Source organism: Lynx canadensis, chromosome C2, assembly GCF_007474595.2.
Source record: "Lynx canadensis isolate LIC74 chromosome C2, mLynCan4.pri.v2, whole genome shotgun sequence".
Taxonomy (NCBI): domain Eukaryota; kingdom Metazoa; phylum Chordata; class Mammalia; order Carnivora; family Felidae; genus Lynx; species Lynx canadensis.
In genome coordinates this window covers 142,688,970-142,761,058 of record NC_044311.2, presented here as the reverse complement: position 1 = coordinate 142,761,058, position 72,089 = coordinate 142,688,970, and positions in this window count along the sequence as shown.

The window sequence follows — 72,089 nt, the reverse complement described above, 5'->3', positions numbered from 1 at the left end:
CCTTTGGTTCTCGTTGTCACTTCCATCATCTTTGCTGAGACTTCTTGCCTGGGCTGTTTCAAAAGTCTTCAAACTTCTCATCAGTTACTTTTCCTTCTTATTAATTCCCAGTCTCTCCCCTGTCTGTACTGATGATTGTTCCAAAATAAAAATTTTGTCACCCTGTGCTTTACTCTTCAGCTCCACTCACGGCACAGCTGAAACTGTGGTATGGTATAGTTGGTATAGTTGGTATAATTTTATTAACAGGTATCCCCTCTATACTTGTTGAAGTTAATTTAGTAAGTGAACATTCATTCGCATTAATTTTTCAGTAGAATTCTTTTACCAAACATCAAGGTGAGATAAAGGGCACTTTGGTAAGGATGGTGACTTTTGTAAGAACCTAGCTGGGGGAAAAAGCAAGTAACTTTTGGAGTAAGGAGCATTTTGAGGGGAGAACAGTTCTCCCATTGTGAGGCTTTTGTTATTCAGAAAAAGCATTAAGGCCTTGGGTTCCTAGGTGGTTGGAGAGGTGACCAGAAAGGAGAAAGGGAGACAGAAAAGGAAATGTGAGGGTCTGTAAGAAAGCTTCACATCAAACAGTCTTGGGCTGCTCATAGCACAAGGTTTTCAGGGAATGTGTAGCAAAGATGATCAGGCATTTAGGGAGTGTCCTGGAGAAGCAACACTGTGAGGGTACCACAGTGCAGGGTCCAATCTCTTTTCAGGCAAAGTGACTCACTTTTCTTTTGAACAGTTTCCCAAATAATAGTAATAACAAAAGTGATGGAGAAAGCAGATTATAGAGTTCTAGAATTTCAATGATAGGAATGTGAAAGCCATTAAGTTGAAAATGCTTTCTTCTGGAAGATCAAGCTGTAGCTATATGGTGTAAGTTCTCCATGCTCATTGAGTTTGGGGGTTCACTGAAGTTGAGCGTTCGAGAAAGAAACATAGGAAAGATAGACTGATTCCTTAAAAGAGAAGTTCTCTTTCTTTTAACACTAGGGGGGAGAAAGAGTGGTAGTTAAGGAATAAGCAATTTTGAAGAAGGCTTCTTTGTCTAGAAATTTCAGGTTCCAAATTGGTTCATAAGCTAATTAATTATTTATTGAGCCAGAAAAGAAAAGCTGAACTACACCATATCCCTTCAAGTAGTTTAGAAACATCAGTTCACAACGTAAGACAACATACGATGAAGCATAAGTGTATGGTACTCGTTGTAAATACAGGGTAAGTTCTCTGAGGAAATGAGAGCGAGTACAAATCAGTTATGTATTGCCAAAATAATGCTGAACAGCAAACTACCTCAAAACTTAACGGCTGAAAATAAAGATTATTTAGTCTTCCTCAGAAGGTTACAGTTTGGCTTGATGGTTCTTTTCATCCATGCCAGACATGTCTCCTCTTGGCTGGATTTATTCATGCATCTGTGGTCAAATGGTGGGCCAGCAGGGGGTGGCGGACCCAGGATGGCATCAGCTGGGGGAGCCTGGCTTTTTTCCCTGCAGTCCTTCAGCCTCTCTAGGTTAGCAGTTCTCAAACTTTTTGGTCTCAGGACCTCTGTACATTCTTTTTTTTTTTTTTAATTTTTTTTTCAACGTTTATTTATTTTTGGGACAGAGAGAGACAGAGCATGAACGGGGGAGGGGCAGAGAGAGAGGGAGACACAGAATCGGAAACAGGCTCCAGGCTCTGAGCCATCAGCCCAGAGCCCGACGCGGGGCTCGAACTCACGGACCGCGAGATCGTGACCTGGCTGAAGTCGGACGCTTAACCGACTGCGCCACCCAGGCGCCCCAGCTCTGTCTCTCTCTGTCCCAAAAATAAATAAACGTTGAAAAAAAAATTAAAAAAAAAAAAATAAAATAAAAATTAAAAAAAAAAAAAAAAGCTATTGAAGATCCCAAAGAGCTTTGGTGTGGGTTGGTTGTAGTTATTAATATTTACTTTATTAAAAAATAAAATTGAGAAATTAAAAACTATTTATTTATGACTCTATTACAAATAACAGTAACAAAAAAATCAGAGTAATAAGACGTAATTGTTTTACATGAAGACATGTTTCTGTGAAAACGGTAGTTTTCAAAACAAAAAAGTGTTTTTTAAAAAAAACAAATTTTTTTTTTTTTTTTGCAAATCTTTTTAATGTCTGGCTTCATAGAACATAAATTCTCTTTTCTGCTTCTTTAATCTACTTCAGTGTTTTTGACTGAAACATAAAGAAACTTTGGTTTCACACAGATCTTTAGATGGAATAGGTAGGAAATTGCAGACTCACTGGAAAGGTCTTGGAAATCCCTGGGATTCCTTGCACTGTGCCTGGAGAACTGTTCTATTCAAGTGCTCTCTAAAATTTATCATGGCAAACTTTGGGGAAAAATGATAAGAATGCAAAAAGAACATACCTTATAGCAAATTGTGATTTTTTTTACCCCAAAGTGGGCCATTCACAGTGGATGGTATTAAAAAAACAAAAACAACAACAAAAAAACTATTTCCCCTAATTTATTAATATGTTGTAACAACAACAACCAAAAAAAACCAAAAAAAACCCTATGATTTTTGGGCCAGTGTCCCGAATCACTTAGCCTTAATGCCAAAAATGCAACAAATAATTTTAATCATGGGAAAAAGTTTCAAAGGATCTGACTAAATGCCTAGGTTGAATTTGATAAACTGTGACCTTAACTCCCATATACCTTGCTTTATTCAAGGGATATTTTTTCACCACTCAAAAAATTCCAACTAATTTCACTGAGATCCTTCTTGTTCCAGAAACTTCCTCACAACTGACCTTTCATTCCCTAGTGACCTGGGCAAGAATTTCTCAGAAATCAAAAGCCTGGCTGCTCAGTCCTTTTGGGAGTGGCATTTCCTAAAGTTTTGATTGGAAAAGAAGCCTTGAGTTCTAACAAATTCATTTCAAAAAGAATGAACTCCAGTTCCTTTGCCAAATACCATATACAAAGCTCATTTCAAACTCTTGATAAAAGTAATGCAGTTAAAGAATATAAATGTGAATTATTAGTTCTGGTTTTAAAATCCCATTATATTATCCATTTATTTCTACTCTACTTTAACAAGTAGCTAATGATACTGTTACGCATTCCCACCCTCATTTTAGGCTACATATTAAGATAAATGAGTTTAAATAACAAGTACCTTATAATCAAATTTTAAAGCACAATTTAACAATTATGAAAAGCACAGAAGGGAAGATAATCATACACAATCTTCTCAAAAAGCTACCACTTGTTACCAGTTGATTTTTCCCACAATGCATTTAATTTTGTGGGTATTATTAATAACAGGTGTCTTACTCTGATTTTACAACTTTTCTTTTTACTTAGGATATATGACAATTTTTCCCCTTGGGATTAACAGTAGAGGTAGGTTTTTTTTTTTTTTCATAAACAATAAACATGAAGCATGCTTATTGAGAGTGATTCTCTCTTTATGTACGAACAACGACTGTGGAAGGCATTAAGAGTGACGTCAGAGGGAGAGAGCCGGAACAAGTCCCTAGGAAGCCTTAGATCCTCCCAGGCAGCCGTGGCTCTGTGTTTCCTTCCTATTGCCCTTGAGGGGGACATGTGGTTTGTGTAGTCCTCTGGGTTTGGCCCTCCTGGGAGAATAATTCTGTCATTTCCATTAGGAAGATGATTTATTGAAGGCAGTTCCTTTTTAGGATTGGACAGGAAAGCCAGCCTTGCAACCTGATGGTGCTTATTTCCTCTGTAAAGCCCTTCAGTGATGAGGTGGTGGCAATTATGTTGGCCTTAAACTGAATCACAGGCACCTCTCTAATTGCTTCCGTAACCCTATCTGCTAGCACACAGAGGTAACCGCTGTGTCCTCCTGGTTTGGAGTGGATGAGAGGCCGGGGATGTAGCTCCCAGATTTCTCACTAGAGAGCATCTAGTCCAGTAACAGATATGCCCTAGGGTGATGCTGGAGAAGCCGGATGCTGAGCGGGTTACAATTGCACATGCCCTTGTAAAAGTGAATATGACTGCAGCTGGAAAAGAATTTCCTACGAAGGCATATGGCAAAACATTTTGCTTCAAACTACCAATATCTCTGTGTGCCCTCTTTATACCTCACAGAACCTTAGAGCATTTGATGGTGGTTCAGTTTCCCTATTAAAGGCACACACGAAGGAGGAGCCTCTGCTCCCCAGCAGAGGGCGGTTTCCCAGAGCCATTTCAGGGCTCCCTCTTGCTTCTCAGATGTGGTCATTCACACCTTGTTCTGGGGAAAAGTAAACTTGTAGTCTGGGACCTGGTTCCACAGCAGCTTGGGTTGTGCTAAACTGGTCATTCACGCCGACACTTCCTTTGAAAAACAAAAGTGAGTGCAGTTGTGGTTCCGAAGAATGTGCACCCCAGTGAGGGTAAAGAGGTCTTTGTTTCTGGCCTTGGATTTGTCACCAAATAGCCTTGTGGTGGTAAGCAAGTCACTGGAGCTCAATTCTGCATCTGCAGCGAGGGGTTTTGGATGGTATGACTAAAGATTTTACTTACAGTAGAATTTTCATAAAATACCTCTATAGCCCTGATAAAAATATATTTCAAAGCTGAGAGCTTGGAATTAAAGAAATAGTGATAGCTCTTTAAAGTAACACTGATTCAGATAGTTGAATTGATTCACAATAGAAACTTCATATCTTGTCAACATCCTACTTATGATATAGTCAAACTAAACAATCTTTCATTTTAGGAAAACTCAACTGGGCATGACATTATGGGAATGAGACCTGATTTCTGGTCCTGCGTTGGCTTCTCTCTAGCTATCTGCCTGGTCAAATCGCCCCAACCTTCCAATTCTTAGCTTTCTCATTAGCAAAATGAGTGGGGTGAACTAGACCAATAGCTAAAAAAGGACCAGTAACTGAGTAGGTTTGGGGAAAGAGGAGTCATGATAAACAGGGATTTAAACTGCACCAAGCTTGAACCCTTTCTGCAGAGTCATTCAACATGCATCTGCTGGGATCCCTTTTCTAGGGTGACATTCAAAACATTGGACAACTGGTCAACCTGTCACTGACCAATCAGAATGAAGGCTGGCTGCAGTTCTAAAGCTGCTCTAGAGGCCCTCCAGTGGCATCATCTAACTGCTCCTGGGTTCTGGGGAGGTCTGGAGAGGAGCTGGATTACTGAGGAGAATGGACATTCATTCAATAGCTGTTTATTAGTTTCTATGAAGTACAGTGGTCCCCCCCGCCCTTATCCATGGGGGATACATTCCAAGACCCCCAGTGGATGCCTGAAACTGCAGATAGCACTGGACCCTATGTATGTTATATTTTTTCCCGTATACACATACCTATGACAAAACTTTTTTTTTTTTTTTTTTAATTTTTTTTTCAACGTTTATTTATTTTTTGGGACAGAGAGAGACAGAGCATGAACGGGGGAGGGGCAGAGAGAGAGGGAGACACAGAATCAGAAACAGGCTCCAGGCTCTGAGCCATCAGCCCAGAGCCTGACGCGGGGCTCGAACTCCCGGAACGCGAGATCGTGACCTGGCTGAAGTCGGACGCCTAACCGACTGCGCCACCCAGGCGCCCCTGACAAAACTTAATATATGAATTAGGTACAGTAAGAGATTAACAACAACAAATAATAAAATAGAACACTTGTAACAGCATACTGTAATAATAGTTATGTGGATGTGGTGTCTTTCTCTCTCTCAAAATATCTTATTTTATTATACTCACCCTTCTTGTCATGATGTGAGATGGTAAGATGCCAACGCGATGAGATGAAGTGAGGCAATTGACAAAGGCATTATGAGTGTTAGGCTACTACAGACCTGGTGGTATGTCAGCTTCAGACTGTGGTTGCATGAGGTCAACGAAATCATGGAAAGTGAAGCCGTGGATAAGGAGGAACTATTGTGTGTCAGTATTTTCACAACTGGCAGACCCTGTAGGAAGTGCCTGCACACGATCACCTCTGTTCTATTCTACGGCACAGTGGTCTCTCTAACCTTTCTCAAAACATGGTGGCCGGATCAGCTGCAGAAGAAGGAGCCCCTGGCAGTTCCTTAAAAATGCAAACTCCTGGAGTCCCCTCCAGACCTCCAGAATCAGAAGCTGCATTGTGACAAGATTCCTGGTGATTAGTGTGCACCTTACGATTGGGGAGGTGCTGGTATACAAAACAGGTCTGGCTTATAAAACGCACAGGAATTTTGGATGGTGCCTACAGGCAGTCACCAAGAAGGGCATTTTCACTGAAGAGAACATATAGTAGTTTCTGCTGAGTCCTTCAGCTCATCTCGCTGTTGGTTGCCAGGCACACAGAGCATGCCTTTTCTTTAGTTCTCTGTGCTCTGGCTGGTGACTGTGTACCCTGGGCTGCTCCCTGTTTCCCTGTGGTCCTAGTTAACCAGGCAAACTAGTCCCAAGGAGCATATCTGAGTCTTCCCTTCTCATAATTGGAGGGGTTCTAGGTGGGTTCTTGATGGGCTCAAAGTCTACCTTGTCAAATTTTAAGTGTAGGAACTGGCTCTCTTACACTAGCTTTGAGCACACCAAGCCATTTACCCCTCGCAGTCCTCCCAGTTGTAAAATGGCTTCAAAGTCCTTTTCCTCTCAGGCAGGAGCCGCTACATAATTTGTAGAACATGATGCAAAATGAAAATGCAGGGCCTATTGTCCAACAGGTGAATTTAAAAAGTTCAGTTAGGAAAAGCAAAATGTAAAGTTATCCTTTAAAATATTTTGTTACTAATAAAATGTAAATGGGGGCACCTGGGTGGCTCAGTCGGTTAAGCATCCAACTCTTGATTTTGGCTCAGGTCATGATCTTGTGGTTCGTGAGTTCAAGCCCCGTATCAGGCTCTGAGCTGACCGTGTGGAGCCTACTTGGGATTCTCTCTCTTCCCTTTTCTCTCTGCCCCTCCCTTGCTCTTTCTCTCTCAAAAAACAAAAACAAAAACAAAACCTTAAAAAAAAACCAAAAAGCATTTAAAATGTAAAGGGGTGATGGTAATGAACATGTAACAACACGAACTTACAAATGCAATCTAAGTATTTTTGTGTCACAATAGAATAGTAAAATTCTTTTTTCTATCGGATGTGATGATCTTTAAATTTAATTTGTATTCCTAAGCCTGTGGATATTTGCTTTGCAATTTGTAGCCATTTTCAAAACCTTTGAAAAATTCTAATAGCTCCCTGATATGTCTTATTGCAATGTCCATGTGTACACTTCTGCTTCTGCTCTAATAATTTATTGACAAAGTTTATTGCTCATGTACTGGAAGTTCCTGTCCCCGTGCTTGGGCCAGAGAGTCAGTATCTGTGCAGATGCTGCAGGGAGGAGAGCTCCTGGAATGGCCAGGCCAGCTGGACTCCCACTGCGGGTCCTTTCCCATGGGAGGCCCCTTCTGTCCTCCAGGGCTGTGGACGCTGCTGTCCCTGCTGCTGTTTTTACTGTCAGTGCCAGTGCCAGTGCCAATCTGGGTCCTGGTCTTGCTGTGGCTGCTCCTGGAGGCCCTGAGGAGGTGCCCGGGACTTTTCCACGTGTGCACAATGATTGGCCAAGCCAAATGCTCAGGCTGCTCACTTCCAGCCGTGAATGGGCCTATACTTGTGCACGTCCTGGCTGTATTATATATCCTCTGCTCACACACATGCTTCATTGTCTCATCACGCTAACCCTACAAAACTCAGGTTTGAAGATTGGATTGTTGAAAATGTCAGGAAGGCAACAGCAGAACATTAAAGCAAGTGCTGGGTCCCTTCTGAGAGCAGATTCCTGTGCAACCACACAGGTATAACATCCATGGAAGAAGTCATGCTCTCAGCATAATGGACATTATGCTTCCAAATGGCATCTGTATCATTATTGATTCAGATAAAGCATTCATTGTTTATTACTATACTAATTTTATAACCTTTATTTACTAGGGAGCCATCGATATTCATAATGATGGATTCAAATGAAACACTTAACATTACTTTTGCAATTAGAAATTTATTCTAAAGGTGTAATTAATAAACCACTTCAAAATCCCTGGTCTGCAAAAGATACTGTTTTCTTGATTAAACATGTACTTTCTTATAAGAGGTAAAAGATACTTGGCATATTTAAACTCAGGCTCATTTTCTTGTTGAATCCAGAAGTTGGATAGGCCCTTAATGAATATTGAATGAATGAATTATTAAAGGTCTTTTTGAGAAAAATGTGGAGAAAACCTTAGCTCAAGGAAGTTAGAAATTGGCTCAGCTGTTCTAGCATGGTGTTTTTCAAACCGTGTGGTGCATTGAGAATCACCCTAAGAGCTCACGAGAAAGGCAAGTGCCATGCACCTTCCTCCCCAAAGGGTTCTGACTGGACAGGTCTGGGGTGAGTTCAGGGATTTGTATATTTAAGCAGGATGCCAGGTGATTCTGATTCAAGTGATCAGCATAGCAGTAAATTCATTGTTTCAGGTCAGCATAGGGGTTCAGGATTTTATTCCTTAGCAAAACCAGACTAAAAAATTAATGGTATTGGGCAGACCATTATAAATCGAGCAATAAATTTCCTGCCTGTCAATTTCTGTCTCTGAACTGAAAGAGTATCCCTCAGTTCCTTTCATCTCCAGATGTCATAGCAGTGGGTTAGGCTGTTGGAGAATGGGGTAGGGTAGTGTAATGGTGAGAAGGAAGTGAAGCAAAGTAAGAATGAGAAGGAAAATGAGAGGAAATGAGAGCTAAAGATCGGTAAGATTAGAAGAAAACATGAATCCCATTACACATATTTATCATATGTTTATTTTGTGCCAAGGACCGTGTGGGCCCTAGGGAATCACAAATTGCAATGACTCAGTTCTAGAAGAGGGTGCCCGGGGAGGAAGTGAACAGGAACACAAAGGGAAGTACTGTGCTCTTTGCCTTTGTAAATAATTTGTGGCAGCTATTTTCTGAGCAAGTTAGTTTAAGAATCATCTTGAGTGATGTCTGTGAGTTTCCTACTAGTAGTTCCTGAACTGCCAGTTTCAGGATCAACTGGAGGGCTCCTAGAATACAAATTTCTGGGCCCTGCCCCAGGAGATCTGGAAATCTGCATTTTAGGTCTCATATAATGGAGGTGGTCTGCATCTGAGGACCACAGTACTGTGTGTGTGTGTGTGTGTGTGTGTGTGTGTGTGTACCTGGCGTCACATCACAAGCATCAGGATGGAGCTGAACTCAAATTGATTTGGGGTGCACAGAAGTCCCTCTTAAGCAGGACTTTAATTCCAAGGATACCTCAATAAACACTTAAAACACGTTGAAGAAAAAAGTCTCATAAAATGGCAGCCTGTGGCTTGGTCATACTTTGAGGAGGGATCTTGCTTGAGTGGCATTTTCCTATCCTCCCAAAGCTTTTTTTTTTTTTCTTGGCCAAAAATCCCACCCACTCTACCTTCCATTTTTTCCTTCTTCTTCGCAATCTTAAGAGAATAAAGATTCATGGAGAGAGGAAAAAGATGAAACAAGGGGAATGAAGAATCATATACAGGGTATTCTTTGGTACTGTTGTGTCTCAGCCAAGTTCAGACATTCTGTATTTCCATTATCATTTTGATCTACCATGAAAGAGGTGAATTTTTACATCTGCCTAATATGGGCTGTATTTACTTGCTACAAATCATTATTTTCTGATCTGAATAAAACACAAATGACTGTTATATTTCAAAATTTTAGCTTGGACATCCTGTTTATTTTATGATTTCTAGCCAGTTAAATATGTTTGATTTTCTGAGCCTTTGCTTCCTGTTGGAATGATTTGTAACCTGGATAATTATTTCAGTGGGTTCTTGTGGCTAAAAAGAAAAAAAAAACCTAAGGAATGAGACATTGCTGTTTTTATAATAGGATGACTTTTCTTGAATACTTCAAGATCTTTGGATTTCACCAGAGTTCCCATTTCTGGAGAGATGATTGAAAACTAAGGATACTCAGCTTTTTAGACAAGCCACCACTCAACTTATATTGCCATAATTACCCAGAATTGATTTTTCAACTATTCATAATTAAAAGCTAATTTAATAAATAGTACTTGCAATCAGTTTCTTTTGGTGGATTATATATATATATATATATATATATATATATATATATATATGCCTTTACATATAAAAAAACTTTATAGAATTATCATTTGCTCTAGACTCAATTTTATCAGTCAGTTTGATAATCTATTTAAAGGGTATTTAGAACTAATGTTCACTTGTGAAGTTTCTTTACGATAAGGTACTTGAATTCATCTGAGGCCACTGGATATACGTACATACATATTTTGAGGTGGGAGTTGGGTAGATTGACAGTGGGCCTATTGGACCACAGCATCTTGTTGGTGATGTTTATCTTTACAGCTCCAACTCCTAGCCCAAGACACCTCAATATGTTTATTAAATAAAATTTTATGTCCTTTTGATTTAATACTGAATACCCTTTGAATTTGATACTAAAATTGGTCTATGAGGTAGTTCTAGGCCTCCCATGCCAAAGGCTAGGTGTTGCCAAAGTTCTTTAGAACACTTTCTGAGTGTTAGCATTGTGTTCACAGTACCCCCAGGGTATTTCCAGAAAGGCAAAGATACAGAACTTTGCAGAAATTATCTGGATAATTCATGGAACAACAACAACAAAGAACACTGATAGTGGGGAGAAGAAAGGGTTAGGGCCTGAGTTACGTAGACTACGTGTGATCGATTAGGTGATTACTGCTCTTATTCTTAATAATTATAGGAAATGACTCGAATAATCACTAAATTAAAAAAAATTTGGATTTTTATCTACACACAGCTAAATACAAAGACCTTAAACTCATGCATCCTATCAACTTGATTAAACCCAAGCCATATAAATGATCTATCTATTTCTTCATTTTGTGCAGTCACAGAGCTAGTTCTAGGGAGAAGCAGTGTCATTGGATAAGTTCTCATCTTTATCTGTGCCTCTCCTCCCTGCCCTTTCTTCCATCGGTTGCATTATTTTCTTGGGAGACTGTGTTTCCTGGTGTGCTCCTTCTGGCACTTCTGGCATTTCTGCTTGCTTACCTACCCCCTAATGTGGAGATGCTGAAGGTATGGAAACGTTGCCCATGTGAAAGCACCTTACAACTTTGAGAAACCCATGCTTCACGTAATTTGGACACGTATGCAGAGTATTGAAAATAACAATACAACAATAACAATAACTACACGTTTATACTTTACACATTTTTTTATTTTTTAAAGCTTATATGGAAACTTATGCTTCTTAAAGTTCTATTAGAAATGTCTTCCTTTTTCTTGAGTCCAAATCTATTTCTCTGTTATTTCTGCCTACTGATTCTAGTGTGTGCGTGCGTGCGTGTGTGTGTGTGTGTGTGTGTGTGTGTGTGTTTGAGGCAATATAGGTAGTAGTTCTAATCCTGCTTCCATGGGTCAATTCTTGAAATATTTCTATTCTATCCAACCCAAGTTGTCTTTTCTCCAGGGTAAATATGGTCAAATTCCTTTAATTATTCATTCCATGACATAGATATAGTCCATATTTCTAATACTTTCAAATATATCATTTCAATTTATTTTCACAATACTCTTGTGAAATAGGTAAGGATTCATAAAACTCTAGATTCACAATGAGATAACTGAGGGACAAAGATATTTGTTGGAAGCAAAAAGAACTGATTTTATAGATTTTTATATTATGACTTTTTTGTGGCATCTTTAAAAAATTAATTCTAAGAAAGGAACGGTTTACCTTGGATGTAACATTGAAGTCCCAGAAAATTACATTAAAATTTTAATTTTTAGGTGTCTCAGTGTTGAATCAAGTATATAAATGTTGGGAGTTCCTGGATATTAAGTTTAGTAAATTATAAGAATGTAAGACAAACCATTAGTTTTATCGTGTTCTTCAAGAAATAGTTTTGACTGGATTTTTATATTTCTAGAAAAATTTCTAGAGTTGTTAAAAAATTTACACATACCACTTCCTCAAATAAAATGATCTGTCTTTGCTATATTTTTATATAGCCTTGATTTGCACTGCCTCATTTTTTTTTTTTTTTTTTTTTTTTTGCATCAAGAGTCCCAGAGATTTTACTAATGAGCTCATGAATTTCCAGTCATTTATACATGATGAAATAGAGAAAGAATACTGTTGGTCTCTTTTTAAATAGAAGGTGTACTTTCTCATGGGAAAAATACTTTTACCTGAGAGGTACAATTTCGTTTTGTAAACTCTCCCTTCTAAATGTTACTTTTCATGCTGTAATGAATTCAGGAGGAAACTCTACCCTTTCCTCCAAATGACTCATGATGTAATGCCTTTATAGATTAAAAGCACAATTTGACTAATGGGCCTCATTTTTACTTGTAAGGGTTTATACATTTCATCACGTTTACCCTATTGGACACACCACAGACTACATAACTTATTCTAAAAATAGAATGTATGAAAAGGGTTGATTCAAGAATCAGAGGTCTCTTTTTGATTGAGTGCTTTAGCTTGAGATTTAAACATTAATAATGCTAAATTAAAAAATCATGTAGTTACTATTATGGATGGGAGAGTTAAACAAAATAAAAAATAAATTCAAATTATGGAATTGTTCAAAGTAAAGATTATCACTGTGAACTGTTGGATTAGAAACAGGAATCATAAACCAGGTAGGAAAATAAGCCCACTTGAAATAATGTCCGTTTCCTGATATATTGATTACTTTGATTTTTTTGTATGGCTTGTAATCCATATTTATTTTGATAATCAAGAAGTCTGCTTAGATAGCTAATCACATTTTTTTGGGCATATTTACTGTTTTACTGTTAATTTGATACATCTGAACAAAAGCATTCACAATACTTGACATACTTTGAAGGGAATCATATGCCATAGTCTTAGGCATAACTGTAGAACAAGCAGTTAAATTAAACTATTAAAACAATTAAATAAAACAATTAAAACTATGTAAGACCTAGGGATGCCTGGGTGGCTCAGTCAGTTAAGTATCTGACTTCGGCTCAGGTCATGATCTCACCATTTGTGAGTTTGGGCCCCTCATGGGCTCTGTACTGACAGCTCCCAGCCTGGAGCCTGATATGGATTTTGTGTCTCCCTCTCTCTGCTCTCCCCTAATTCATGCTCTGTCTCTCTGTCTCTCTCAAAAATAAACATTTAAAAAAATCACAATAAAAAAATTTAAAAACTATGTAAGACCTTAAAGTATGTCCATAGTGTGGATGATTTCAATATTCATTCATTTACAAATAGACTACATACCATTAAATTTCATTTTTAGCTTTCTTTCATTGTTTTATTCAGGCAGGATTCATTCAAAGAAAGACAACTTAGTTTTTTGTGTATGGATTTTTTTCTACCACATTGGTTAATATAAAAGTTATGAATTAAATGTTTTCTTATCTCCTGCATCTAGGAGTGAATCCATGAAATTCTCAAATAGTAATCTAAAACAATAGGTCCTATTAAAAACAGCCAAAGTGAAAAAAGACCAACTAACCAGCCTGTTTGTAGATAGCTGATCATATCTTTTAAATTATTTGAGCCTTAAAGATTCTGAATAATAAAGTAAATAAAATAAATGATAAAAGGTCAGCAAATAAAGATGGGGAGAAGGAGGGATTACATGGGAGTTTTAGGGAGGAATATGGTATAATAGCAACACATTATAATTATAATAAGGGTACTTAATATCATTATTATTTTTTTACTGAATAATTTCCTATGTATTTAGGAAAACCAAAGAAGCATATTCTATTTTTGTTTTCACTGCTAAACATATTTTTCCAATAACCATAAAGTAAGTCATATTTAGGAATTTCAGATACTTTGCTTAGGTCACTGAAGAATTGTTCCAATTTAGAAAAATGGGTTGTGATCCTTCTGAAAATCCTTCTGAAGCGTTCGAGCAGAGGTATCAGACTGACTTGGATTTGGAGAAGACAGAGGAGGAAGTCTCCTGGGCAGAAGTGAAACAAGCTGGGATTGCCTAAAAAGCAGTAGATACGATCTCATAAAACCTCAGAGGGCTTTCACAGAAGTGACCATTCATACTCTATTTACATAGCAGGTGTAGAAAAACTGCAGATTTGCGTCTTTTTGTCAGCCTTCAAGAGCTGAAGGGAAGCCAGATCTATAGCTGTGTTGATTTCACTTCTATAATGAGGCAGATGATAATTATGAGCTTTCGGTCTTTCCACATTCTGACTCTTTTCTCTTCCTTCCATTCAACTTACTGAGAACTTTGTTTAGAGATTTATTTTTCTAATAGTTGTATTTAGCATAATTTTCTGACATTTAAGTTTCATAAGTAGCAGTGAAGGAGTGAGAATAATATCCAGTTAATAAAATGCAACGGTAATAGTATTTTGTCCCAGAACTTTCCTACTCATTGCTAATATTAAGCAGTTGCCATTTATATTGGGTGAAAATTCTCAAATCCAGATTATGAGAGGTGATGACCAAGTATTCCTGTGTCAGGGGACAGTATTTGAGGATGTTCCTACTTCCCCTGAACACATTTGGAAAATGATTTCTATTTATCAGAGAGGATTTGGAAATTTTTGTGAAAAGATGATAATTAGGGAATATTAATTGCTTGTTAGTAAGCTATTCCCAGTTGAAATAAGAGAAAACTCCCGGAAACTTGATTAAAAAGAGAAAGCCCCACCTGTCCCCTCCCTTTTTATAGATCCTTGGAAAGGGTGGGGACAGGAAGATGAATGGATATGTGTTCACTGTTTTCATTAGAATGGAATATTAAGTTGAACACACTGCTTCCATCTGAGCATGGGTGGCAACAATTCCATTATGTACTGACCTTTAGAGGAAGAGGTGAGGGAGGCTTGAACACTTAGTACTTGGGCTCTAAGACAAATCAGTTCCCATTCCAGGATTCAGACTTTGCGTACATGTCCAGGCTTATCCTAGAGATTCACAGTAGAAAAAAACAATACAGAATGCAAACGGAGGTCAAACTAGGGATCTGACGAGAGACCGTGGTGCCTACTTAAAATAAAATGGCTTGTTGGGAAGCTAACCACAATGTTCTCATAACACCACAAGGATATAACTTCTGTCTGTGCCCCTTGCAATATTGTTGTGTGATGTACCATGCGGTGCAGATTAACAAACATCAAAGATGGTCCTGTGCTTTGATTACCTTGTAATCTAAGACACTCATCAAACTATTTCCTGTCAAGGGAAGGACACTTTGAAATATTAAGTTGTCAGGCTTGTACAGTATAGTACACTATGCTCCGAATCAGCAGATCTACATGTCTGAGAATTGTCATTTGTTAACTTTAAGCGAGTTACTTCATCTTTCTTTGCCTGATTCTTAGTGCAAAATGGAGGTAATATACAAAATAATATAGAAGAAATAATATACTCAAAAGTTTTACATAGTATTACCAATCTTGGGGATGAAAAAAAAATTTACCGTAGAATTGAGTTTGTTTATACAGTGAAGGGAAAATGGAAGTATGATTGGCTCAAGCACAAGTGGGAAGATCATAGATCACCTGGGTTGTAAAGAAGTTTTTGTCCATGATGAAAAGTGGTATAGGAGGTTATCATGAAATATTTACAGATTCTCACCTGCAGAAATGTAATTTGAGAAATAACTTCTCTATGCCTAAACCTAATGGTAACAGTTTAATATAATCACTCTGCATTTATTTATAGTATTTATGTATATTATATACATATATACATGTATGTACATTTATTAATTACCATGTACATATTAATTACTACACATATTAATTACTATGTACATTAATCAATTACTATTTATTATGTAATTAATTATTACATTTATTAATTTAGTGTTTACACTTCATCAATTCAAGATTCTTTTTTCGCATTTCCCTTCTTGTTTCTTGGAAATAAATGGAGTCCCAGGATGGACTTATGTATCATTTTGACTTTCATGACATTTGCTTCTGCTCCAAATTTACAAAATTTATCCAGTGCTTCAAGTAACTTTGTTCCAGATCAGTATCTTTCCAGGATTGCATAAAGAAAGCCCTCACTGTTACTTCAGTGATTCGGGGAAGACTATGGTAAAGGAAATGAAAAACTACAGTAACAAATAATTAAATATAAAAATACTGTTATTCCTTAGAGGGAATTGACTCTTTTTTCTGGATCCATTGCACCACTCTGCCAAGGTCACGGTGATGCCTGACATCTAGAGCCTCTGGTAGTTAATTCCTTGAGATGGACCTGACTTGGAGGGGATGACCTTATGTAGAGGCCTGTGGAAGGAGAAGGGGCTTTACAGCAGCTCTGTTATTGCCCTAGAGATGATGGAAGGGCACAGTGATTAGTTACTAGTAATGACCTCTCTCTGGGAGAGCCAGCAGGGCTAGTGGAGTAGAGACGGGAACAACAAGGTGTGGAAGCAGTAGGGAGAACTCACTTCCACTGATACTAGACCAGTTCATCAGAAAGGTCTTCCCATTGATCTGGGAGTCCAAAGTCAAAGACAGCTTGATGGATGAGAAATATTTAATGTAATTCAATTGCTCTATGTTTCTTTCTTTCAAACAAAACAGTGGTTCTAAGATGAAGCTGATTTTGCCCTGCAGGGGACACTTGGCAATGACCCAAGACATTTTTGGTTGTCAAAATTGGGGGAAGGGGCGTTCAACTGGCATCTAGTAGGTAAAGGCCAGGGATGCTGCTGAACATCCTAACATACATAGGACATCCCTTCACAACAAAGAATTATCCAACTCAATAGTGTCCAGGGGAAGAAATCTCGACCCAGAGGGAGATGTTTTCAAGGGCTTAGACTCTACTGGTCCTCCTGATGGGGTTGTACAGATTTGAAATACAGAAAAACTTTTAAAGATAATGTTAGGCAGGAAAGTACTTACAACTACTCAACACAAACTCAAATGTTTAATTCAGACTATGCTTAATGTTTTAAAAATGAATAAGGGGGGCGCCTGGGTGGCTCAGTCGGTTAAGCGTCCGACTTCAGCCAGGTCACGATCTCGCGGTCCGTGAGTTCGAGCCCCGCGTCGGGCTCTGGGCTGATGGCTCAGAGCCTGGAGCCTGCTTCCGATTCTGTGTCTCCCTCTCTCTCTGCCCCTCCCCCGTTCATGCTCTGTTTCTCTCTGTCCCAAAAATAAATAAAAAACGTTGAAAAAAAAAAAAGAAAAATGGGGCGCCTGGGTGGCGCAGTCGGTTAAGCGTCCGACTTCAGCCAGGTCACGATCTTGCGGTTCGTGAGTTCGAGCCCCATGTCAGGCTCTGGGCTGATGGCTCAGAGCCTGGAGTCTGCTTCCGATTCCGTGTCTCCCTCTCTCTCTGCCCCTCTCCCGTTCATGCTCTGTCTCTCTCTGTCCCAAAAATAAATAAACGTTAAAAAAAAAAAACTTAAAAAAAATGAATAAGGAAAAAGAGTAGTCAATGATCTGAATGTTCTTTGTAAATTCCAAAAGAATCAGAATCCTAATATAGGATTTTCTAATTTTGGCCACTTATCAGAATTACCTGTGGAGATTAAGAGTATCACAAAAATTCTGAGTAGTTTAAGTGTAGAGTCCAGGCAGGAGATTCTGATGCCCAGTGGGGCTTGAACACCACTGTTTCATAGCCACATTAAGAAAACAAACTGATTTAAATAACCTCACTCTTGCTCCTCTGCTCACAACCTAGGAGAAAGGGTCATGGATATGTAGAAATGCATACCACTCTCCAATCTGTGTCCTACTCAGGGCCTAAGTTTAAAGAACTATATGGATAGATGTATGTATAAAATCTCTTCTTTTTCTTGCTTTTAACGGTGAATTCTCCCCAGCAAAACTGTGTGGCCCATTCAGACTTGATGAGATATTCAGGCAATCTACATTACTACTCTTAAAGCCATGCCTTGCATTTCCCCTTTTGCCCTCTTGGCCTCTGTATGACTCCCTTACCTTCCCTCATTTGAATAAAGTTACTGATGAGGAAACAGGGTACAGAGATTAAGGTCTCCAGCTTACACAGGAAATCAGGGGGCAGATTGGGATCTCATTTCCAGCAACCCATCCAGAAATCCCACCTAAGTAGTTCATCCGGAGTTCTGTAAGGACAGTCCTGTGCCAAAGCGGGTTTCAGATGAAAGAAAGTACAAGCTGGTTTGCCCATTTGAAGAAAACACACACAGAGAAAGACGTCCACACACATGCAAGGATTTAACTTTTAATTTCAGTTCTCTCCATTGTTTATCTCTTGATTTCAGTAGTTCAGTGCTCAAGACAATATCCGCCAGATTCAAATGAGCACAAGATCAACTGTTAAACATCTTAAATTATGTTTTGTCCTAAGTCTGTTCTAATGATGATGCTTTTTTTTTCTTTGTTTTTCCTGCTTCAAACAGAGGTGTTTTCTCTTTTTCCTCTTGTCTTCTGGAAAGGCTGATTGCCTGATGTTACCAATACTCAGGAATTGTAGAGGGGCATCTTTAATCCTTTGAAAACAAACACAATAGTATTTTAGATTTTGCCATTGAATCCACTGCAAGCACAGCTCAGATGATTTCAAGGCTTCCTCATTTGCATGGAAGGAATGGCTAAAAGTGATTAATGTGAGCTCTCTGAGAACTTTTGATGACAAGTTTATTGGGAAATGTGTATATGGAAACTGCTATCATTTCTGTTTCTAAAAACCATTGCCACGAAAAGAGTGAAAAACATTACTGAGCCCAGAAAAGCTTTGCTTTTACACCAGAAAGTGAAAATGGAATAAAAAGGCAAGTCAATATAAACATTATGCATTCCAGATGAGTTTTACCACATGACCACAGACGAGTGAGACAGGATTTTGAGAAATAAGTGGCAGAGATTGAAGCAATTTAAACCATAAGCTCTTTCTGTATTATCTAGAAAAGAATGTCGCTTTTTATCTTGTGACTCTGGGAAAATGGTAGCAGACGAATATACTTTATTGTCAGATGCCAAAGGCAGATGTGACGGTCAAGATACTTCTCTTTTGCCCTTTACTCTGGGACTTATGAGCAAGCAGGATAGGCTGGTGGGTAAATAATTGCTTATTCACTTGGTAACTCTACAAATGGGCATAATCTGATGCCTGGGTGGCTCAGTCGGTTGAGCCGACTCTTGCTTTTGGCTCAGGTCATGATCTCATGGTCATAGGATTGAGCCCTATGTCAGGCTCCAAGCCTCATGGAGCCTGTTTGAGATTCTCTCTCTCCCTCTCTCTCTCTCTCTCGCTCTCTGCCCCTTGCTCACACCACTGTCTCTCTAAAATAAAATAAATAAGTAAAATAAAAATGGGCATAATCTAAATTTTAATCACTCTTTATAAAAATTTCAGGCAGACTGGAAAAATGCAGTAAATGTAGATTGCCCAGGACAAGGCTCACTATTAACGTTTTGTACTGTAGTTTATTGCTTTTTTTGTCGATAGAGAACTAAGGAAGGCTACAATTATGACTGCCCTCTGCAGTTAGTAGGTAGGGTAGCTCTGAGCCACTAACCTAGAGTAGAAGATTAAAAAAAAATTTTTTTAATGTTTATTTATTTTTGAGAGAGAGAGAGAGAGAGAGAGAGAGAGAAAGCAGGAGAGGGGGAGACAGAGAGGGAGACACAGAATCCGAAGCAGGCTCTGGGATCTGAGATGTCAGCACAGAGCCTGATGTGGGGCTCAAACTCACAGATTGTGAGATCATGAGCTGAGCTGAAGCCAGACGCTCAACCAACTGAGCCACCCAGGCACCCCTAGAATAGAAGATTCTTAAACCTGGAGATGTTCCTAGAGACTATATAGCCAAGAAATTAGGAAGTTTCTAAGAAAAAGAAGAGAACATTTGGGTATGTCTGGATATCAGGAGCATGTTTCAGAGCTTCTGGACCCATCCAATTTATTCCAATTTGAACAACCCATCATGCAAGGCCTCTTTTCTGATTCATTCTGGCGTGATGTTTGAGAGAGTTTGTGTGGAAAGCCCTGTGGCAGCTTTCTTTGTATATACACTCAAGTGGAAAGGGTAGAGGTTATTCCAGAGGCTAGGAAACAGTAATTCATCTCCATAGAGCTGATGAAATTAGAGTTCCAGAATGCAGAGCAGAGCCTAGAGCCAGCTACTGGGACTCTCAAATGTAACTTTAGCTTGGTTAAATTCTTGGTAGAGAATATGGCATAAGAAAAAGGGCTATGGTCATATAACAATGATTATCTTTGGTTTCAAAACAATTTACTTACAAAATGATCTTCAGGGGCATGTAATCACTGTGAAATTATAGTGTAAGCTTCCAATCAAACTGTATATGATCATCAAAGCAAAGAAAGGAGTGAAGGCTGTTCACTGTGGATCTGTGAGCCAAGCTTGTAGGAAAAGACTGGATTCTAGGAGTCACTGATCTGCTAACTCCAGGTTGACAGTCAAATCACTACACTTTCCTGTACCTAGTTTCTTCGGTTGCAAAATCAACATAATGATGTGCACACCTCACTCAGAAGACCTTTGCAGGGCCTAAGAGTATAAAAAGGCATAAGAGAAATTAGGGCTTGCTGCTGGCCCACAAAATGAAACATAATGTTTTCATGGTTACTGCCAAGTGACTTTTTTTCAACTGAAGTGTGGTGGCACACAAAGTTACATGAGTTAAACTGCCAAGTGATTTTTATGTTACACATCTTTATAAACGGACTATGTGCTCCACGGACTATGTGCTCTATGAAGTGTCTGGCTTAGAATGTGCTTTATTGTTACAGTGTTTTAATAGAAAAATAATAACAGCAACAGTAATCACTATTTGTGAGTTTCATAACACTGTGAACACTGTTTCAGACCCTGTGATAGCATTTTATGTGCTTTATCTCATTGACTCCTGAAAGCAATGGCAAGGCGATCTGCTGAGGAGACATTACCATCTGCAAGTGCAGACATGGAAAAACTACAGGTGTGGAGAGGTGGCCATCCAGTGTGTGATAAATGCAAGATTCAAACCCACCTCTGTTTACTTTCTGAGCCCTATGCTTTTGGTCACAGTTACAGGCTGAATTGCACACTCTGAAAATTCCTATGTTGAGATCCTAATCCCTAGTACCTCAGACTATAACTGTATTTGGAAATAAGTTTTTTTTTAAGTTTATTTATTTCTTTTTGAGAGAGAAAGAGAGAGAAAGAGAGAGACAGAGTGCAAGTGGGGGAGGGGCAGAGAGAGGAGGAGACACAGACTCTGAAGCAGGCTCCAGGCTCTGAGCCGTCAGCACAGAGCCTGATGCGGGGCTTGAACTCATGAACTGGTGAGATCATGACCTGAGCTGAAGTCGGACACTTAACGGACTGAGCCACTCAGGCTCCCCTGGGAATAAGGTCTTTAAAGATGTAATTTAAATGAGGTCATTAGGGTGGACCCTAATCTAATACAACTGGTGTCCTTACAAGAAAATGAAATTTTGACAGATACACATAAGGGGAAGACCGTGTGAAGACATAGGGGGAAAACAGCCATCTGTAAGCCAAGGAATGAAGCCTCAGGAGAAACCAACACTGTCAACGTCTTGATTTTAAACTTCTAGCCTCCAAAATTGTGACACAACAAATTTCTGTTGCATAAGCCACCCAGTTCGTGGTATTTATGGCAGCCTTAGCAAACTAATAAACCACCATTATATCTTGTCAGCTCATTAGAGAGGAAAGATGTCCCACACGGAAACCCTTAGCTGATCTGAGAAAAATTATCAGGTCAGAGACAAATAATTTCTGCTCTTTTCTGTCTCTACCTCATGTCATCTGACTACAGAACCTTCTCATCCTTTCTGTGATAGATCACCGTATTACTCAGCAAATGCTTACTTTCCTCATCTCCATGGGAGGAATGTATCTCTGTCCCACTTACATTTACTTGGTCATGTGACTTACTTTAATCAGTTAGGTGTTGAAATGATGTGAGGTGAGCAGAGGGTTGAAATGTGTTTGCACACTAACCGTGACCTGTCTTGCCCTTGGAAGTCGGGCCTCAGAACAAATGCATGGGAGAGCAGACTTGAATTGACCCTGTAGCCTGAATGGAGTCCAGCCTGGCTCAGGCAAGTGGCAAGCCGGCCCTCAGACCTGTGAGAATAAATGATTATTGTTCTAAGCTACTGATACTTGAGGTGGATTTTTTTTCATTATTGTGGCAAAAGCTGATGCATCTATTATTTTATCCCATGATATCCGTTAACATGCTATATCTGGGTCATATTGTGTAATGAAAGTCTCCACTGGTTTTTCTGTTTGATTTGGGGAAAATGCATGCCAGCCTCCCTCCAAATATTTCCCACATCCTGGAGTTCAAGGCTGGAGATTCATTCCATTAAGTTTCAATACTCTCCGGTCTTTTGGAATCTCCCTCTAAAGAGAGGCTTGGGCGGAAGAGTAACTTCCAAAGACCAAATCAGCAAATCTTATTGTTATTAAATTGCAATAGGATAAAACCTTACAGAGGAAAAAGGTATTGAGGCAGGAGGAAAATATTCAGTGGAAAGCCTAGGATAGGAGAGCAACATCAAAGACAAACTTCATGCTCTTTACTCTTTTGTCAAGGATCAACCCTTGTCCCAGGATGGCATGGCCCCAATTGGAAATTACCAAATATCCACCCACAGGAGAATGAACAAAATAAATTGTGGTGATTTTGTACAATGGAATACTTTGTAGCACTCCTTATGGTTTTAATTGTGTCCCCTCACAAATTCTTATGTTGGAGTCCTAAACCCCAGAACCTCAGAATGTGACCTTATTTGAAAGTATGATCATGGCAAAAAATGTAATTAGTTAAGAAGACCCATGTTGGGTCCCTAATCCAAAATGACTGGTAGAAAGAATGCCTTGTGAAGAGAGATATAAAGCAGGAGAACATCATGTGAACTTAGAGGCAGAAAACAGAACAATACATCTACTTCCAAGACCTGGAGTGTCAAAGATTGCCAGCAAACCACCAGAAGCTAGGAGCGAGGCCTGGAACAGATTCTCCCTCACAGGGAATGGACTTTGCTGACACCTTGATCTTGGACTTTTAGCCTCCAAAATTGTGAGACGATAAATTGCTGTTAAGCCACCTAGTTTGTGGTTAGAGTAGCCTCAGGATGCAAATACAACAATGAGATGAATGTACTTTTATGGCATGCAACAACATGCAGGATTCTATTGACTGTATTTTTGAGTCGGATGAAGCCAGACCCTAAAGAAAACAATGTGAAAGTCGATTTATACAAACTTCAAACCAAGGAAAATGAACTTATCGTGGTTTCCATTAGGGCTAGGCGGATCGTGTATGGGCTGGGGTATAGGGAGGCTTCCGGGTACTGTCATATTCTTTTTCTTGACCATATAGTGGGTACATAGGCGTGTTTGCTTTGAAATAATTTATTGAGCTGTACTCTTACAATTTGTTATGTTTTGTGTGCATACTGTGAGTCGATATAAGTGATTTTTCAAAAGATATTGATGGGCAGGAAGAGATTGAAGCCACAGGATTTAGAAGAAATACTTGACAGTGTAAATAAAAGTCTTAGAAGAGGGCATGTAATAATATCCAGAGCCCAGTGGAGGGTTTGGCTCAGGTAGGAAGAAGGCACTTCTGGGCCTGATGGGAAGGCCCTGGATGCATTATACCAGAAGTGGGGTTTGTGAAGTTTCCACTTTATCAGAGCTCTCGTCTTTCCTTTGTCTCGAACAAAACTTGAGTTTAGTATTTCAAAAATATTCTTTTGGCAAGTCTCTTTGCATTTTCTGAAATTCATTTGAAACACCGTCCATTATTCTGGCAAAGCCAGGGAGCCCTTGTGTCCATATGACATGCCTCCTGTTGCTATGGTGATTGAATGTTTACTAGAGAAAATATTACCAGTTAATAATAGCCTGGATGGAAATAATAGCTACCGCTAGGCCCTTCAGAGTTACACACCATCAATTTCCAATTTGCTGAAATAGGTGCAAGTTGGCTTTTTGAGTTTCGAAGTATGACTTTTTCCAGGGCTCTGTGATCCTTCCCCCACACCACGTACCACAGACCCACACCCACACATCCAAATGCTTCTAAAGAATGTTCGGCTCGTCCAAAATGATGATAGAGAGAAGCTGTTATGTTGGAGCCTTGTCACAATTTCAACAGTAGGAATAATGAATAAATTAGAAGGTTACTGTTTACTGGCTTTGGTTAATGGTGAAATCACAGAGGGAATAATCAGAGGAGAGTACAATTCATACTATTTCTTATACTCAGTCTTATCCAGAATCTCATTCCCAAAGAGCAAACCAACAAGCAGATGTGTTGAATTACTTCGTCAAAAATCATGCCTGTGCATAACAAAAATGCCTCTCAAGGTATTTAGCACACTCTTTTCCTTAGGCTGGGCTATTTACATATTTGTTCATTTATTGATTGATTGCTTCCTTCCATTATTAATTAACTCAGCAAATGTTTATCGAGCCAGTCATTAACCTAGTTGTCAGGGAAGCAGATCCTGCCTTGGGTCTCAGAGGAGCTTGCGAGATAGCAGCGTTTCGGTGAAGTCACCCCTCCTGTCACCAGCCTTCCCACCGAATGCCAATAGAGTGCAGCTGGAAGGACATGGCTCATGACTCAGGTTCCATGTCCTCCCACAATTGGCCACCTTTCACCCATGTGTGGGTGAAAGCAGTGTGAAAGTGTGGAGGTGAGGGGCAGTGCTTAGGCTTGTGGGAGGGAAAACCCCTCCTTCAAAAGTCGAGAGAACCAACAGCCCTCCGGAGAGTCCCAAGCTTATGCTTCCAGAAAGAAATGTTCATCTACCATGATGACCAGTTTTACCTATCAGATCTAAGAGGGTCGGAAAATCGGTGAGGGGACCAGTTTGAAACAAGAGGAGCGGGTCGTCTGTGGAGATTGGATCTCACCCCTAAGCCAGTGGTATCTTGGACAACTCGGTATACAACAGAATTGCTGGTTGGAGGAGGACAGGAGTTAAGAAATGGAGGAATGCCCATTTCTGGGCCCCTCCCCTCTAGAGATTGTGATTCCAAGAGTGGAAGCCAGGAAAATGCGTTGTAACTAGTCCCCTGCTTGTTTTGGTGATGGTGTTCCCCAGGTCACGCACCTGCCAAAGAAGGGAGAGGTTAGTGTTTTAGACAAAACACTCTAACAGGGGAGGGCACCTGGAGTGGGGGAAACTGGCTGGCAAGAGAAATCAGTTATAAGAAGCATATTCCAGGTGATAGAGAAAGAGCCTGCATAGTAGCAGCAGGTTTGGAGAGGAGGGATGGGCTCTGGAGAGACTCAGGACTGAGAAGCAATGAAACTTTGAGAAAGATTAGGTCAGGAAGTAGAAGAGTTACAAGCCTGACTATCAATATTGCCAGGGAGAGAAGTCACCAAGTAAGGACTTCAGTGTTACATTTATTGTCTGGGCCTATTTGGACTGCCTCCCTCCCAGCACCTAGCCACAACCACCAGACTCTTGCATACAGAGGGTTAAACTGAATGAAAGAAAAGTGCCCTATCACCCAAGTCTGAGGGAGATGTGCACAAGGTAACCCTGCACCGTGGACTTTTAAAGATTATAACACATGTAGAAATGGAGGGATTATTATTATTATTATTTAAAGTTTATTTTTGAGACAGAGAGAGAGAGTGGAAGCTGGGGAGGGGCAGAGAGAGAAGGTGAGAGAGAGGGAGAGAGAGAGAGAATCCCAAGGAGGCTCTGCACTGTCTGTGCAGAGCCAGACGTGGGGCTTGAAGCCACAAACCATGAGATCATGCATGACCTGAGTCTAAGTTGGACACTTAACCAACTGAGCCACCCAGGTGCCTGCAGCAGATTTTTAAGTTTTCTTTTTGTTTGTATGTTTTCTTTCTTTCTTTCTTTCTTTCTTTCTTTCTTTCTTTCTTTCTTTCTTTCTTTCTTTTCTTTCTTTCTTTCTTTCTTTCTTTCTTTCTTTCTTTCTCTTTCTTTCTTTCTTTCTCTCTTTCTTTTTTCTTTCTTCTTTCTCTCCCTTTCTTTCTTTCTTTTTCTTTTTTTTTCAATGTTTATTTGTTTTTGAGAGAGAGAGACAGAGACAGAGAGAGAGAGAGCAGGGGAGGGGCAGAGAGAGAGGGAGACACAGAATCCAAAGCAAGCCCCAGGATCTGAGCTGTCAACACAGAGCCTGTCATGGGGCTCAAACTCATGAACCATGAAATCATGACCTGATTGACCTGAGTGGAAGTCGGATGCTTAACTGACTGAACCACCCATGTGCCCTGTTTGTATGTTTTCTTACATGAGCATTGGTGACATGATATGCCAGGAACCAGTGTTTGGGAGGGATAAGGAAGACAGGGTGGAGGCCAGAAAGCATGAGACACCCTGACCGTTAATGTACAATTGTTGAGGAGTCTCTAAGATAGACACACTGATTTCACACTACCTATTCCAGAGTAGTGTGGCCTAAAAACAACTTGAATTGTAATTTTTCTACTCCTGAATATTCCCTGGTGGATCTTGCCCCTGCTAGTTAGAGAAAAAACAATGACAAAAGTTCTGCAGTGGTGGGTCCAGAGCAAGGGGAGAGAGTGGGGTCAGCAAGTAGCCAAAGGCATAGTCAGAACACTTAGAAATGGTACATTAGGCAGGGTTGGGATATGGGAGGTATTGATGGGGACTGAGTTACTCTGAAATAGAAGAGCCGTGGTCTGGAAGTCTTTGCACCAGAAACCACGTGCCATCAGCTCCTCTTTCCATCATCAGAGCTTCATCCCTGTTGCTCAACTTGAGAGAGAAAGTGGGAGGAGTTGACAAGCAAGCCACTCTTGCACCAGGGCGACCAGTGACAGCTGAGCCTGCTCACCAATGTGTGCGCCACAGACCAGAGAACATAACGCACTTATTCAAGAGTGTACATCATTTCTACTGTTTGCTTTATAAGCTTCTTGTTAGATACATAGTTTTTGAGGTAGGCAGGATACAAGTCAAGGAAATAAGAAGGTACCTTCAGGTATATTGTTTGTTCTCCTATATCCCTATTTTGATATTTTGTTTTTAGAATAGAGATTGGCCAACTGCAACATCCAAGCCAGGTCTGGGCATGTCCATTTGTTTACATATCCTCTGTGGTTGCTTTCTCCCTACAACAGCAGAGTTTCATAGTCAAAGTTACTGTATGACCTGCAAAGCCAAAATAATTTACTATGATTTTTTTTTTTCAAATTTTCCTAACGTCTACTTCAGAAGAATCCTTGGGGCACTTGGGTGGCTCAGTTAGTTAAGGTTCTGACTCTTGGTTCTGGCTCAGGTCATGATCTCACGGTTTTGTGGGTTTGAGTTCCATGTCGGGCTCTGCACTGGCAGCATGAAACCTGCTTGGAATTCTCTCTCTCCCTCTCTTTCTGACCCTCCCCAGCTTGCACTATCTCTGTCTCTCTCAAAATGAATAAATAAAATTAAAAAGAGGAAGAATCTTTTAAAAGGCTAGAATCACCAGAATGTATTGTCCTAATTGACATCAATGAGGAAAATGATAAATTTCCATAATTAAGGTGACTAGTGTTTGTAAATTGCTTTCACATACATGCTAGCCACATGACCACCACAAAAGGGTTTTGAGGCATGTATTCTGAAATCTACTTCATGGAGGAAGAAATGGAGGAAGAGATGAGGTGATTTGCTTAACTCTTGCTTTGGGGAGCCCGAACCAGGAGCCCAATGTCCTGAGTCTAAATTCATGCAATTTCCGTCATTCTAGTCCCATCCTAGAGCTGAGTGTTTCCACTTATGGAGAAAATCTACCCGGTGTAATTTCTAAAGTGCTGAGTAGGCTTTGAGCCCTCGGATATCTCAGCCCAAATCCCAGCATTAGAAATCCATTCCTCTGGATCCGCAAGTTCCTTTTTGGAGATGTAAAATGGCCCCAGGAAGGTGAGCAGGTTAAGTCTGGTTACAAGTCACTTGCATTTTCAGGCAAAGTCTTAAGTGAATGCTCTTCTCCTAACAAGGAGATATGATGCCCAGTGGAGAAGGGAACTGCAGGTGTGGAAAGAAATATTTCTGTGTGTGGCCAGGAATGCAGGGGGGCCCATCGGGGAGGGGCATCAGGCACTCAAGAGAAATGAAAAAGGCAAGTCTCCAGAAAGTATGAAGTCTCCTTCTTCCCTTACTCACAATTCTTGTTCTCATTGGTACCACAGGGAGAGTGATGCACAGGCAAATGGATCGTGGGTCTGATTTATTTTAGTGATTCTTACATTCTTATTATCTTTTTCTGGCTGCCCTATGACCAGTCTTGTGTTTCATCTCATAGTTGCCTAGATACTCCCAGCCTGAATGCTGACAAGCTTCCCAAAGATGAGTTTAATTTTGTGAGAATTCTAGAATTATATCTCCAAGGAGGTTTCTTGCCACCAGAGTGTCTCTGGAGCAAATTTGTGGACTCTAAATATTTTCCAGCAGATTGTAAATTTTGGATATGGTGCTAGCAAAGAGAAGAAGGGACAGCAGCAAATTTCAGGACCACATGGTTTCCAGTTAGATTGTAGTCAGTGTGATATTTTGTATGATACACTGTGTTCTCTGCTCAAAGATGTTCTTGGGAGAAAGAAGAAAGGTTGAACGTTTCTTTTGTGCCAAGTAATGAATAATCAAGGGAAGAAACTGGGAAAGAAAATCAATTTTGGATTTGAGTGTTAGAGAGAAGCTAGAATTGTGAGCCCTTATTATGTTGGTGACACCATCTTAACAAAGTAGAAATGAGTTTTTCTGTCTCACTTTGCAGTGGATGACTGAAAATGACTTTCGAACCTGGTATGTACATGGTATGGAGATTTCCATTTGTAAAAAGAATCGTCTCTAAATAACTGTTGAAATATATGCCCTGAAAACGTGAAATTGATTTGGTAAGTGAATGAATTTTGGGACTTCAGTAAAATAAGGGAAATAAGGAAAGATGCAACTTTCATAAATGAAACCCAATAACCATTGAGTTTCCATAATGATACCATCTGTCCCTACTTTTTGGAGACGTTCATTAATGTGTGGGAACCTTGCTTCACATGGTAGAGAGAAGACTGAGCTGAGAGTGACATTCTTTGGGTTCCATCTCAATTCTTGTTTGTAATCAGATAGCGTTAGGTAGGTCATTGTGTTTTTCTTACTCGATTTTCTCATAGGCACAACTAAGAGATTGAATTAGACACCTCCTAAGTTTTCTCTTGCTTCTCAGAATGTAATTTGTGGCTTTACTGGGACAACAGACTCTGATCAACAATCCTTTTTTTTTTTTTTTTTTTTTGATCATCTGAAATACCATTTTCTTTTGACCTGACTCTTTAAAATTAAATTATATTACCTCAGATTCATCATCTGTCAATCATTTTCTTTCCAGTCATTTTCCCCGCTGTGTTAGGATCTTGACGTCGTAGAATTCAAAGACATATAGGCTAGGACCTCACCTCTTATTCAAAACATTCGTGACATATCATGATCCTGATTCTTCTCCAGGAACAGAGAGGAAGTGACTTCCAAAGCTCAGTGCATTTATGCTGGCTTAATTTTAATTGTGTTAAATACGACTAAAATCTTATACGAGTCTCTGTCACATTCAATTTAGTTAAGGGTGCAGCTATTCTATTCCTTTTAAGTCCATTTATTTGGGCACTGTAACTGGCTGATGGCTCCTTCAAGAGTGTATCGCACAACCATTCTGAATAAAGCTAATGAATCATTGTGATTTCATCAAGTTTGAAGAGAAGGAATGGCTGATTGGTGGTAGGAAGGTGCCAAAACAATCATAAAGCACATAGCTCTGTTTTTAACATGTGTAATTTGCTTCAGAGAGGGGGAGGGGAGGAAGGCAGGAGAGAGACAGAGATGGAGAGAGACAGAGAGAAAGAGAGGAGAGAAGGAGGAGGGAGAGGGAGAGAGAGAAAGAGGAAGGAAGAGGAAGAGAGAGAAAACTGGCTTAGCAGTGATGGGGTGCTGCACATTGTAATGGAGGGGAAAGTGATCCAGGCTGCCTTGAAGATCCCATTTGGAGTGAGATGCCTGTTGATAACACAGTGCCTGTGTCTATATGAAGCCAATGCATTATAGGATTTTGCTGCACATAATTTTCCCTTCTTCATTCCAACTGTCCAAAAAGCATGCAATGAGAGCGTTAAGTCATAAGCCCACAGTTACATAGGAACATTTAACCAAGACAAGGTTGGCAGTTTGGAAGCTCGTTTGAGGGCATACTGGGCTCATCTCTGCCTTTGAGAAAAGTTTCTTCAGTGCTGTGAAGGGTCCTGGGTTTCCCTGGGAAATGAAAGCTCAGCAGTGGTATATATACACGAACAGTGATCAAACTCTTGAAAATAAAGTCATTGCAAAGCCTAGTCATCCTCCTCAGATTCCTTTCAGTTCAAGGAGCTCCTCATGCACAAGCAGATTGCTGACTAGGCTGGCTGCATGAAGACGGGACACACTGATCCTGATAGACCATTTTGGCTGCAGTCTATCTACTGAAAATGCATTACTTGATCTTCAGCCCTGTGGTACTATTTGAACCAGACTGTTTCACGTAATAACATAAGTGGGCTACTAACGGTCTAGTTTTAATGTCAAAATTCCAAACCCCGCATCTGAAGACATTCATCTTCTTTTCTCCAAAACATGTATATGTATGTATTAAACTTCATACCAGGGAAAGGAAACAGACCTTCAGTTCAGACATTTCAGAGTGAAATTCAGAGGAGGGAGAGGTCACGGAAAGCTGGAGTTTTTTAAACCGGGCCTTGAAAAAAACGACAAGCAGAGAGGAAGAAGCAGTTCAAGGGTATCAGGACAAGGGTATCTTAACTTCTGATTTATTTCAAATTTAGCTGACTTGGGAGCATGATACAATTCTTCCTAGTCTACATTTGTCCCACAAATGTTTCCTGTATTAAAAAAACGAGAGGCATCTTGGCTGTGTATGCGTGGGGGAGGGTGGTGGAAGATAGCATTTCCAGAGGGTTTTTCTTTTCTGCCTTTCAGTTTTTTGCAGTCTGTGTTATAGTTATTAAGTGTTGATATGCCAATCTCATTTGCTCTGTGGGCAAAGTGGGCTATTTAGAATGTCCATCTTCATGGTCAAACAGATTTTTTTGGCCACCTCACCTAGTTATTCCCCAGAATAAGAATCCCAAATAAACTCATATGCAATAATTATAGACAACTATTTTCAGCAATCACACTAATCTATAAAACAGATCATTTTGGGGTCACAAATTTTCTGCTGGAGTGTATTTAAAATTTTTTCATTTCAAGTGAGTATTTTAATTGTTGCAAAGGTGGAAAATGAAGAATTAAAAATGGATGGATGAACTGATTTTGTCAGAGTTAACTGTGACTCAGTGGTTTATTCTATTGTTTGAGAAATTTTAAATTAAGAATTTGGAGAAAACCTGGAGATTTGGGTTCTTTCCAGGCAAAGATTCAAGTTTTGCTTTGTTACTGTATTCTATTGATTTTTGGCATATGGTGTCCATAAATGGGAGAAGGAAAGGGTGAAGAATCTATAGCCTTCAGCTGGAAACCGTGTGGACCATTTACAATGCTGATCAGAATTTTGTCCTTGCATGGGATGTAGCCATGCTGAGAACAAAGAAGCTGTTAAGGTCAGCCCTTCATCACCCTGTTGTCAGTCTCTGGGGTTTTAGTTCCAATTTTCTCTTTTCCAGAGGTCACCGGAGCTGAGCCTCAGCTTGAGAAGTTTCTTCCCTGTAACTTGTGCCATCTGGAACACAGTCTGCATTTTCACCCCTCCTTCCACATCTTAGCTGGGATCAATCATTTCTACCTTATTTTATGTCTCTAATCTTCCTGTGTATGTTGAACAAGTGCCTACATCTCAGTGAGCGATTGGGTCCAACTTGAATGAGGCCTGTGTGCTTTGCAAGGAGCTGGTCCAGCTCCAGCCCTGACCCAGAGCCCCTGGGCAAGAGCCACCCAGACAGTCCAGGGCTTCCCTTTGGTAAGCACTCTTCACTCGATACTTTTGGGGAAAAAATTAATTCAGAGGACAAAATTGACTTCATAGGAATCAATGAAAGGGCTTTGTGACAGGTATGTGATAACCAAGATCTCTGGGTGTCCCCACCCTCCCCTGATTGATCCCCTACTTACTGAGACGGAAGAGGAAGATGCACCTCCCTTCCTCAGAGCCTGCCCACACACTCCTGATTCTGTCTTTTGTCACCCAGACTTGCCTCTTAGATTTCCTCTGGTTTTGAACCCAGTTTAAGTTTTTCCTTCTCCAGGTCATCCCGGCTCTGTTCCTGTTGGTCATTTCATGATCCTGCCTATTTCTTTAGTATATTTTTGGTTGTTGCTGGTAAAGACATTCACTTTCTGCCGAGCCACACGCATTCCGTCTCTTCCAGTGGGCCTCCTGGAGCCTCCATTCCTCCTGAAGCAGCATTTCAGAGGTGCCCTATGGCAGTATTTTTGTCTGTTCTTTTTTTCTGAACTACAGATCAGAATGGATCTGTAGTATGTATCTTTAGAATGTATTGTCCATCCAATTTGCAATCGTACTTCTCTGTAGGAGTGCTTCTCAAAGTTGAATGTGTGTGTGAGTCACCTGGAGGGGTTGGTGAAAAGCAGACTGTGAGCCAGTAGGACTGGTTTGGGCCCCACAGTATTCCCAAGTGGCACAGGGTCTGCCGGTCTCAAGATCACACGGGGAGTAGCAAGGGCTCATTGTTCTTTATTTTCATTCCTTGGCGTGTGTAGTAGTTTCTCAGGGCTGTCATAACAAAGTACCATAACCTGGGTGACTTAAAACAATAGAAAACTAGTGTCTCACAGTTCTAAAGATTTGAAGTCCAAAATCAAGGGCTGTGCTCCTTCTGAAACATGAAGGGGAATCCTTCCTTGCCTCTTACTAGCTTCTGTGCGTTGTTGGCAATTTTGGGTGTTTCTGGATTTGTAGATGCGCCACCCCAGTCCCCTAGCCATCTTCTCCCTGTATGTCTTCGTGTTGTCTTCCCTCTACATGTATCTGTCTCTGTGTCTAAATTTTTCCTAAGAACATCAGTTGTATGAAACTGGAGCCCGCCTTAAGGACCTCATTTTAACTTGCTTATCTCTATACAGACCCTATTTGCAAATAAGGTCACATACTTAAGTTCTGGGGGTTAGGATTTCAACATATCTTTTTTTGGGAGCCATTATTCAATCCCTAACAGAGGGCTACTTCCCTTTGAAAAAAATAGAAAGTATAAGACTTTCTTTTCTTTCCTCTCTAGTTATTTTTTTCCTTAAGTAGAATTTGCTGCTTTGATCATCAACTGAAACATGAGAAATTAAGGATGTTTAATTTAGAATGGGCTAGGAAAATACAGATCTGGGAATCACCAAAAAAGAGGTGATAGAAAAGGACTGTTAAAAAAAAAAAAAGTTTTCGTGCTCTGTTTTTCCAGGATATCATAGTGGAAATTAGCAATTGGACTTCAAGTAGGTCAGTTCTAGAATTTGAATCCTGACCTGTCACTTATTACTTCTGTGATTTGGGGGGTGACCGACTTGCTTCTGCTTAACTTCTATTTCCTCATTGAACAAAATGAGTACAATGACCCCTAGTAAATAAAGGGTGACTGAGAGGATGAATAAGGCTTCTGAAGCACCTGGCATGTGGTAGACATTGAATATATGTGATTAGTAGTTCTGTAGTGAAAGTCTGCATTGTGAATATTGCAGCAGAACCACCAGTGGTGTCTAGGCAGGTCACTCAATAGACCCTTCATGGCTAAGTCAGCTGCGAAGTCAGCTTACAGGAACCTCTGCTTCTCTCTTCTCCCTCAGCTGCAACAGTGGTTCAGAAGAGCAGAAAGGGCAAAGGGACTGCATTTCATTGTTATTCTGTACGATTTCCCATCCTGGATGTAAAAGCAAAATACTGTTTTTCCCTCTGTGCCTATATTTCAATGTATATCATCATTTTCCTTGTCACACTTACATTTTTAAATAAATGGTTTCCCCTAAGTGGATGCCATACAGAGATCTTTTCATCTTTTGGTTGTTGTTTGTGTGTAAGGATTGTATGTTTGAAATGTGGGTGCTTCTAAAATGCATCTAGTAGGCCTCACTCTAGTAGAGGTCATTCACCTTGGTGGTTGGATAAAAAATGACATTTTTTGGTCACTAGTCCAGCGTCTGGACACTCATGGCTTGGTCATCTATGTTAGAGACAGGATTTCCAAAGTAGAGTTTAATGAAAAATGGGAAGAGTTGAGAAGGATAAACTCCAGTTGCAAATAATCCATTTGTTTTCTAGGTCTAAATCTTACACTGCAAAAGTAAAAAAAGACAATTAATGCTTAGGCTAGGTTGGGATTCCAAGTGGAATTTGGCACAAATATTACTCGCCTCTCATGTGCCAACCACATTGGATGCTTACATACCCAAACAGTAGTGTATGTGAAAATGGAAAACTTTGTCTTCATGTTTCTGTTCATGATAAGGCAGGCATCATTCCGGAACTGGCCTATTATTATGCATCCATATAAACTGAGTGAACTAAAGAGGATATTGGGTGTATGTGGGCGAGTTGAGTATACAACCAATACATCTACATGTAATGTACATACTCATGTACTTCTGTATTATTTTACGACTGCCAAAGAAAAAAAAATCTTGTCTTTAAGGAATAAAGGTAAAATATTTTTTTTAAGATTATTTGATTTCCCCCCTGAAACAGCTAGTAAGGGTGGAGGGGTTTGAGAAGACCATCAGAGGAAAAGGGCACTCCTGGGTAAGGGTTTACTTGAACTAAAATGAAATTCGCTTGTTTCACAAGTGAAAGAAGCTGAAAGGAACTAGCAGGACATTTCGAGTGCTTGCATCTGGTCTGATTCAAATGGTTTCACATTCGTGGAGTTTCAAATAAAAATAAGGTTCGTAGCAAGAAGAAATGCTATTTGAACCATGTGAACTGGAGCCAGTGAAAAAATTTATCCTTATAACCACAATGTGTGAAGCTTTGCTTGGTAAGTGATTTTTCAGAGAAGGTATGCAAAATTAAACCACATACACCTGCATGCTTGGATTAGTTCTTGGGGTTAAATCAGGTCAGCTTTTCCCATTTAGCGTCTCAGTGTACAGTTTGGCCAATTTTCCTTTCTCTAACAACTATTTATGGAGCTTCTGCTATGTGTGATTTATCGTCGTAGGTATGTTGGTGCTACAGTGATGGTATATGTAGCATATGGTGCATGCCCTTGAGGAGTTTACACTTTAGCGATAAAGACAAAAACACATGTTTTTATGTGGTACAATAATTTATTGAGTACTATTGAAGCTGATAAAAGAAGAGAAAGAAGTAGAATTGGTTGCTCACCTCCTTAGTCAAGAGGCCTAGAAACAGATGGTTCTATACAGTGACTCCTCCTCCCTCAGGACAAATGGGGATTATTTTGTTCTGAGACAAATGGGGATTATCACAGCTAAGTTGCTACTTTGCAGGGTTTGGGGGAAAACTCTTCTATAGCCAATCACAAAAGCTACCTGGATAAGGCACCCCCAAATAAGCATTATCTCTGTATATTAGTTAGGGTTCTACAGAGAACCAGAACCAATAGGATGGAGAGAGGGAGAGAGAAAGGGAGAGAGAGGAAGAGAAGAAAAGCCTTATCTTAAGAAATTGGTTCACATGATTGTGGAGGGTTGGCAAGCCCAAAATCTGCAGAATGGGTTGGCAGCCTGGAGACCCAGGGAAGAGTTGCAGAATTCCTTCTTGCTCAGAGGAGGTCATTCATTTTTCTATCCATGTGTTCAACTGATTGGATGAAGCCCACCTACATTATGGAGAACGATGTGGTTTATTTTTCTTTAAGTTTATTTACTTAAGTAAATAAACTTATTTTGAGAGAGAGAGAGAAAGAGAGAGAGGGAATCCCAAGCAGGCTCCATACTGTCAGCACAGAGCCTAACACGGGGCTCAATATCACAATCTGCGAGATCATGACCTGAGCTGAAATCAAGAGTCAGATACTTAACCAACTGAGCCACCCAGGTGCCTGGAGAACAATCTGTTTTAGTCAGAGTCCACCAATGTGAATGTTAGTCTCATCCCCCAAAACACATCCAGAATAATGTTGGGTCACATATATGAGGACCATGCCCAGGCACGTTGACACATAAAATTAACCATCACATCATCTTTGTTCGTCTGGAGCACATGTGAGGTATGTTGTCTCAGCAAAGGCCAGATCCCATAACCTTCCTGGATAGAATCCTGCCTAGTTTCAGAGGAAAGATATTAAAAGGTGAGGACTTACATTTGCTGGAAGATAGCACTCACAGAGGTTAACCAGAGATAGTAATATAGAAGCAAAATATTGATGGGTGTCTCAGGAAACTGAAAAGTGAGGAGATTGTGGAGCTGCTCTGATCCCACAGGAATCTCAGCTTGGTTGGCACCTTTTTCTTTGCTTACTTTGGAGAGACAAAATGGGATGACTGGAGCTAGAGCCTGGGTGCCAGACCTTGTGAGTAATACTTGTTGCAGGGATCAGTCTTTTACACTAGTGAAAAGAGCATGCATGGCCTTCCCACTTCTTGATTCAAGAAACTTCTTGGTACAAAAAAGGTCTTGACTTAGTGGTAAAGAGTTATGGCTAAAGGTGGAGTCAGGTAGAGGACTAGTCCACCATTTGTTAGAATTGACTCAACACCTGGCTACATTTAAGCCTCAAAGAATTGTTCACCCTCACCCTCCACCTTCCACCTTCTACCTTATGTAATTAAACAAAACATCAAAGACATATCTGGTCTATAGGGCTGAGGCTTTTATGGCCACCCAGTTTAAAAATTTTCCACCTCCTTCCTTCTTACTCTACTCCCAGCCCCTGCCAGATGACAATTTAAGGAGATCCTCTTTTTGATTAATTTTCCTCCTTAGAATTTTATCCCTATATGATATGCTGTATAGTTTACTATATATCTATATCTATATCTATATCTATATCTATATCTATATCTATATATATCATCTATATCTCTAGCTATTTCTGTCATCTATCTATCTATCTATCTATCTATCTATCTACTTGTTGACTGCCCTCATCACTAGTATATAAACTTCACAAGGGCAGAGATTTTTGTTTGTTTTGATCACTGTCTTATTCTCAGTATTTAGAACAGTGCCTACCACATAGTAGGCATTCAATAAATATTTGTTAAATTAATAGCTAAATAATTCTCCTGGTTGGAATGTAGCTAGTGTGGGTTGGAAATAATTTCTTTAAGGGGAAATAATATCTTTTTGGAGGTAGAAAATTTGCCCAATACCCAAGCTTACCTACTCAGTACTTGGAGACATTAGGATCAATAAATCCATAAGCCCAGCCAGACTTTTTTTTTTTTTTTTTGAGAGAGAGGGAGAGAGAGAGAGAGAGAGAGAGAGAGAGAGAGAGAACATGCACATCCATGTGCACCTGTTGGGGGGCGGCAGAGGGAGAGGGAGAGAGAGAGAGAGAGAGAGAATCTTAATCAGGCTCCATGCCCAGCACAGAGCCCTACCTCACAACCATGAGATCACGACCTGAGCTGAAATTAAGAGTTGAATGCTTAACCAGCTGAGCCACCCCAAACCCAGCCATACTTTGATTGAGTGCTGGGTTACTATTCCTTATTCCGAATATAGACCTGGTTCTGTCTTATACTGGATGAGCTCTGGATGGGGAGTAAATTTTCTTTGTGGGATGAAAGAAAAATTTTCTTTCTTTCTTGTTTGGCGAGAGAATAAATACGACTTTTAAGAAGCTGAAGTACTGAAACAGTTTCTGCCTTTTTTTTCCTTTCAGATATATAGACAGTTCTCTTTGTGCCTAGAGGAGATGCATATTTTGCAAAAGCCAGAGTCCACATAAAAGACTGTCATAGTTATCCTGAGGGAAGGAGAATGGGCAGGGTAGAGAAATGGAGAGACCTTTGAGAATCAAGTTAGGGTAGAAGAAAAAGAGAATGGTCAAGAATTGAAAGAAAAAAGGGGCGCCTGGGTGGCGCAGTCGGTTAAGCGTCCGACTTCAGCCAGGTCACGATCTCGCGGTCCGGGAGTTCGAGCCCCGCGTCAGGCTCTGGGCTGATGGCTCGGAGCCTGGAGCCTGCTTCCGATTCTGTGTCTCCCTCTCTCTCTGCCCCTCCCCCGTTCATGCTCTGTCTCTCTCTGTCCCCCCCAAAAATAAAATAAAACGTTGAAAAAAAAATATTAAAAAAAAAAAAAAAAGAATTGAAAGAAAATGGAAAGTAATTATTCCCAGAGAAAGCACGGACCCACATCCTTCTGGTTGGTATTGTCTTTGGATAGCATACCCGAGAGGCTAGATCTCAACCAGGGCCTGGAACATGAGAGCCAACAAATCACTGCTAGATAGAAATCACAAATCTTAGTCATGCCCATGATGGAGAGATGGTGAGAGCCTGTTTACCCATTTTAGAAATCCAATTAACATCCTGGATTCTGAAGCTTCCTTGAAATGTTAGGGGCTCCAGGACTATCTGGGATTTACTTTCTTATCATCTCTGTGGATTAGGGACTCTGGAGCAGATTAAATTAGATCTAAAGTTTAAAAAGATATTGGGTTTAAAGTTAAAAATAATTGAAGTTAAAAAATGGGTTTGTAATAAATTTAACCAAGTAGGTGAAAGACCTGTACATGTAAAGCTATAGACATTGATGAAAGAAATTGAAGAAGATGAAAATAAATGGAGAGATACCCATGTTCATGGATCAGACAAACTAATATTGTTCAAATGTTCCATACGACCCCAAGCCATCTGTGGAGTCAATGCAGTCTCTATCAATTTTCCAATGGCATTTTTTAGAGAAACAGAAAAAACAATACTAAAATTGCATGAAATCATAAAAGACCCAGAGTAACCAAAGCATCCGTAGGAAAGAAGAGCAAAGGTATAGGGTTCACACTTCCTGATTCTAAACTATACTATAGTAGTAAAGCTATAGTAATCAAAACAGTATGGTACTGGCATAAAAACAGACGCATAGACCAATAGAACAGAATCGATATCGCTTCCCCCTCAAAAACCCATACCTATACAGTCAACTAATTTTTCACAAGGGAGCCAAGAATACTCAATGGAGAAAGTACAGTCTTTTCAATAAATGCTGCTGGGAAATGGATACTCACATAGAAAAGAATGAAATTGGACCCCTGTTTTATACCACTCATAAAAATTAAGTTGAAATTGATTGAAGACTTACATGTAAGACCTGAAACTATAAAACTACTAGAAGAAAACAGGGAAAAACTCCTTGACATTGGTCTTGGCAATGATTTTTTTTTAATATGACACCAAAAGCGTTAATAACAGAAGCAAAATTAAAAGTGGGACTATATCAATCTACAACACTTATGCAGAGCAAATGAAATAATGAAATGAAGAAGCTACTTATTCAATGGAAGAAAATATTTTAAAAAATAACAGATAAGGGTTAATATCCAAAATATATGGAGAACTCATGTAACTTAATATCTAATATCTAATAATAATAATAATCTGATTAAAATGGGCAAAGGACTTCTTTTCCAAAGAAGATATACAGTTGATCAATAGGTACATGAAAAGGTGCTCAACATCACTAATAATCAAGGGGAATGCAAATCAAAACCACAGTGAGATATCACCTGACATCTATTAGAATGGCTTTCATCAAAAAGAGAAGAGATAAGTGTTGGCAAGGATATGGAGAAAAGAAAAGCCTTGTGTACTGTTGGTAGGAATGTGAATTGGTACAGCCACTATGGAAAACAGCATGGAGGTCCCTCAAAAAGTTAAAAATAGATTCAGCAATCCCACTCCTGGGTTTATATCCAAAGGAGATGAAATCACTATCTTGAAGATATATATGTATCCTCATATTCAGTGAAGCATTATTCACAATTGCTAGGACATGGAAACAATGTAAGTGTTCATCAGTATTATTCAGCCATACAAAGAAGGAAATCTTGCCATTTGTGACAGAGTGGATGGACCTCAAGAGCATTATGCTAAGTGAAATAAGTCAAACAGGGAAAGAAAAATACTGTATGATCTCACTTATATCTGGAATATTAAAAAAATTTGGCTTCTTAGTCTTTTGGCTTTACTTAAGATCTGGCAAATGTCTACTGGAGGGTAGACTAAAAAGAGTGTTGGGTTCAACTTCTTGTCCTTCCCTTTTCTTAGATTCTCATGCTTCAATTTGTCTATCTCAGTAGCCCTTCAAATATTTATATATATTTAAATAAATATATATATATATATAATATTTTAATATATTTTTCTAGTTGTTTTCAGTGGAATAGTTAGTATAATATGAGCTACTAAAATTAAGGCTGAAAATTCCCATGTTAAATATTGGATATTTAAGGATATTAAATCATAAGTTAAAAGTTTTAATACTGTGATACTATTGGAAAAATAATTTCAGTCTGAGAAATAGCTAACTAATTCACAGTGATAGACGCTTAAAATAGAGTTAGATAAAGCAGAGATTGGTATTGATACAGATTTCGGATGAGTGTCTTAGGCTTTCCAGTATCAGAGCAAAGCAGAGGGATAAAACAATTATTTAAGAATTTACAGCAAAATATTTAAAAGATCTCTGTATTTTTTCACCAAAATAACGTATATTGTTTTGTTCAACTTTAACACATATCATGTGTTATAAATGTGTTATATATATATTTATAACACATACTATGTGTTATAAATGGATCATGACTGTCCATTTATAAGCAAGAAAAATATAGAGTTGATTTGAATCCTCCAAAAATTATCCAAGAACATATACTTCATTTTCTTTTTCATGCTATGTTGCAGTTAATTTTTTTTTGTATTTGAATACAATGTTCTAAAAGTTTGAACATCTTATTGCATAAGACTAGCACACCATGTGGTAGTGGTAATCAAGATAATTAAAAATGGTAGGCATTCTGGGAATACATAGTCACAAAAGTAAAAAGGTCAAAATGAGAACATATTTTGGAAGGTGAAGATTCAAAATCTCACTTTCCTTGAAGCATATCTCTTCCTCACTTCAAGAAAGTTTCCTTTTCTAAAGCAAAAGTGTTTCTCCTCAATCAACTGGGCAGAGGCTTCTATAGAATCTTCTTTTGCGGTAAGACGGTGCCTTAAATTAGCATAGGTGAAGTGAGGACAGGTATGGGCAAAGCATACCCTATTTGTCTACTTTATTATAAGATTAATTTTTTTCTAGAATGTTTGTGAATACTGGACTAAATTGCTCCGTGATACTGAGGACAGAGCACAGAAGACTATCCATGCCTCTAGTATTGGTCCAATAATTACTTACTACTTTTAGCTCCGAAAATTTGAATTTATTTTTATTTTACTTTTGCCCTAAGATTAGAAAGAAGCCAATCTTCTAATTTCACATATTGGAAGAATTAGTCTTCAGAAAGACTGAATAGGATCAGATGATTAGTGCCCTACATTGCTGACCTACTTTGTATTTTTTGTGTGTAGTTCCCTTGAACTACCAGAGCCGCCTGTAACTTCAAAAAGCGATGTTTATGATTCTGTAGAATGGAATTTTGAGCTTCACGTGGATATGTGGTCATAAGATTGTATGATCTTTCAACAAATATTTCCTATTTTGGTGGAAAGTTTCATATTGCCCACTTTGTTGAGAAACTGTAAATAATTGGTTTAGAAAATGGTTTGTTGAAAAATAATTCTATTTTGCGAAGGGTCATGGGTGACTTTTTCAAGGCCCTTGGTCTTTCACAAGATGACCATAAAATGCTTTTCCAGCCTTGTTTCCTGACACTGTTCTTCATCATTTCCGAGCTGCAGCTATGGACCTTCCAGCCAGCACCTGAATACATTGTGTTTGCTTAGTTGACCCTGACTTTGCACTTGTAGCTTCCTTGATGTGAATGCTTATTCCCCCTCTCCATCATTCTTCAAGACTAAGCTCAAATGGTATCTTTATGAGAACACCAAGTCTTTATGTCAAAAGTCATTCCTATATTGTGACAATTAACACACACTGTATGACAATTATTTATTAATGTGTTTATTTCTCCCTGATCAATTTGAATTCATGTGGGGCAAAGACAGTATTGTATTATTATTCTTTGAATTACTGATACTTAATGTGGTGCTAGGCATGAGTAAACAACTAATAAATCTTTACTGAGTAAAAAAGAATCACCCTAAATTAAAATCCCAAATCCCAGCATTTCTTTTGCCATAACTAACGTACTTTACATTTAGGTTTTCTTTCTTCTTGTTATTGCTTAATTAAACATTATCTGAGAAGAACAAAAGTATATTTTTATTAATATGTGGGTCTCTGAAATATCTCATGCTTGATATCTTATTATTTCTAAAGATATACAAATTTTAATTAACTTCTTTATCTTTTTGAGCGAATGTCCAGATGGCTGTGCCTAAACAGACTCATTTAATCTCTCATCCCTTTAGAGATTTAGAGTATGTGTATGTGTGATAATAACAAGGTATTTACTGATTCAGTCTTAGCAGACTGTCAAAACTCAACTTGGGATGGAGCCCTTTGGGGCATCAGGATATTCTTTCTCTCTGGAATCTTAGTGCCCAACTATTTATCAGAAAAGAAGGAATTAACTACCTTTTCTCAACACGAGGAATTTACGTTTTCCCCAAAGCAAGAACCAACTTCTAGATAAGGGATTACATTTGGAGATTATCACCACCTTGTTTGATTACAGTAGAAACGAATCCACTATTAAGAACAAGGCAGTATTCTCTCATCACATACAGTATTCACTCAGAGGAATTTCACCATAGTATGAAAATTACCCAGGTCAAGAAATAAGTATGGTTTTTGCTAGGAAAGAAATTGCTTTTATAGGAAAATAATGACTTGCTTGTGCAGAAAAATATTCTGAGGTTACTGAGAAATTTTCCTGTGAAATAAATATTGTCTGTTTACTATTATATTTATTTAATACTTCTGTGCATAAGGCATTGCTCACCAATTTATTAATCCTGGATGCTACTCAAGTGCAACCTGTGGCCAGATTCTTCAAGTTTGACAGAGTTCTTCAGTATCATTAATATTTCTCTTACATTCTCCAGTATTTCAGGTAATCATGCATATCCACTGCACTGGCCAGGAAATCTATTAAGGTTCTATAGACTTCCAACTGTGTTTGCTACTACGAGAACATTCAGTTCCTAGAAGTTAAGAACATATCTCTAAGCAGCTCATAAATTCTGGCTTCAGGTTTAAACTGATGTCAGATGCCAGAGTCAATAACCCCCTAAATTGGTGTGATCTCGATTCCATGTGGTCTTATTAACTTGCTTGATCTTAAAGTACGAATGTGCTACATAGATGATGATGTGAGCCATTCATTCTTATGGGGCACAAGGGATCCTCAGTTCAGATACAGAAAGAGATATTCATTACTTTGAAGTTTGAAGGTTATTGTCTTTAAAATACTTGGATATACCGGAAGTAGTCAAGCTTGTGGATCTCAATATTGAGAGTGCATAGTATTCATGGTGGGGGTGGCATTACTATTACCTGCAGGGACCCCACCCCAAGATAATCTGGTTTAGTGCCCTGAGGTGTCGATGCAGATCCTGGTGGATTATGAACTAGGTGGTCCAAAAGCCATACTTTGGGAAATACTGCCTTGAGCCTTATGATCCATCATCTTTTATAGGTTTGTGAGCCAGTTACAGAACCATAGGAGCTTGTAAAGAGATTCTTCTGAGGGGAGGAACATTCAGGAGAAGGCCATGAGGATTGAGGAGCCAAGTACTCAGAAGGAAGACAGAGGGCCTAACATTTTTATTTACTTTAAAAATAGTACCACTTGTCTGTGTTCACAATTCATAATGAGGAGCCATTTGCGATTATAATCATACTCTAGTGAAACTCACTGCTGAAATAATTAAGGGCACTGACTTTACATCAGTGAGGTCTAGATGACTTTTGTCTTTGGTGATACCAAAATGAGGTTCCACTCACTGCACCAATCAAGCTTGTATCCCTGGATGGTACTCCCTACACTCTGTCCTCTGTGCATCTCACTAGGGAGGAGAAGTATGCGGTATGAAGACTGTAGCTGGGGTCAGATTAAAATAGGACATTCCGTAGGGAGCAGTATAATTTTGCTTGATAGGAAGGAGTTTGGAGCTGGGCTCTGCTCCTTAGCCTCAGCCTCAGCCTCAGCCGAAGCTAGAAATCCAGTGGGAGACCTGCACAGTCAGGCATCAGTCTAGAGGAGTGGCTGCAAATATACATTTTACTATCGTATTCTGGGAGGAGGGTGCCAGCCATGTGTGAGCTTAACCCACCTCGAGGCTAAGGAGTGGAAGACAGAAATGAATCAAGTGAACACTCAGAGCTGTCATTCTTTGTGTGTAACTCAATTAGCTCCTGTCTTCTATGCCTTTGTTTGTTCATGCACTTATTTATGTGTACATTCATTCGCTCCTTTGTTGACTCTGCTGGCATTTCTTCTGAGTTTATTTGTGCCAGGCTCTGTACTAAGTGATGGAAATAAAACAGTAACTGGGGAACTTAAGCTAGTGAGAGAAACAGATGAGGACAGGCCATTACAGTACCGGATGGTAGATGCTGTGCTACAGAAATATGGGGCTCTATGAGAGCACAAAAGGAAGGGAACTTTGCTCAGAATTGAGGGATCCAGGAAGGCTTTCCAGTGGCAGGAGAGTCTGAGTCCTAAAGAATGAGTATTATTGGTCAAAAGGTTGAAATAATAGTGTTGCAGACAAAAGGGGTAACTTGTGAGAGTCATGGATTGAGAGACAGCATGGTATGATCAAGGAACAGCAACAAAAAATCAACATCTGCATGGAACACCTTGAAACCTGGGTGTATATGTAGCATGGAATGGACTCCTGTGAGCACGGAGAAAATGAAGTGTCTTTGGATGTAGAGAATTTAGAGATGAATAAAGCAGACTGCTTCCCTCAGTAAGTTCCTATTTGGCGACTGCTTTCCTGTTCCTTTCTTACAAATTTATTGGGAATATATATTGTCCAAGTTCAATAGATTCTATCTATCCATTTAGATCCTAAAACAAGCAAATCAAACTATATATTTTATTGAAATTGTTATTCTGTAATTAAATTTCACCTTAAGCTAAAAATACCAAAACGATGCAGTGTTATTTAATAGGTGATATATAACATACCTGGACCCTTGCCATGTGCTAACCACTTCTCTGAATACCTTGCAAATGTTAATATATTTAATCTTTATAAACAACTTTGCATAGATATGATTATTGCTTTCCTAACATAGGTGAGGAAACAGAAGCATCTAGACCTTAAGTAACTTGCTCAAGTTATATTAGAGCTCTTCATTGCAGGAGAACTCCACTCGTATTATATGAGAACTCCACTCATATTATACAGGCTCTCTGGGTTAAGAAATGGCTGTGCATAAAAGCAGAGTGATGGTATTTCTCTAGTGGGTGAGAGTGTGGTTAGGACTGGTTTCAGGTCAGAAGTAGAGAAGTTACCATCTTTACCCCAAAAATATGTGCAGAGGAAGCACATTTTATATAACTCTTGGACATCACTCCAAACCCTTGCAGCCTCACATACTGGTGCAGATACCACCCCAGAGCATGTGGCTTTCACCAGCTTTATGCAGATAAGACAATGACAACATCTCTCTTTGAGTCTGCATGGACACCTCTCGCTTCCTGCTGCAAGGATTCTAGGTTGTCACTGTGGGAACGCACTTGGCCCTCACACATGTACAGCCTGGACATTCAGGAGAGTTAATGCCCATGGTATCATCTTGAACCAATGGGGGACAAGAGACCAGAGATCAGTGTTTTCTCCTGGTTCTCCAATTCTAAGATGCATATCATAGGGCTCATTTGAAGTCCTGTTGGTTTGAGTCCTGTCTGTTATAGCAGTTGGCTGTCTCAATGATGCATCCTTGGTATTGGCTTTCCCTTGTTCCTCAATTCTTATTCCTTGGCCTTTCTTTCTGCTCCACGGGATTACATTTGCATATAAACTCCTGGCATGTAAACCTCTGTCTCAGACTCAGCTTTGGATGAACACAGGCAGAGACCATGAAGTGGTCAAAATGTCAAAGTAGTTTGGCAATTAATTATGATATAAATGGTAGAATATGGCATTGACAATGCTATTCCTGTAGGGATAAAGCAATACTAATTCACTTTGTAGGTTTAAAAATGGAAAGATGAGAGGTATTTAAGTGTTTAACTCTGAGCTGCTCCTTAGGCAAAACTCCCTAAGAATTTCCTCTGAGGCACAGATAGGAAGTTCTCAGCAGACAGCCCGTTATAGTAAAGTCACACAAGCAATGCTTAGCTCCTGGTTCCATCATAAAGTAGTTATAAGATTTGAGAAAGTAATACCTTGATAGTTTAGTACCTCCCTTTCCTCCTGGAGCACTGGTATGTGGATGATTGTCGCTATTTACCTGCATAGCACTTCCTAGGCCTATATTTATAACACTCTTACTGCTGTTTAGAATACATCTTCTGCATAGCCACATAAAGAATCTCTAGAAGGGTGATGGTGATAAAGGTTTTACACTACTTACAAACTAACAAATTAGCCTGCCACATATTTTTGGATGCTGGTGGAAGGTACAAGATCCCTGGGTCAGAGATGTTTGTTACACATAGCAATAGCAGTAGCTATAATATTAGCATTTTTGTGCTGGTTCTCGGGCCCAATTCACAGAGCCAGGTGGCACCTATACCTATGTAGTGGGTTGCATTACAGGAAATGAATTCTGAACTGAGAGAACTCAAATCTTTTATAGTGGGAAGATGCCTGCCATTTGCTCTGGGGAGGCATTATCTTTACTAATCTGGACAGTAAGCAAACATGCCCTTTACTTTGGAGGGAAACATTGTCTCCATATTCTTTAAAATTTTTTTTAAAATGTTTATTTATTTTTGAGAGAGAGACAGAGCATGAGTAGGGGAGGAGCAGAGAGAGAGGGAGACAGAGAATCCAAAGCAGGCTCCAGGCTCTGAGCTGTCCACACAGAGCCCAATGCAAGGCTCGAACTCAAGAACCGTGAGATCATGACCTGAGCCGAAATTGGACACTTAACTGACTGAACCACCCAGGCACCCCAATTGTCTCCATTTCCTAAGGCTATGAGCAAACCTGCCCTTGGCTCCAGAGGGAGATACTATTTCTGTCTTCCCAGGCTGCCCATTGTACAAACATCTTTGAAAGTACAATCTTGAGGAAGAGCAGGGCATGTAGAAATTCTAGAGAGCCATGGAATATTGTCTCCTGGTAGCTTTTCAAAAGCATTGTGTAGAGAGTATGTGTGGTATTGTATTTTCCGTAGGACACATGCCTACTGCCTGAGATGGGAGAGTTTAGTTGCCACAAAATGGAAGGAGTCATACTGATCTTACCCTTGCACAGGTTGGTAGAATATTTTCTTATCTTATTCACAAAAACCCAAGTTGTACAGTCTGTTGTCAGGAAATGCTTTATATCTATATGCATATATTTGTAGTAACTGGATATATAGTTAGAGCTAAGTGTAGAGGTGTAGATATATAGTTGAAGTCTGTTGATCTCACTAAAAATGATATCCATGATTTATTTCATTATTTCTGCTTCTATTGTAACTAGTATTTTCCTGTATTATATTTTCTTTGTGGTAGTTATTGGTGTTGTCATGGTCATCAGGAAGAAAGATACTGCAACATGCCAAGTTTATATGGTAATGACTTCATAAGTCCTTCACTAAAAGGGAGTGTGAATATTATTTGGACAGTATACCATGGAGAAAGAGGAATATGCAGACATTTCAAGAATAATTGGACACAGGATTTGAGCTGACATTGATACTTGGGGACTGGAGCACAATCATATCCCATTGTTTAAGGTGGACAAGTAATAAATGGGATGATAACTCAGCTCAGGCTCACAGTGGATAGGCTGGTTCCTTAGATTCATGTAGTGGTCATTTCCCTGGTTCCTCAGATGTGTAATTGGAATAGTTACATTGTACTAGCCAGAGGCTCTCAGCCTGGAAAGCAGGATGGGATAGTTGTTTTTTATTTTTTTATTTTTTTTATTTTCTTAGTGCAACTGATATGTCAATAACATCTGCTATAATGATACTCCATCCTCCAGGATCTATTAAATAACCTAAATCAATGACCGTAATATGACATTGTTTTTCCAGTAGGTAGAATAAAAGGGTCTAGAAATCAGGGAATGGAGTAGCCCCCATGCCATCCCTCCTATGACTCACTTGAAGGAATTCTAGCTTCCTTTCCCTTCAATTTTAGGCTCTATGGGTTTGGAGGTCCTTGTTCTCAGAAAAGTAATGCTTTCACCAGGGGACATAATGAAAATAATATTGAACTTTAAGCTATTTCCACTTCCTGGTCATTTAGGGTTTGTAATGTCAACAGATAATCAGGCAAGGAAAGAAGATGTCAGGGTACTTGATCTTGATTATCAAGGGAAAGAGGAACTGCTGTGTCACAGTGGGGGCAGTTTGACAGGACCAGCCCACTAGTGTGTTTCTTGGCAGTTCCATGCCTAACTGTGACGGGGTGGTAACAGGCAAGTGCAGCAGCTATGACCCAAGAATTTCATGGTGGAGAGGAGTTTTGATCCCTCAGAGATGAGAGTTTGGGTTATTACGGTAGGTAAGCAACCCAGACCAACAGATGTGCAAGCCGAGGGTATTGAAAATCTAGAACTGGTGTGTATTACGAACAGCCTTGAGGCTAGCTTTAGTGGAAAGGGCCATAGCTGAGAGGCTGTAGTTCCGGTTACTAACTTTCTTTTGTAGGTTTCATTGGAAAATGAGACCAATTAGAGTCCCAAAGAAGATGTTCCTAGATGGAGAGAACTTATTATGAAAGCAAGTAGATTCAAGAATCTTAAATTAGGGTAGACAGTAGTGGATACTATTATATGCCATCCAGACAACTCCTCCAGAGCTGGGGTGCTCCTTCTCCAACCCTGGGTATACTGACTGCTGATGGCTCTGACCTCTGTCCTTATCTGGGAATTGCCCTTGGTGGAAGGACATTCCTTAACTCAAGGTTACACTCCCTCGCTTGGGGCAGTCAGCATTCCATACCTCGTCATTTAGGATTCAAAGGCCTGGTCCACTTGTCTCAGCATGGAACATACTCTAAAGGACCATGCTAGATTTAGATCCTTCCATGCTCTCCGTGGGATAGGCTGAAGCATTTGGTGCAACCAAACCATGGTTCAACTTTTTCCTCTGTAAAGTTTCTATCACTTCATTACATGTTTTATTCCCAAGAGGACATGCCCAATAAACCTCCTTTACACAAGTCTCAGTGTCTGTATCCAGGAAGTCTGACTGAAGACAACCCACACCTCTGTGTCCCTGTAGGACACTTTTGAGCAATCTAAATTAATAACAGCATACCATCTTTTGTTTAGTGTTTACTTTGTTCAGAATGAGGGTGAGAAATTTCAAGTAAGAGAGAATACAGATATTATAGAACTCAATAGTTTTTCCATGGTAGATGACCAAATAAAGAGAAGGCAAAATGCATCTTCTCTCTTCGTAACAATTGTAAGAGAAGAAACATAAGAGGATGCCCTCCCTTTTCTCAGGCTCTGATGCATGCAGAAACTTGAAAGAGAAAGGCCATTCCGACTTGGGCATGGACAACTTTGTCTTCAGCACATAAAGGGCAAAATTGGGTCTGCAGGGGTGGAAGAGAAAGTGAGCATCTGTCTCTCTCTCTCGGCTGCACTGCTATTGGATTTCATTCTGGGCTGGCTCACCCAGCGCTGTGAAGCTAATGATCTGTGTTCTCATTCTGACTCAGTGTGGGCCACACACTTTTCAGACCACTTTAGTGTGACAGTGATGAGAGAGAGAGTGTGTGTTGTTAGTAATCACCTGTTTTGTATTCTTACAAATTAAGAAATGATGGATAAAAACCCTCTTTTTACTCAGTCCCAGACAATTTCAAGTTGAAGCATATTGTAACCATCATGAAGAGCAGACAAGAAATCCTGATCCTTGACTGTATTTATTTATTATTAGATATTTTCTCACTATGGCAATGTAGTGGAGTGGCTGTCCGCCCGGGACTACTCATTTTCCCCTTGCTTCCAGGAAGTAACACAATGATGGTTAACAGACATGGCTATAGAAAGCTTTCTTTTTCAAATTCCTGTGACTACATTGAATTGTTTGCCAACTATATACCTATGTAGAGCTAAAAATGTGAGAAGCATGTATTTTTCCAGTCACATTTAATTGCATCAACATGGAGCTCATATTGGCTTTTGTAGCAACAGCTAATGAGCCATATGTGGAAGAATCCAGATGTTTAGATTATATGCTCCTACAATTCATTATACAAATGTCCACTTATGACAATGTCTTGCATTGTGTGGAAAGGAGGAGAACAGCATCATCAATAAGGAAATACAACTGAAGGCTAATTACACTGTTGCTATTTGCAAATGTGGGGGAGATTTTCCTGCTGAAAGTATTACTTTCAATATGAATTGGTAGGGTTGGGGGGAAGGATTCCTGGCTAATGCTTTCATGGGACTTTTCTAATTGCTGTTACTTACATGACCACATGTCTGTTTCATGAACTCCCAACTACAGTTACATTCACACACACACACACACACACACACCACCACCACCACCACCACCAAAATGTGGAAGAACACAATGAATGCTTTAGCAGAGATGTAAAGTGCTCAGGGGCACATAGGGGTTGACAATTATTCCCTTAGGAGCAGAGCTGGGACAGCTTCCTAGCGGGGTTACTGGGGCTAGATATTGAAAGATAGAGTTTTAGCAGTTGCAGATTAGGAAGAAGGTAATTGCAAGTGGACAGAATTTAATGAGCCAGAAGGTCATGAAGAAAAGACAAAATGTTTTAAACATTTGCTGTATTCCTTTCTTTTTTAATGTTTTATTTTATTTTTGAGAGAGTGTGAGCAAGGGAGGTGCAGACAGAGAGGGGGAACAGAAGATCTGAAGCAGGCTACACACTACAGCAGAGAGCCCAATGAAGGGCTCAGACTCACAAACCATGAGATCATGACCTGAACTAAAGTTGGATGCTCAATAGACTGAGCCACCCAGGCGCCCCTGCTGTATTTGTTTCAATATCTAATATTTAGGATCTTCTTTTTGGGAGAGAGCAGAGATGGGAGTTTTTGACACATCAGGTTGGAATCATTCAATGTTATCAAGCCATGAAGCCCAGTGTCCTTTAGAGAGAAGTCACTATTTTCTCCAAAAACAGTAAACTGTACTCCCTCCCAAAGCCCACACCTGATTTGGCACATAGTCTGAGACGCAGGTGAGAGGGCCAGTCCATGGGCATGATCATAGGAAAACGTGAGCATGTGGATCTGTGAGAGTAAGGAGAGAGAATAAAGCTTAGAAATGGTTGCATCAGGGAAGGCGATAGAAAAGAAACAATGCTCAGATCATGGTCCCTCTTTCTGGTCCCTTAGGAGCAAACATCAGCAAGAGCAGTATTAATTTTGCCCTTGCAATTGTTAATGTTGGAGCAGAAAGCAAGACAGTGGATTTACAGATGTGTGCCATGGGTCTTCTTTCTGTTCCGACTTTGAATTTGCTTCCTTCTGTCTTCCATTGTGTTCACCCTTGGGACGCCAATTGTCACCTAGTCATCTAAAATTTCCGAAAGTCTTTTAAATTTATGTCCTTGAACATCTTTCACTTCAAAACTCCCATCCCCCGTTTCAAGTAATCTGCTGGCACCTCAAACTCAGCAGGGCGCATCTTGGCTCCTCATTTCACTGTGTGCTCTTTCCACGTGCTTGCATCTCCCTGCCCCACTTTCCTCATCCTCTTGAGCCATCTTGGTGCCAGTTGTTTGTTACTTGTTCTTCATGGTCAGAGCTTTGGCCTCATGTTCAACTTGTCTCTCTTTGCACTTGAAAAGTTAAATGGTTGCATCAGTATTTTTTTTATTAAAAAAATTTTTTTTAACGTTTTATTTATTTTTGAGACAGAGAGAGACAGAGCATGAACGGGGAAGGGGCAGAGAGAGAGAGGGAGACACAGAATCGGAAGCAGACTCCAGGCCCTGAGCTGTCAGCACAGAGCCCGACACGGGGCTCGAACCCACAAACTGAGATCATGACCTGAGCCGAAGTTGGACCCTTAACCGGCGGAGCCACCCAGGTGTCCCATGGAAAGAGATTTTAAAAAACAAACACAGTCTGTTCCAAGATGTAAAGTGCTTAGAAATTGTCACTCCACATTTCACAAGAGAAAAGCTGAGCCAACTGGAAACCTCTTTTTTTTTTTTTAATTTTATTTCAACGTTTATTTATTTTTGGGACAGAGAGAGACAGAGCATGAACGGGGGAGGGGCAGAGAGAGAGAGGGAAACACAGAATCAGATGCAGGCTCCAGGCTCTGAGCCATCAGCCCAGAGCCCGACGCAGGGCTCGAACTCACGGACCGCGAGATCGTGACCTGAGCCGAAGTCGGATGCCCAACCGACTGAGCCACCCAGGCGCCCTGCATCAGTATTTTTCAATTCTATCATTGCAGTGGTTTACAAATCATCCTTTCCTTTCAATTCTAAGCATTAATGACATAATCTGGAGCTCCGGTTTCTCCCAGTATGTGGTAGTAGCAAGCTTCTTAATTGGTTCTTTTTTCTCACTCCTTGTACCTGTATACTTTCTGAAACACAAATCCGATATGATGATGATGATGATGATGATGATGATGATGATGATAACAATAGTAAAATGAGAGGGGTGGACTATAACTTCATATGTTATTGGTTGGTTGTGAAAATCGAACAAAATAATGTTGGTAAAGAATTTAGCATAGCACCTGGAATGTATTTATATCCTGAATAAATATTGACCACTGTGTCTTTCCTCACCTTAGAAACACCGGCTGTGTATATTCCAGTTCTCAAACTTATCTGATTCTCTCTCACACTGGGGGCTTCTCACATGTGTTTCCGGAACATTCCTCCTGTCTCCTTTCCCTTCTCTCTCTTCAGTAGTTATTTCCTATTAATTCTCCAGTTTCTGTTCAGAATTCTATTTTCATCTGGGTCTTCCCTGAGTACCCAGACCTGTTTAAATTACTTTGCAGTGTGTTCCTGCAAAACTTTGTATTTCCAATATCACAGTTACAGTGTAGCGTAAAAGAAAGTCTTCCCACCGAAATGCACATGGGCAAAGAATATGAGTCTTACTCATTTTCTATAACTGATAGCCTCTTCCTCAGTGGTCCCTACTTAGTGAGGATTTCTAACATGCTTTTAATGGTACTTCAGTTTTTTTCTATGCAATTTTTTAGTTGTCATTGATATCTACCCTGCTTCCCATTCCTCCGTGCAAGAGACCCCCCTGACTCATGGTCCTTTCTTGCTGACTTGGCAAACAGACCCCACTGAGCTTCAGCCACATGTTAGAGTAGCCCCCACTTCAGTATCAACAGTTTTAATTAGTTTCCTGCCTTTGGAAACCTCTGTATGACACACAATGACTTCTGAGCCACATTCCTGCCACACAGAAACAGAGGGAGGCTCTAGAGTGTTATCTTAAGCCTTTCTTCTGCTTAATCATACTTGGCAATAATCTGGAAAGGTTTATAAGCTTACTAGACTCCAGGAAAGGAAAGAATGTGGCATTAGAGTATTTCATCCAGGGGAAAAAATTGAAATAGATATTTGAAAACTATCCCTTTCAATCCAGGAGAGCGTAGGAAAGAGAAGTCAAATGAGAAGGTTTAATTTGGGGGTCTAAGAAGAGAACACCTCACACAGGCCTCTCTTCCCAGCCTGTGGTAGTTTTGCAGTAGAAGTAGCAACTGTGTTCAGTCAAAAGAAGGTCTGTGATCATACTCCTGATCCTTTTTCTGCTCAGAGCATTTCCTGATACTTCTTCTTATCTCCATTTTATCTTATGTATTTTTCTATCATTGCACCTGTATCATTTTTTTGCACTCAATGTCTGTTTCCTCCTTCTAACTCAGTAGTACTCAATTGCAAGTGACTTTGCCCCCGCAGGACATCTGGCAATGCCTGGAGACATTTTTCATTGTCACAACCCTGGATGGCGGTGAGTGGGTTGGCTTCTACTGGCATTTAATAGGTAGATAGAAGCCACGGGTGCTGTTAAACATCCTACAACGTGTAGGAAAATCCTCTACAACTGTGACCTGGTCCCAAATGTCAGTAGGTCTGAAGTAACTGTAAACTCTTTAAGGTAGAGATTTTGTCTTATTTATCTCTGGTACATACTGTATGCTACATAATAGAAACTTAAGAATTGCTTATTTGATGAGTAAATAAATGTACAAAGGGCATGAATGAATGAATGAATGAATGAATAGAAAACACTTAATTTTTGAGATCCTCTACAAATCTCAATTGGTTCTGGTTAATATGAAGTTAAGTTTGGTAGCTGAGCAGAATAATTATCACATCAGTCTCTTTAGGGATACAGACACTGGAAAAACTCTTAAGATTCATGTATCTTATGAATGAGAGGCAGGAACTAAAATGGCAGAATATTTATAGTCAGCAAACCCTTGCTTATTTCCTCCTCCCCGCCCCCCCCCCCAGCATTGCCCCCAACAAATAGAGGATGTCAGAACCCAGGGAAGACTTTTCTTGGCTATTTCAGAAGAGCAAAGTATGCTACTAGATAATTCCATTCAATAATTTAAAAAGGTTACCTATAAATGGTTCTATGGCAAAGTAGATCTGCTTTCAATAATGAGAATTGGTAGTGAAATTATCATCAACATGACATATGTGTACCATTGAATGATTTGGTTGCTTGAAGAGCATCTCTCAGAACAAACCTTGAATGAGAGAAATCGTGCAAAATGGTGGTTGTGTCAGTGGCAGAGTTGTGAGAAAAAGTTTGCAATTGATGCAGCAACTCTGGGTTTAGATTATTCTCAGATGGAATTACCAGTTATTTATCCAGCAAGGTCACAGCTCACTCTTACATGTCCCCGTGGCCCACTCTTAACTAGCTTGCAGAATTTTCATCATCATGTTTTTTTCTGGAAGTTTTAGGTATTCTTTAAAATATTTGACATTCCAGGGGCACCTGGGTTGGTCAGTCGGTTAAGCTTCTGACTCTGGATTTTGGCTCACGTCATGATTTCTCAGTTGTGACATTGAGTCCTGCATTAGGATCTGCACTGACAGCATGGTGCCTGCTTGGGATTCTTTCTCTTCCTCCCTGCCTCTCTCTCTCTCTCTCTGTCCCTCATCTGCTCACACACTCTCTCTCTCTTTTTTCTTCCTCCCCTCCTGAGCGTATGTGTTTGTGCATGCAGGTACTCTCTCACTCTCTCAAAAAAAATTTTTTTGGTATTCTAGTTGATCCTTTGTCAAATTGACATGAGTGAAGAAAAGAAAAATATATTTAAGGGTTTAGGAATTATGTGAAATTATTAGGAAATTTTCTGACTTCCCAAATGATGCTTTATATGAAATATATAATTTGGTTATGAGAGGTTTATTTTTATGTAAGGATTACTGTTTTAAGAGTAAGTGTTCTACTGATATATGGTGGATAATCCAAGACATATTTTTAGATTACTGCTAATAAATATATTAAAACTTGCTGTGGAATGAAGAAATTTGCAAGTACTTATTTTACAGTATCCCTAGAAATTAATAATCACCATTTCCTTTTCACAAGAGAGCCATATTTTCTGGGAAGAAATAATTGAGTCCATGGAGGCTTATATCAGATCAGCTGCAGAGTGAAAAAGGAAGCATCCAAGAGTAGGAGGGAATCCCAGCCTATTGCCTGCTCATCCCTTGCCAACCCCTCTATGATTTCTGATCCTCAAACAACCCCAGAAAGGTCTCCTAGGGAAAATATTTATCCTTTGTTTAAAGGATAAGGAAAATTAAGCATGGAGAGTCTGATTCACTTGCCTCAAACCACACAAGTAGCACCTCTTATAAGTGGAGCTTGAATTCCCATATATGGAAAAATTCCCTTCTACCAGCCTTCTGTCTTCTCATAAGCAAATAGAGAGGCTGGTGGTTCTCTATCCAGGTTGCATATTTCCATCACTTGAGGACCTATTAAAGAATATGGATGCTCTAGTCCAACGTCTGATATAATTGGACTGAGGCTAGAGGCCCACAAATAAGTTCTGTTTCATGCTTCCTGGGTAATTATGAATTGTCACAAATGTTGAGAATCACCGGCCTAACCCAATATTCTTGCAATGTGTTTTACTCTTTGTATCTGAGCAAGTTTATTTATTTCGGACTGTTTCATGTTATTTTTACATGAAGTTTACAAAGGATTAAATATTCTATAATTTGAGTTACACAGAGAAGCTTCTTTATTATTTTCCATAATAAAGCAGGATGTTTTGTATTAACCCAGCTCTATTAAGTGGGGTTTGCAATTTAAGCTCATAGGATTAATCAAAGATTAGCAGTGTGAGGGTAAGACATTTTTTCAAGTTACTATATCATATCCTTGGAATAAGTTACCAGTGGCCTGGCTCATCAGTGGAGAATTCTTGAGGCAACTGCAAAACCACACACAGCTGACCAGGACCATGAGCTAGTTAGTCCTGGCTCCAGGCCATGTAAAACCTTGGTTCAGAGGTGACCCTTCAGTTTATTGCATTCATCTGAAAGATGCATTTCTTATACTGGAATGCCTTTGCTGGTGTTTTCCTCTCTAGGCTAAAATGGTTCAAAGCCATAATGGGATGTTTCTCATGTTGAAGTGTAGATCCAATCATAATATGTCTATGAGGAATGGTCCCATGACTATGTCTTCCTGAAAGAAGTCTCCTGAAATATCTTTTCTTCCCATGATTTCTTACCATCACCTTAGCACTTGCTCTTTATTTTCTAAGCTTCTACTCCCACCCTTTCTCTTTTTCTCTTCTTCTACATTGTTTTCCCTTTCTCTCTACCCATATCTTATGTCTACTAAGGATTTGTAACATCACCTGTGAGATTTAGTCATCCTCAGTGTTGTCTGTAGGACTAAAGAGATCAGTTATCCCTGAACTTGGACATCCAGTTATTTTTGTTTTACAGTTAATAGTTATACATATTAAGGGAGAAATAACATCTGAGATTGACATTTTAGAAACAAACTTCATAAAACTGCGATTTAGCAAAGGATCAAGTTATGCCTCAAAATAGTGTGCCATAAACTAAACTTTGAAAGAAATTCAACTCAATGTGTCCATTTCTTGTAGAGAAACCCTAAACTAAATGTGCCTGTAAAATACTAAAAACTTAATATATTAACAAAGGGATGAGTAATAAAATGAAATAAGGCAAGTCTAACCCATACACTTATTGCAAAGGGAAATATTAATATTTCCAAAGCTTTATTTTTCTAATAAAAAATAATATAGTTCTTTAGTATGAAAACTGACATATTACAATGAATCAATGAATTTGAATTACAAAATTCTTTGCATGCATTATCCCATTTAAGTCCACAATTTATTGTCCTTATTTTGTGTTGGGACCTTTGAGACCTTTCAAAAAGGTGAAATAATTGGACTGTGAACTCAAGGCTTCTTCTGTTCAGACCTTCCTCTACTGTGAGGTGCCTTGTGATGGCCCTAACTCAGACACCATTGCGGTGAGGAATGAGGAGCTGAGCTCGCCCCATAGCTGTCCTTCCCACCATGATTCCATGCCCACAAGTGTGGTCTGTGTTGGGGTCAGAGGTTGCATTGAAAAAAAATTTTTTAATGTTTATTTATTTTTGAGAGGGAGAGAGAGACAGAGACAGACAGAGTGAGAACAGGAGAGGGGAGGACAGAAAGAGGTGAATCTGAAGCAGGACCCAAGCTCTGAGCTGTCAGCCCAGAGCCTGATGTGGGCTTGAATCCACAAACTGTGAGATCATGACTTGAGCCGAAGTTGGATGCTTAATCACTGAGTCACCCAAGCGCCCCAAAGTTTGCATTTTTATGATTTGGACAACTAATGCTAAGACATCCTTATTGGCCAATCCACTAAACTAAAAATAATTTATATAAATATATCCATATTAAAGGAAAAGAAAGCACAACTCTTCATAAAACTTCAGAGGGCAAGCTCTTCACATCGGTCTCACTGTAAAGAAAATGCAGTTCTACTTTTCTGTTTTTTTCCTGCAAGAAAGGGAAAACCTACGTGATATTTTGGAGTCTTCCAGCCTGGCTGAGTCCACTGAGGCCTAACTGTCAAGATTGCTGAGGGTCAAGAAGCCTGCATCTAGGACATGGAATCTGTGCTGATCCTTGTACATTGACTCACTGATCCCTCTCCATAGCTTTCTTCCTCCCCTGCATGTACATCTATCTTGGGCACCCCTTAACTCCTTAATCTTTAATTTCTGTACCCACCATCTGAAGTTTCCAAATAAATTTTTGTGACAGGCTTGATGCATTATTTGATAAAAGTTTATATAACACAAAATCTCTTTTCTACATCATCGTTATTGTTGTTAGTGTTGTTACGATTATTACTTTTTGAGCCTAGATCAATGGTATTGAGATTGGCTTTGACCATGGGTTGTAAAGTTCCTGCTAAGGAAACTCACTGAAATGCAATCTCGGAGGGTGTTAGGTACCAGAAGTGCTAAATGTATGTCTAACACGCCACCCAAATGATTATATACAAGTATCTTTGGCCATGCTATTGTTTCAGAATTTGGAGACAGAATTATTTTCTAGCAGCACTTTTTCTTGAAATTGCTTGCTTATTATTTATTTAAAGATTCACAGTTACATAGTGTCCATACATGATGGGTTACCCTTAAAAAAATCTTTAGAAACGACTGCAAATGGGTAGTTCACTATGACCTCATTGGCTGTACTTGATTCAAATTAATGTGAGAGGAGAATTAGCCACCTCCACAGTAGTCACACAGAGGTATTAGACAGTTTTATTCCTTTTAAATGTATGGCCCCTACATGTGTGTGGTCTATAGGGAAGAAGAAGGCTAGAGCATGGGCGTACATGGCTGGCAATTGGAAATTGTGCACACAGCAGATAGTATCTGATGGAAAAGCTTTGTGGAGAAATTAGCATACGGTCTGGAAATTATAGTTTAGTTTTGATTTTGATGGTTATAGGTGCATAGGGGAGATGACAGTGAGAATAGCAAAACAGTACAGTGAATGCAAAGTTAAGGAGGTGTAAAGTCCTTATAAATTGCTCACTTGGAGCATGAGACTCAGTTCACTTGAAGCATGGGAAACCTGTGAACAGGTTGCACTTGAGAAATGAGACTGGGACAGTTGCTGTTGATGACTGTGTTTCCAAGTGTTGTGGGAGATGATTTGCTATTTCCTTGCTAGTAGAGATTTGGGAGACAATTTTTGGTATGAAATCAAAAACTCGAAAGAGTTCACCTCGAATTTACAGATCACCTGGTTGGTCACCAACTTCTTCTCTTCACAGATGGGAGTGTCTTTGTGTACTGATCATCAGCAGAGTGTTGGAATTTGGGGGTAGAGGGAAGACAGACTCCTGATATTGACTCCATGTATTGACAACTGTGAACTTGGATGAATTGCCTGCCTCCTAAGCTTCATTTAGCACATCTGCAAATCAGAAATGAAAAAGGTTGTTGCAAGAATAAGGGAAACAAAGTACGTAGTCCTTAGCTTAGCGGTTGAAATGTAGTAAATGTCCAAAAAAAGTTTTTGTTATTATTACTCGTGGTATTATTGTCATTACTCATGACTTCAAAGCTGCAGTTTCTCTCTTCCTTGCTGTGCTTTTACTAGAATTGCATGAGCTGACTGGAGTCAGTGGTCAACTGTCCTGACCTCAGGACAGTTTGGTAAATGCAGAGTCCAAGGGGTGGAAACTCACCCAGAAGTTGGCAGTCAGTGTCCTGTAGGAACTGGTCACCTGTGCCCACACTTCCTATAATAATTTCTGTCCTGCATTTGGCTGTATCACTCTGGCCATGTGTATTATTTGGTAAGAATGGGATCGGTAGAAGTAAAGTAGAGATAGGTAGATTTTATCCCCAGACTCTCTCCCTTTTGAATGCTGCTGAACTCAGCATTTTCTAGAAATCCTAATCAGCTTTAAGTGTAAAAGAAGGCAAACACTTTTCTCTCTTTCCAACCATTAAAGAACTTTTATTAAGTCATCAGATGAGTACTTTCTAAGGGAAAAATAGTTTATGTGTGGTTTGGACACTAAGCATTGACTCAGCATCAGGCTTGTGAAGGAGAAGGCCAAGCTATGCCTGCTGACACATAAGTAATAATAATGGAAAAAAATAAAGACTGTCCCAAGTTTGCTAAATGAAGCCATACGTTTGGAAAAGCACAATACACCCAATTCTTATATGCTCCTCTTTTTCTTCCAAGATTATTCTCTTCATTGCCCACCGGCATTGTATTTTTTCCTTCCAATATACATACTTTCCCAAGTTCCTCTGTTGCCATAGGCTTCTCCCATGTGTTCTATATTTTTGTACAGTGCTAGTCACAGTTAGGTAATACTAAGCAATACTTAGGGAAGCAAGCCATTTGAAATGACTTTTTAGGCTAGGAATTTCATAGAGGCTATATGTAGTTGTTCTTCCTACTTTAGGGATTAATTACTTTTATAATGCAAACAATGACTGCAATATAAGCTCTGAAGGACTGACTCACTAAGGAAACAAGACAGGTTTGGAAAACTGATCCCTTGCCATTGACGCATATGAGAAAACTGTATAAAAAAAAATGGTAACCTGAGAAATTTAATTGCCTTGTAACAGTTCACATAAAACTGATACTGTCAGTAAATGAGCCATAATTAAATATTCTGCGATTACATGACAGTTTCAAAAGAATTGGTTGCACAACAAGGTGATTTGATTTCTTGAAACGAGGGGAAGGAAAAGTAAATCAGTGTTCGGCTCTTTGGGGTAGTTTTCCTCCTCTGGGAAGTCATTCTGCAGACCTACAAAATGAGTTAAAGATGAGAAGACAAATTTAGGAGATGATAAAGCAAGGAAGAAATTTTTGTCTGCCCTGTACCACCTTAGTGATGTTGGATCCTTTCATGCTTTCAGCCTCGTATTCTTCCATTGTGAACATGGAGGTACCATTGCAGGCCAGTGCTCTGGGGGAGGGGGGTGCGTCCAGCATCCCCTCAGGAGCCACTACAGATAGGGGCTGGGAGAGCAAAGGAACCTAGGGGGACTCCAACCAGGACAATGCTGTGTTTTGTATTAGATTTTTACTGATCTCACTTTTCTTAAGTTTATTTATTTATATTTGAGAGAGAGAGGGCAGGGGAAGGGCAGAGAGAGAGAGGGAGAGAATTCTAAGTAGGCTCCGTGCTGTCAGTGCAGAGCCCGATGTGGGGCTCGAAGTTACGAACCATGAGACCATGACCTGAGCCGAAATCAAGAGTGGGACGCTTAACTGACTGAGCCACCCAGGCGCCCCTAGATTTTTACTGATTTTAAACATAGTGTTATTTGGAAACAACAATTTGTAACCAATGGACCGCTAGATGATTTCTAGGTCCTTTGCAGCATTAATATCATTTGAATCCATTTCTTCAGCAACTACTTAGAAGCACCCAAGCAAGAGGAAAGGAAGATCAATAAAAATGCAAAGAAATCGATTCAGTTAGTAATCCTTAAAATAGGCCCTCCTTTATTATTTGTTTTTTCAAATATTTATTTAATTTTGTTATCTTGAAGGTAACATGTATTGGTTGCACAAAGGTGAAGAGAAGATTTCACAGATACATACCTTCTTTTACAGAGTGTCTTCCCAGCTTCACTCAGTGTGGCACTTTTAATGACAAGTTGCTGAGGCAAACATGCATTCAAAAAATTTTTTAGGGGCGGGGCGCCTGGGTGGCGCAGTCGGTTAAGCGTCCGACTTCAGCCAGGTCACGATCTCACGGTCCGTGAGTTCGAGCCCCGCGTCAGGCTCTGGGCTGATGGCTCAGAGCCTGGAGCCTGTTTCCGATTCTGTGTCTCCCTCTCTCTCTGCCCCTCCCCCGTTCATGCTCTGTCTCTCTCTGTCCCAAAAATAAATAAACGTTGAAAAAAAAAAAAAACTTAAAAAAAAAATTTTTTTAGGGGCGCCTGGGTGGCTCAGTTGGTTGGGCATCTGACTTCGTTCGGTTCAGGTAATGATCTTGCAGCCCGTGAGTTCAAGCCCGGTGTTGGGCTCTGTGCTGACAGCTCAGAGCCTGGACTTGCTTCAGATTCTATCTTCTTCTCTCTCTGCCCCTCCCGCCGCCCCCTCCCGAAAATAAAATAAAAACATAAAATTTTTTTTAATATGTATTTATTTATTGAGAGAGAGAGAGAGAAAGCAAGAGATTGGGGGAGGGGGTAGAGGTTGTGGGGCTCAAGCCCATAAATTGTGAGGTCATGACCTATATCAGAGTCTGACACTTAACTGACTGAGCCACCCAGGCACCCTCCGGTTTTTAATTTCACCATTCATTGTGATTACTTGGCTTTTCCCAAGTAATAAGCTCCATATCCTATGCCAGCACTGGGATCATCCTACCAATGAAGACACCCTAGTACCTGGGAAATCATGAAAGCTAAGACTTAATGCTCACAGATGCTTACATGCATATAAATGTTAAAAAAAAAAGAGTTAAATACTCATCCAACTTCCTTTCTTGTCTCTACGTTATTATGGTTGATGGGCAGTTGGTGCGAGGGTTTGTGTGTCTGTGTATGTCATGGGAAGAAAAGCAAAGGACATGGGAGACAAATTAGTGTGCTGGAAAGTCATGGAATCCCATGCTTGTGTTGTGTACATGATGCACTGTAGATTGAGTGACATTATTGTGAAACTTTGCTCAGTCATGCTTTTCCTGGAAGTGGACTTCGTGCGGCTTCTGCAGTTCAGTGTTGGGCATGACAATCTGTCCTGCATCATCTTGCCTAAAAGGAAAGCCAAATCTGCTCACTTCACATAAACACAATGAAAGCTTCTCAGTGGAGCACGTGCCATCAGGATCTGTCTCATTGTGCCCCCACTGCCCAGAGAGAGCTGACAACTGTCTACCAAAAGTTTCAAGGAAAGGGGACTTTGCTCTTCTTTTAGAAAATGTACCTTTTCAATATTCAGACTGTTCACTGTCTTGACTTCCTTTATGCTTGTAAACGACTGTCCACATTTACTGTTCTAGCTAGTGCCATGTAGATCTTGCTGTAGACTCAGCCAATTCCTCAACCTCGGGGACAGAACTTTTTGTTGTGATTCAAATACGTCCCTTCATAGGCTAGCTGGTTTTGCTTTACAGTTGGCTCTAGTCTGGTCTTGTTTCCAATGATCCTAAATGAGGCTCTTTTAAAAAAAGTTTATTTATTTGTTTTGAGAAAAGAGAATGTGAGCAGGGAAGGGGCAGAGAGGGAGGGAGAGAGAGAATCCCAAGCAGGCCCCATGCTGTCAGTGCAGAGCTGGATGTAGGGCTCCATCCCACGAAATGCAAGATCATGACCTGAGCCAAAATCCTAAGTCAAATGCTTAACTGACTGAGCCACCCAGGGGCCCCTAAATTAGGCTCTTTTTACTTTATATCTTTTGTCCAACTTTTATCTAAACTTCTTTTTTTTTTTTTTTTTCCAACGTTTATTTATTTTTGGGACAGAGAGAGACAGAGCATGAACGGGGGAGGGGCAGAGAGAGAGGGAGACACAGAATGGGAAACAGGCTCCAGGCTCCGAGCCATCAGCCCAGAGCCTGACGTGGGGCTTGAACTCACGGACCGCGAGATCGTGACCTGGCTGAAGTCGGACGCTTAACCGACTGCGCCACCCAGGCGCCCCTAAACTTCTGTTTTATGCAGTAGTTTCCCCTTATCCAGAGGGCATGTGTTCCAACCCACCCCCCCCCCCAACCCAGTGGATGCCTGAAACGGTGGATGGCACCAAACCATATATATACTGTGGTTTCTTTTTCTATACATAATTCCTATGATAAAGTTTAATTCATAAATTAGGCACCATAAAGATTAACAACAACAACCAACAATAAAATAGCACAAGTATAACAATATATTGTAATAACTGTTATGTGAATGTGGCTTCTCTTGCATGCACTCAAAATACCTTGTTGCACTGGATTCAATCTTCTTCTTGTGATAATGTGAGATGATAAAATGCCCATGTGATGAGATGAAGTGAGGTGAGTGACACCGGCATTGTGATGAAGCATTAGGCTACTGTGGACCCTCTGATGAGATGTCAGAAGGGGGATTGTCTGCTTCTAGACTGTGGTTGACCACAAGTAACTGAAACTCTGGAAAGCAAAACCACAGATAAGGGTTGGGAGGAATACTGTACTTAGGGAGACAGTATGGTGTGTAGAAGGAAAATCTCAGACTTGGGTCTTGATTGTTTCCCTCCTTGATTGTAAAATCTGGAGCAAGTCACAAGATTTCTCCCCTAAATTTCCTTATATGCAAAATGTGCTCACATCTAGTATCTTCTTTCAGTGCTGTTGAGTTGTCTTAAGGAGATGTTCTGTAAACTCTGCAGCAGTAATCAATTATTATTATTATTAATTAATATTATTTTATTATTTCACTGCTAATAACTGAGTTGTTCTTATTTTTCTGTTCCCCAATTCTATTTGCTGTCCAGAAAATTTTCTTTTACTTTTCTTTTTAAAAGTTTATTTATTGATTCTGAGAGAGAAAGAGAGAGAGAGGGCACAAGTAGGGGAGGGGTGGAGAGAGGGAGAAAGAGAATCCCAAACAGGCTCCATGCTGTTAGCACAGAATCTGACATGGGGTTCAAACCCATGAACCGTGAGATTATGACTTGAGCCTAAATCAAGAGTTGGACACTCAACCAACTGAGCGAACCAGGTGCCTTTGTCCAGGAAATTTGCTGAGGACACAATAGATTTATGGCCTTGAAGATCTTGTCAGAACCTGGAAATCTGAGTCTATGAGCCCTAATAACTATGATTAGGACTTGATTCTGATACAAGACATCCCCAGCATTGAAAATATGCTTTTCTGAATCTCTGTCTGCCCCAGGCTCACATTGTATTTTGCCTGCCTAATTTTTCATGTATGGATTTCCTCTACTAGAGTCTGGGATCCACAGAGGAGACAATATGCTATCTATATACATCCCTACCTTCATACTTCAGCACAATATTTGCCAATAAAGAATTGTTAAATACAATGCTTATTGTATGTTGTATGGTATAATATGCCATTTACTTAATATACTTTTTGATTCACTAGTGGTGTGGATTGAATTGTATCCCCCTAAAAAGATATGTTGAAGTCCTAACTCTCAGTATCTCAAAATGTGACCTTATTTGGAAATAGGGTTGTTATAGGCATAATCACTTAAGTTCAGAGGAGGTCATATTGGAGTAGAGTGGGCCTCTAATCCAGTACATCTGGTGTCCTTATAAAAAGAGGGAAATTTGGTTACAGACACACACAAAGAGGAGAGCTCCATGTGATGACAAAGGCAGAGAATGGAGTTATGTTGCCATAAGCCAAGGAACACAAGGATTGAAAGCCAGCCACCAAGCTAGGAAGAAGCAAGGACGTATTCTCTCTTAGAAGCTTCAGGGAGCACATGGCCCTGCTAACACATTGATTTCAGACTTCCTAGCCTCAAGAATTGTGACAGAATGAATTTCAGTTGTTTTAAGCCACCCAGTTTGTGGAAATTTGTTACAGATCCCTAGGAAACAAATACAGCTAGGTATTTTCAAAGCTCTGGGATCAACAGCCAACAAGATAAACATGTCTCTGCCCTCACGGAGTTTTGCATTAGATATCTTCCCTTTATTGCTCCAGATCCATGCTTTACCCTCCCCCTCCCTGCTTTGGGCTTGAGGCTGTCCACCACGGATTGTGTCAGAAAGTTTCCTGTCTTCCTGCTTTCTAGTTGCAGTGAGCCAGTGCATTGGGCATAGGCAGAGATCAGAGGGAATCAGAAGAGTGAAGGTGTGATGTTTAGTCTGGTCACCATGGATTGGTTGCCCCCTCTACTGAAGTCTCCTGGCAGATGGCTTGCTCTTCAGTTACCCTTCCTGGGTTCTGGGAACCTTGCTCTATTCTTTTCCCTTTAGATCTGGAGTGGTTAAGAGCTCTCCACTCTTCTTACTCCTGAGACACTGCACTACCATATTTGGTTTTGCCCATACCTTTAGAAATAGATCTTTCATTAAACACACTGAAATTATCCAATCTGAGAGTGCCATTTTTTCTTGCTTGGAGTCTGGCTGATTGAAGAAGACACACAGTGAATATGTATGCATATTTTTAAATGGATAATTATAAATTAGTTAATATTAATGTTAATTAATTACTATTACTACTAAAGGAATAAATCACTACATTTTATCTTCTTTCAACAATCTAAATGGGAGTTAAAAAAAGAAGTGACTTTAGGGGTGCCTGGGTGGCTCAGTAGGTGCAGCATTCGACTCCTGATTTCAGGGGTAATCATCATGATGATCAGATCATGATCTCATGGTTTGTGGGTTCAAGCCCTGCATCACGCTCCATGCTGATGGCACGGAGCCCGCTTGGGATTCTCTCTCTCTCGCTCTTTCTCCCATGCTCATGCTCTCTCTCTCAAAGAAATAAACATTTAAAAAAATGAAAAAATAATAAGTTGCTTTAGTACAAAATTTTGCTCAGTTAGCAACAGACAGGAGGGAAAACTGCTTTAACGATTACAGTGTCAGATAGCTATGGAATAAATGGGAAGTTGTGAGTAGACAATGTCATCTTGGTGTTGATTGATTTCATGTGGCTTTTGAGCTTTTCTGGCCTAGGAAGATTACTACTGTATATGGCTTACATACGATTGGTGTGTAATGCCAGAATACAGTTTCCTTCTTTCTCTTAAGTGCACTTGGCATTGTGATTCAGGAGTGACAGCTTGAATCTTTGGCACATAGGATTGCTGAATTTCTATTTGTCTAAGAAGTAATGCATGTTGTTAAAACAGGCTCTTTTTTTGTTTTTCATCCCAGGAGCCCAAAAGTAGATTGTATTCTGGGCTTGAAGAATTTATACTCTTATACTTACATCATTGGTTATTTTTTGTATTCTTACACACGTAACATCACTTTTCCTTAGTGTGTACATTCTCAATAAAATTTAAAATTTTGATTGTGACCTGAGGAAGACTCAATATATTTTAAAGCTAGCATTTTATAAAAACCTTTACAGTGACGTCTTTCTTCCCCTAAGGTCTTCTTGTCTGGCCCAATGGGACTTGGTAAATTTAGCTGAAAATACTATAGTAGTCTCTTCTCGATAGCTTCGGTTACATTTCTGTAAACCTCATATGAGACACTTTCAGGACAATGGAGAAAAATAGAGGCAGGGCAATGAAATCATGAATAAAACTATCAAAATTCTGGTGCGTATAGTTTATGTTTATCAAAGTAGAACCATAACAACAGCCCACCATGTGTTGTACAATTACATGTACCTTCATTTGGTAATTAATTGCATAGAATGGGTCCATATTCATATACATCCTTGATCACTAGTAACTTTTCACTGTCTCCTTTTTTTCACATGTTAATTATAATTCTATAAATTTGTTTTGTTTGATGTTATTTATTCACAGTACAGAATGTTTCCTGTGTCAGTCTTCCATCTACATTTCCAGGGCCTTTCTGATTCTGTGATTTGAGATTATCTGTCATCACTTTGGTTTCACGGTATTTCTGCAGACGTTCATGTGCATGCCTGAGTTGGAAAATGAGCTTGAGGTAGTCTTTATTTCTTAACTTCCAATTCCCAGTGCAGGGCTGAGTGGTGTGAATTCTGAACACGGTAACTGTATAATAAAGCCCCTTCTCACCCATAACCTAGGGAATATTTCCACCCATAAACCAAAAAGTGCAGTTGCACTGTTTGGCATCAGTCTCCCTCTGCTCCTTGTCTCTCCCCTGCTGTTTTATGGCATCCCCCTCCCTTTTTTTTCTCTACCTTATGATGTATTGCTTCTTTCTTTTCCTAACTTCTGGTTTCCTATTTCTCTAATTATCTGCAGCAGGAAGAACCTTAAATTCATGTGCACAGAAACCAAAATTCCCCTGAGGACACAGTGTGCATTTAAACCCATCTGTACTAAATTTCACACAAGGAGGACTTGAGATTGAGCGAGCGTGATTATTGTACACATTTTTAGTGAGGTCTCCTTGCCCTTGCTCATGATCTTGCCTCTTCCCAGAATAGCCTTTTGCTCTTTGCCATCTGGGAAATGTGTATTCATCCCTTAAAACCCAAGCCAGATGCCACTTCCTCTAGGGAAACTTTTCCAGCTCTATAAGGCAGAACTAGCCAATTCCTCTGTGGCCACACTTTTGTTAGAACAAACCCATGCTTTCTTTTCAACACCTACTATGTGCTTGGCACTCACCACAATTGTGTCGGTACATGCTTACTCATCTATCTGTTACGTTAACTTTGAACTTGTCCGAAAGCAATGATATCTTTGCTTTTTTTGTATCTATTTCAGGGTTTAAGATGCTGGCATCTGGCATAGAGTAAGAATAAATGTGGAATAAATGATATGTGAATATCTGAATGAGTCCATTGAATGAATTAGTAAGATTATTCAGTAGATGGATGTCAAAACTAATGTACTGAATATACATATTATTAATAATTAATAATATATGCCAATATGTAACAACATAGTAATAATTTATTATTTTATCAAGATATTAATGGCTATATATTTTTATAAATGTTAATGCTTATTGTTACTCCTGTTGAATACATTTCATCTTTAGGTTTTATTAGCTGGATTGCACATTCTGTGCAAATAGGAACTGTGTCTGTCATTCTTGTCATTATACATCTAGCTTCAGATGCCTGGTGTCCAGTAGAATTTATGAATAAAGGATAAAGACAACAAGGTAGGATGGGAATAACTCAATCCTCAACTTTTTGTTGTTGTTGCTGCTTAGTGGAGTTAAGTACCTTTTTAAAAAATTTTTAAATTTATTTTTGAGAGAGAGAGAGAGAGAGCACAAGCGAGGGAGGGGCAGAGAGGGAGAGAGAGAATCCTAGGCAGGCTCCATGTTGTCAGCACCATGGAGCACCATGCTGGCTCAGTCTCATAAATCATGAGATCATGACCTGAGCCCAAATCAAGAGTCAGATGCTTAACTGACTGAGCCTCCCAGGCGCCCCACTGGAGACAAGTATTTTGAATCTGATTATTTTTTCTACCCCGGCTACATCTCTCTCAGCTCTGTATTGCCTTTTGTAAGTGACTGGACATGGAAAAGGTGTATGTATGGACAGGAACTGGAGTTATACCTGAACAGTTATACTTGTTCAACTACAAGAGGTTTGTTTGGAAAATTCCCCTCAGTACAGCTGAAAGAAATGGCTCCAGACAAAGGTAAACCTGTGGATGGCGCTGATTTGTACATTTACAAACTGCCTCTCAGTTGCATCCGGCGGTGGACTCTCCTGGCAAATCATTGCTTTGCCTTTTCTTATCCTTAACTTGTTTGTTTTCGAAGCAAAAGGGGGATTCGGCTGAGAGGAAGAATATAGTTTCTCAGCACGAGTGCTGGTCTCTATTGCTTCTGTTAGAATTACAGTAATTGATAAAATCCAAGCCTCTTTGGCGACGGTGATTTTTTTGGTCTGATATCTACAGACACAAATGCTGCGTGTATAAAGGAAACACATGCACAAACAAAACAGCACATGCTGTACTTGCAGCCAGTCACACAGAATGCTCATGTGTGCATCTGTTGCCTATTAATTTTCTTCCTGCTGTTTACATCATTCTTTTGAAGAAGCTCCAGCAGTCTATTGCTTTGCCCAACTGTTTATAATGTCTATAAATCAGGAACTTGAACCAAATGAAATGTCTAGGCTATGTTTGCAGAATATTTGGATATTCTTGGTTTTGTTTTATTTTCCTAGCTTTTGAAGACATATAGATTAAACTCTGATGGAGTTTGTTAAACTCTGATTATTTTGTAGTTACTCATTTTTTGAAAATTGGTTGCTTTTTCAGCCAACTAGTAGGGTCAAACCATGTTTTGGTGTGTTGCTCAGTTTGTTTTTAAGTTTGTGCTGTAAATGTTGACGATTTTTCTTTTTTAAGAGTCTTACAAATAGGCAAAACAAACAGAACAAAACAAAACCCTATCAACTACATTCTTACATTTTTTTAATGTTTATTTTTGTTAGAGAGAGGGAGAGCACAAGTGGCGGAGGGCAGAAAGAGAGGGAGACACAGAATCCGAAGCAGGCTCCAGGCTCTGAGCTGTCTGCACTGAGCCCCGACGCAGGGCTTGAACTCACAAACTGTGACATCATGACCTGAGCCAAAGTAGGACGCTCAACCGACTGAGCCACCCAGGCTCAACTACATTCTTAGATATCATATAGAAGGCCTCATGAACAGGGCCAACTTCTAAGCACCTGTTTTTAACATGAAGCTGTGACTTTTTAACACCAGCTATAGTTCAATAATTAAACTATGTTCAGATTTGAGGTCTCAGTGAGCTGGATTCGGAATATAGAATTTCTTTAGAAACCCTGGTAAAGTGGACAAGTGGGGACGGAATCCAAGATTTCATGCTTGATTTATTGATTGTGTGCGTCAACAGTATGCTTTTAATTTGCAGAGTGACATAAACATACTGGGAATCTGTGCTCAGGTCAATTATGAGTCTATACTTCATATCACAGACATTGTATCCAATCCTCACTCTTTATGTTCCAGTCACTGTTTTATAGAAGGATATGGCAGACAAGAAATTAGAGCTAACAGTATGAGTGAATCAGTTACATAAAATGTTTATGAGATGCAGTGAATAACACAACCCTAGGGGGAAAAATCTTTCCTCCCCTCTTTTCTAGGGATTAAAGGTGAATGGACTGCTTGTCTCAGCTTGATACCTAGACAGGTCTACACAATGTGACTACACGTCGAGTGATAACCTATGGCAGTTTTGACTTACATCTTTCATACTCATGTGATCTGGTTCTAATGTAGAGATGTACCCAAAGAGTATGTCTGTATTTTTAGGTGGTGCTAACAAGGAGGCTAACTGCATTGTTTACACCAAAAGTTACTGATTAATACCATTTGCATTTGCATAGAGCTACACAATTGCCAACATACTTTGACCTCTGACTCACCTTAGTGGAAGAATAGGATCGCTAGACTCATTTTGATTGATACTCCAAGCATCAACACAATCCACTGATTCCTGACCAAGGGTAAAAGAAAACTAAGATGGATTCCAACAGCTACATCCTAGTCCTGTTTTTTGAGTGTCTGAAAATACACTCATTGCATAAGATACATACACTGAAGTTTTGTGTATCTGTTCATAAGTCGTTTTTAAAACTTGGGCTTTCTGTGTCTTACCAGCAAAATGGAATTTGAAAGTAATTACCACAAGGAACAAAAGATCCTGATGTGTCTTTAGAATCTTGAAAGCAGAACATCATTGTCTCCATAAGAGATTTGGTGTACTATGCACGAAACATTTTTTTAGGGACGATACCAAGAATTTGGCAATTTGGAGATGGTGGATTCTACCCCTGATGTTTTATTTTATTCCAAGCCATCCCACTCAGTGAACAGAATCAGTCAAACTGCTTGGTTGCTTAGGAACCAACCAGTAAATGAAAACAGAATCTCCCAAACTGATGGTCCGATGACTGCTAACTCTAGGAAAGATGGCACTAGGTATTTCAACAAAAATTTGTGCAAGGTCAAGCAATTTGGGAGGATGCAAATAGATCCCCTTCCTGGAGATTTAAATGACATTAGTTCTGAAGTAAAGAAACCTGTTAAATTGTCTCTTAGTGTCTCTCAAACCTATTGGAATACACACACACATAAATGTATCTACTTATGTATAAGAATATACATTAATTATTAATTATATATTTATTAATACATATTAGTAACTTGAGGAACCATGTTTGGGAATCTTGGAAAAAGTTTCATTTTTTGCTGATTGCTTTCACTTTGCATTATCATAGCATTTTATAAGATTTATGAATTTTACTAATTTATATAAATTTATATGATTTCTAAAAGGTTCAAGGTACAATAAAAAATATATATATTTTTAATGCCCTTGGTTCAGCATATATGAACTCCTCCAGTA